Source organism: Pholcus phalangioides, unplaced genomic scaffold, assembly GCF_987345545.1.
Source record: "Pholcus phalangioides strain wild (caught in Gottingen) unplaced genomic scaffold, Ppha-v1.0 ptg000015l_1, whole genome shotgun sequence".
Taxonomy (NCBI): domain Eukaryota; kingdom Metazoa; phylum Arthropoda; class Arachnida; order Araneae; family Pholcidae; genus Pholcus; species Pholcus phalangioides.
The window spans coordinates 90,385,734-90,446,681 of record NW_028301608.1 but is presented as its reverse complement, the minus strand read 5'-3'; the positions used below and the strand labels follow the sequence as shown (position 1 = coordinate 90,446,681).

At 36.4% G+C, this 60,948-nt stretch overlaps 2 protein-coding genes and 1 non-coding gene across 4 annotated transcripts; all 3 read right to left on the bottom strand.

Moving 5' to 3' along the window:
* Positions 1-1,007: 1,007 nt before the first annotated feature.
* Positions 1,008-28,859, bottom strand: LOC149077006 (uncharacterized). Of its 2 annotated transcripts, none has more exons than XM_089242617.1 (2): positions 28,716-28,859; positions 1,008-3,966 (listed from the first exon to the last, which is right to left on the bottom strand). In XM_089242617.1, exons 1-2 carry the CDS (start codon positions 28,727-28,729, stop codon positions 3,093-3,095), a joined length of 888 nt encoding a protein of 295 aa, XP_089098743.1. In that variant the 5' UTR covers positions 28,730-28,859; the 3' UTR covers positions 1,008-3,092. The 2 variants fall into 2 exon arrangements, with proteins under 2 accessions (XP_089098743.1, XP_089098744.1); XM_089242618.1 differs by lacking the exon at positions 28,716-28,859 and adding an exon at positions 10,789-10,867.
* On the bottom strand, positions 4,631-4,703 carry TRNAK-UUU (transfer RNA lysine (anticodon UUU)). Its single transcript has one exon. It is a non-coding gene; the product is annotated as a tRNA-Lys (tRNA).
* A 3,591-nt stretch (positions 28,860-32,450) lies between the features above and the next one.
* On the bottom strand, positions 32,451-37,489 carry LOC149077005 (CIMIP2 protein CG18335-like). The gene is made up of 3 exons (XM_089242320.1): positions 37,416-37,489; positions 35,162-35,412; positions 32,451-32,566 (listed from the first exon to the last, which is right to left on the bottom strand). Exons 1-3 carry the CDS (start codon positions 37,487-37,489, stop codon positions 32,451-32,453), a joined length of 441 nt encoding a protein of 146 aa, XP_089098446.1.
* Positions 37,490-60,948: the final 23,459 nt, after the last annotated feature.

Genomic DNA, 60,948 nt, shown 5'->3' with positions numbered 1-60,948 from the left:
CAAATAAAATAAAGGTCTTCATTGATCTGTGAACCCCCCCCCCCCCCATTGGACATGACCCACCTGTTACGGCGCCACCTTTAAAAAAGTGTCATTGTTTATACTTGTATAATGTTGCATGAACGTATTTGTGACCACCATCATCACAGAAAAAACCTCGTTTTAAAAGAAGGAAACGCTATTTACTTTTTAACTGCACTTGCATTTTTTTCTTCTTCTATATTTTCTCAACGTTTTCTGCAAGTTTGTTGCAAATCCACGAATTCTTTTCTCCACGATCGATGTATCGATTTGCTTTTCACCGCTTGCTAAACCCTTAAGTAAACACCAGAGGGCCAAAGTGGTTTTGCAAAATACGTATGTGTAATGGTTTAAATGAAGCGAACCAATGTTAAAAGGAAATACATGAAAATAATGATCCTGTTCTTTTTTTTGGAGAAAGGGGGAATTTTCTTTTTCCTGAAGTCCATCCACCCTCCAATATAATGATGATTCGGGAAAAATATGCATAACTTTAATAAGAATTTCGTCTCTATAAATATTTTTCAAGATAACATCCGTGTTTGGAAGGATTCCGTGTCGATGCCTCCGAATAATTTCAGTTCCAAGGGCTTTACCAAGCATCCATTTCAATTTAAATTATTATTTATACAAAGACACATTCCATATTATAAGCAAATTCCCAAAAAACATTGCGAAAGTATGAAATTATATACATATACGTAAGCTTTGAAATTTCTCTGACACACACGTCGATCCTTCAACATTTTCCACGGTATTTACACATTGTAATACATAATGACGACAACATTTAAATGTCCCTCGTGGACTGGAAATGGACATTTTCTATCGACTAGAACAGTTATAATTCCCTTAATACAATTTTCATTGTATCCGATGATTCCGAATAATTAGAATATCTTACATTTTAATAATTTATACATTATTAATACTGTAACAGACACATATCATAACTATACATTAAATGAGTTTGATATAATTCTGAAATGAGATGTTTATGTGATATTCGTTATCATATCCATCATGTTCTCTATGGCTGCTTCTTTTGATATCACACTTTTTTTCCGTACAATTTGGTTCCCGTTTCAACTGGTTTAAGGCAAGTTTGGTTCTTGTTTAGACTAAAAATAAGTTTGATTCTTTTTCAACTGGTTTCAGAAAAGTTTGGTTCTTCTTTCAATTGGTATAAGATAAGTTTGGTTCTGTTTCAAGTAAATTAAAGCTAGTTTGGTTCTTAAAAACCATGAGAATAGCATTTTTTTTCGGCAAATTATAATTTAAATGATAAGATGAAAAGATAACCCCAGATTCTTATGCGGCCGTTTTGGAAACACTATGGGTTCTCAAAGGACCAAAAAAAAAAAATAATGTAGATCAGGGAATTTTTTTATACAGATAAAGGCAACATCATCATCAACTAAGCCACAGAGTTTCCCAACCTTTTTGTCCCACCGCCCCCTTCTTCAGAAATTCATTCTCCCATCATCCCCCAACGTAATCTGATCCATAGGATCCTGTTACACCCGTAGCTTCTACCGCCCCCTGGAACTTCCCATCGCCCACGTTAGGAATCACTGAACTAAACGCTTGTGGCGCGTTTTCCCATCTTTGGTTATCGTGAAAACCGGATTTTTCTTCCTTTCCATCCAAGACCATTTCATTTATTTTTATCCTTTGAGAACGGAACCCATGGTGTTTCCGGAGCGGCTGTATAAGGATCTGGATTTCATCTTATCATTTAGATATTGATTTGTCGGAAAAGACGTTGCTCTCAAAGGTTTCTGTTCATCTGTGGCAAAGTATTTGATGTTTTGTGTATGTTTGGTTCTTGTTTCAAATGGTTTTAAGACAAGTTTAGTTTTGTTTTCAACTGGCTTCAGACGAGTTGGCTTCTGGTTTCAACTAAGTTAAGACAAGCTAAGTTCTGGTTTTAACCGGTTTCAGACAAGTTTGGTTCTCGTTTCAACTGATTCAAGACAAATTTGGTTCTCATTTCAACTGATTCAAGACAAATTTGGTTCTCGTTTCAACTGATTCAAGACAAATTTGGTTCTTGTTCCTACTTGTTTAAAGACAAGTTCGGTTCTGGTTTCAACTGGTTTTATAACTGATTTCAACTGGTTATAAAACAAGTTGAAACCAGAAAGTTTAGCTCTTGTTTGGTCTGGTTCAAGACAAGTTTGGTTCTTGTTTCTAATGGTTTCAAGGTAAGTTCGGTTCTGGTTTTAACTGGTTTAAGACAAATTTATTTCTTGTTTCAACTGGCTGAAGACAAGTTTGGATCTAGTTTCAACTGGCTGAAGACAAGTTTGGATCTAGTTTCATCTGATTTAAGACAAGTTTGGATCTAGTTTCATCGGATTTAAGGCAAGTTTGGATATAGTTTCATCTGATTTAAGACAAGTTTGGATCTAGTTTCATCTGATTTAAGACAAGTTTGGATTTAGTTTCATCTGATTTAAGACAAGTTCGGTTCTTGATTCCGTTTCAACACTACTCATCTTCATTTATTTACAGATACCTTATCATTAATTGATAATCGAGCACTTTAGAATTGCATATGCATTTGAGAATAGATTTTTTTCAGTTAACCCATCAATGACTTCTAATACAACACGCAGTGCATGTAATGGAATGGAACATGAAGGATATGTCTACTCATGACCATCCTTAAATTGACCTTGTCCACTTTCGCTATTTAACAACGATCAGAGTAAAATGATCGTGAACTTTATTAATATATTCCCTTTAGTTAAGTACATTGCAATTCTCTAGTTTGGAGCGACGCCTCGATAACTTAAATTCGATGTTCTACCACGAAGCCTTGAAAAGAATAATAAATAGCCATAATAAATGTATGCGAAGACATGATGGAGAAGTCTGTTAACTCAAGATGAGATAAGTTTCTGGAATTATTCGGGAATCCATATAACTGTAGGTGAATATTCTCACCGGACTTTGTTCGATAATTCAACGTATTGGGAAGTGACATGTTACACGTATGAAGTAATACTGACAAAATCTTAATTGTGACGTCGATAATGATGATGAATTCCACAGTTCTGACTCAGTTATAAGCTCGTGTCGTTTTCTTGACTCTCGGATATGACTTTTCTCAATAGAGTCTTGTTGACAGTCTCATCCGACGAGTTGGTGCCATTCGTTTGGCAATCGCTCACATCTGCAGTCGTTTCAAACACATGTATCGAGCTAGAAATTTTCCTCGACAAATTCTTGTTGAAAGGGGAGCTTTCACAGCTCCTCGTTGACGAACAAGCGTCGTCCAGCCACGAGATTGACCCTAATTTATCTCTCTTCCCACCAGAGTCTTCATCACCCTCGTTGATAGAGACAGCTTCATTGAAGGATGAAGTGACTTCATCGAGATTTTCAACCTTCATCACAACTTTCCAGTTCGACGGCGACATCGAATCAACCGATTTCTTACCCTCGACCGCGAGTTTAGACTTGCTGCTTCGACCGGACACGAAACTCCCTGTCGTCGTGGACAGAGCGGCAACGCTAGTTGGGCCGTTGGCACTGGACAGCTGGATGCCCGAGAACGAGGCGTTGCTGCTCCTTCGACGGCTTTCGTAAGTAGATGCCGACCGGCAGGCCACAATCCCTAGCATTATCCCAACGACGACGAACACGCAACCGGTCACTAGAAGTATAGTGCCGACTGCTTTCATGGGGTCTAGGGATTCTTCGTGTTTGACGTCGCGGAAGAATGTCGCGACCAGGAGGTACGACTGCCTGGCGAGTTTATTCCTGCAGGCTTTGACCACGAGGAAGGTACCAGCGATTATGTTGAAGACGCCGAACAGAGAGAAACAAAAAACGAACGGTATGGCCATCAGTATACCGGCAGTCTTCCGGCTTCCAAACAGCATCTGATGCGAATGGAGGCCGGGAGTGTAAGGGCTGCGAGCGTGGTTCTTCATCCTGCGGGGAGAAAAAAACAAAGAGATAAAATCAGAAAAAATATTTATCCAAATACTAAATACAATATCCCAGCATCCGCATTAGCGGGCATGCCAGGAAGCAGTGACGTAGACCATCACGCTTAGAGTTCCCGTATTTTCAGGCATGAGTGGAAATTCGATTCACCGATTTCGAAAAATTCTTAACCTATTCGTATCTAGATGCGTGAATCACGCATGGAAATTCGATTTTACCCCTCCAAATTTCGTTGAAGAATGGAAATACTCCTCAAATTTTTTTTAATAGAGTTATTCTTGACTGAGGGGCCATTCAAGTATTACGGCAGCATCGATGGGGAAAAGGGGGGGGGGGGTTCCGATTTGCTGACTTTTGATGGGGAGGGGGGTTTGGATAATGCTTTCGTCATCAACCACCCTTTATGAAAATATGAAGTTTTTTTACTACTTCACCAAACATCAACTCTGGCCATATCGCAATTTACTACCATTAGTGAGATGGGTTGGAGGTGAAGGCGCTGTTTATCGGTGGTCGCCTCGAGTTCATTAGGGAAAATATCTTACCTATATCCTCCCTTGGGTTCGAACCCGGGACCCTGACAGCAACCTTCACGGTGGTAGACGAGCATCTTACCACCATGCCACTCGGGTTCAAAAACGTTGGTCACCGCCCGGACAGGGGCTCGAACCCTGGACCGTTAGGTTAAAAGCCTAACGCTCTACCGACTGAGCTATCCGGGCACGAAGTTATTTCTACTGGCAGCTTACTCGGTGTGCCAAAAACGAGAAAAACCTTTCGATAGTTTGTGGGCACTTGAAGTAACATCCAATCCCCCCATTGATAAGTGCCCTACAGAGCCACTTCAGTGATGTCTAAATGTTTCGCTGATCCAAGTGGTCTGAAAGTGTGTCCGTGGTGCTTAAGTGCTCTGGAACTGTGTCACACATCACTCAAGTGATTCGTAACTATATGCCGCGGATCACACTTAAATAATCTGAGAATGTTCCGAGGATAACTTGAGTGATGTATAACCTCACTGGGGGCCACTTAAGTGGTGCTTTAAAACTATGTCACATGTCACTCAAGGGATCTCTAAATGTGTCACGGATCGCTTAAGTGTTCTGGAACTGTGTCCCGGGTCATTTAAGTGTTCTGGAACTGTGTCCCAGGTCATTTAAGTGATATGAAAATGTACCACGAGACACTTAAGCGATCTGTTAGTTCGATCTGCTTAGTTCATTTTTACAAAATTAGGTTTGAGGAGGGCAGGCCACATCAGATAACCCCCAGTGCCATATTTGGTGCGCAGGCCGAAGGGCCTTTATGCGATTTATCATTATATGGCTTAGAGGGTGGGTCGCAATGAATTTATTATTATTAAATAAATATTATTATTATTAAATAACGTGATCAGCACGTATTCCCAAGAGATCGTTACGATCTGTCCAGGGAATTTGTTAATGTTAGTAGACATCCATGCCCGACCCGGGATTCGAACCCAAACCTGCGCAGTCAGAAGCTAGTTAATTAAAGATAAAATTAAAATTAAAGATAAATTTTGATTTCATAGCCTTCAAATAACATTGAAATTAACAGAAATTGATTATAGTAACATATAAAAGTATTTCTTCCGAAATTTTAATTAAAAAAAATATTTTTTGCATTAAAAAAATAAATTTTTGATCGTGGGGAGGGGGGCTCAAGCCTCTCTATGCCCCCCTTCTTGTGCTTGTGTACATCTCTGATACCACCAATATGCGTTAGGATTCAGAGGGGCAGAGCTGATGACGAAATGTTGCTGAGAAGGGGGTGTCAGAGTTTTGCTGACTTTTGCTGACAAGGGAGGGGGGGGGGTCAAAAATGACTAAAAAATTGCTTACGTAATACTTAAACGGCCCCTGATAAATAAAAAATACCCTTAAAATTTTGGAGAGGAGTGAAATTACACTTCGAAATTATATTTTCCGATAACACTGCCTTCCGTGTATATCTGAATATGCATGGCAAATCTACATGGTGAATAAATCATTACATAAATGTCTTCTCTCTTTTTTTTTTTTGCTATTTACACATCTTTTAGTTTCATTTTAGTACAAAATACGGCTATATAAAACAAGTGCAACACATTTCTATCTAGAAAGAGTTGATTCCTTGTCGGTGTTATTTTTGAGTTGCTGAAATTTTAAGTGTTCAAATATTTATAAAACCGCGTTTCTGGAAAATTCACCGACCAACAGTCCACCGAATGGAAAATTCATCGACTACAGTTCGACGTGAGTGAACGAGGGAATGAATGATCGGGGGAACAAGTGCTCGAGTGAGTGAGTGAATGAATGAACGAGTTAGCGAGTGAACGAGTACGTGAGTGAATGATCACTTTTTCCGCGAAACAATTTTATACCATTTGAGCTTCAAGACTTGATCTTAAAAATATGTGATCTATGAGGCATGAGCGTTCATTTCCGTTGAAACATTATAATAGAGAGTGGCTGAAAATTTCATTCTTTGTTAGCGCCATCTCCGTGCTGCGAAAAGTGCACATTTTTGGATCTATTGTGATGCGATTGCAACGACTGCGTTGGAGTAAAGGACAGTTTCCAGACTCCAAACTGCGACTGCAGCATACAGCGCTCCCTGCAATATTCTAAGCTACTTTTGAAAATTCTGTATCACAGACTTATACGGCTTTCAGAATAAACGTAAAGTACCGCTTGTTTCATTCTTCTATCGATCATCGTTGGCGAGTTATTTCAATATCAGGAAGTTCTTTTTGGGATACCCTGTACATTGATATAGATGAGATGCATTCAGATGACCTATGTACTCTTAGAACCTCATTTCTCCAGCATGCCGAGATCAGATCTGATCGAACAGACTCCAACATTCTTATGAATGTTGCTGGCGACTCCGATTTTCACGGCATGCCGGCTAACGCGGGGGGGGGGGGGGAATACGACATTTTCAATTACATTGATTGATCACTATCGATCAATATTTTTCCTGGTTACTTATACATAACACTTCAATCCATCTTCAATTTTAGTAAAATTCACAGTTAAAAATTTTTTTCCGAGAGCGTTTCTATTAAATCCAAATCGATTCATTTTTTTATATTCAAAAAATTTCATTTTGGAAATTATTTTTAACTCTAAAGTAAATGTATATAAAGGAGAAAAATTCTCCCTGGGGGGAAAAAATGAAGGTTTCTCCCCAAGACAACTTTCAACGATATTTCTTTTTCACTTGCAGAAATATTTTTCATTCAGGAAATAACATTTTTTTCCTTCCTTTTGCTTTATAAAAAGCAGATTTGAAATTTCTTTGATAGGATTTTTGATATTTTCTTTTACAAAAATTCAAGGAAAGAAAATTTATTGTTATAAGATACTTTCTCCAATCATTTCTCCCTTTTTTTAAAAGAATAAAATGTATTCTAAATTTTTGCGTGTATTATATATACCCTCCAGCACGTATAGCAACGTTAAGTACATTCGTATCTCCCTTTATTTTCTACGATTCACGAGATTCTTTCTGTTTTTTAACGAGAGACATATTTGAAATTCCAATATCTGTATATACGTGACCTCTTATACATTATATATGAGATAAAGTTTTTTTTTTTTTCATAGTTCGGAATTCAGTATCATGTGAATTTCAGAGGGTCATTCTCTGTAAGTTTATAGCCGTCGTCTATTAAGGGGCGTCTGGACCAGGGATATACAGTAAAGGCTATTTCATCCCTTTGAAGTCCGTTTGTAGCTTCTGGTCAGTGGTCGTGGTCTCGGAGCTACTGCTTGACGTCACTGTTCAAACACCTCCGTTAGCGCACACGAGAAACGTTCACTTTTTTTACATTTTAGTTGCTTATTTTTACTGTTTGGAGTGAGCAATCTCTCGTTCACTGTGCTGTTGCAGTGTCACAGGTATGTGCGTGTGGTATTTTTATTACCTTTTTATAATCCTATAAGCTAGAAATAGATTAAATAAAGGAAATAATTGGCAAGTAATAATGTCTTTTAATATTAGCATTCAAAATGATAATAATAACTTCGAACATTTTATACTAGGATTTTTTTAAATATTTGCTCCCCATGTTTTTATGTTGCAGTTGTATTGGTAATAACGAAGTCCAAGGCCACCCCTGGAAGTCCGAAAGCTACACCTAATTCAAATGAAAACAAAAGAGATTATCAATTATTAGAAAGTTTGAAAGATAATTGAAAGTATCTGTCTCGAGTTGGCTTTCAATCAACTCAATGAAAAATTAACTAACGTACGTGATTCAACTGAAATGGATCCGACAAAAATAATCTCATAATCTCAGTCGAAGTTACCTCATAAGAAAATGCGAAATTTCTTAATTTAAATTTTGAAACAATAGCAAACCAATAAATAAGCAGACACTAATGGGCAATAATCGAAAAGATAATTCTCTGGAAATAACTCAGTGGAATGAGTAGTACAAGATTGCAAACTTGGGCCTCTGGAAAAAATGATATTGGAGGATAAAGTGTCGTTACGTTAGTACTGAAAGTTACGTAAACGACATTTACTGAAGTAGCAGAGGTTCTTTCACATCTTTCCGCACTAGGACTATAGGTACAGTATATCGGCCTTGTGATGGAAGATTTAACTTCTTAGAATCGAAACTCCTTCTTATAAAATATGCAACGACAGAGAAGATAAGGGTCTCGTGATCAGTGTTTCGCCCACCGATCAACGGCAACGGAAGGTTACTCAAAATTTCAGGCAATCCGCAATTCCCTTCAAAAGATGAAAGACAGATGGTAGCGCCACTAGAACACGCAGACTAGAACTATATTACAGCCCCGTTTGCATGGGAAATAGAAAAAGCGGGTATAAAACCGGCTTCAAGAATTTTCACCAATGACTGCTCTCTATTTCTTTCCTTATGAGGGGAAAAAAGTCGTCAAGCGGGTACTAGAACTTCTAATGCTACCGCAATATTTGCACATGTAAACGTGGCTTTCCACAGACTTGTAACACTGAATTTCTCGCCAATGTTTATCAAAAAGGGAATTGGTGATTTGCCGGACAATTGGCCATGCAGTACAAGTTATTTAATTCAAATTTATGATAATTCGAACTCTTACGAAGTTCGCTTGAGTTTTCTAGCTAATTTAATGCTAAACTTGTTTAATTCTTTCTTGTTTAATTCGAACATTTTGCGAATCCACTGGATAATTCAAAGTTGGACGAAAAAAAATAGTGATTTCTGTATGAGCAAATTTAGTTTAGAAAAAATTCTACAAGAAGAAAGACTTTGTTTATCTCGACCAAGTTATTAAACAATGGATCTTTAAAAGACAAATGAAAATTATGTTTTCCTTCTATTTCTCTGATAATTTAACGTCCATTTTAATATTTTTCAGCTGGAGTGCATCGAGAATTTGTTCCACTTAATACCGATTATGCTTTTCAATCTATAGGTCAAAGTACTTACATTCAAAATCGGAATCTTTTTGTCTTTATTAAGAGCATGGAAAGTATCGGAATGTTCAGATTGTGATACATTAAAGTATGTTTCCTTGATAGCATAATAATGATAAGCAAAATTTGGGAAGCAGTTTCGTAGTGGATGATCATGAACAGTTTCCGTAAATCAGACTGTGAACATGGTCAAGAAGTTCTGCAGTGATGCTGATTCCAAACAAGCGAAATAATGTAGCAGCTAAGATCAATTGTTATAATTATAAATTATTAAAATTTGGAAAACAGTTTCGTAACTGACGTAAGTTGCAATTTGTAGTCATTTTACAGATTCAAGATATTTCCTTTTTTTCATTTTACCATCCCATTTATTTGAAGAGCAAATTGAAATCCTTATTCTGAAGAATTCAAACTTTTTAATCGTATCAGTCAATAGGTATGAGAGTCCCATTCAGTCAATACATGGAGAACTTAAACGTAAAAAGTAATTTTCAATTCAATTATTCACGTTTACTGGTAGACGTTTAGTCGTATACGTGTATACCCATTAGGTGATTAATTTGGTAAATAGGTTCAAGTCAATTCCAGAACTCAATTAGAGGAGGGTAAACCTTTCGGTTGTTTCTCCTCTCATCCAATCGATGCCTGCTAACAAAGAAAATGGTTGATCGTGTCACTTGTCGAAAACCTAATTAGCTCGATTTCGCGTTAATTATCTGTCGCAGACGTCAATTCTGTGAACATTCAGCCATCCATAAAACTGTCAAAATGCTCGAGCATTGTTCGTGTCCTAGTGTGCGTTTGGTGAACGATATTTTACAGCCAAATATTAAAACTTCGGTTGAATACATAAAAGTTATTAAGGCACTGGAAAAAATGTTTAAGGGCAACCGAAAAACCGCTGTATAATGAGAACTTGTGATTGGAAGTACATGAAAATTTCAGAGCGGCAACTAAAAGTGGAACTAAACGTTTCCCACTAAAAATAATCTTGATGAGTGTTGCATTTTTTTTCAGAAAAAAATTGTTAAAATTATAATCTGGAAAAAAGTGTGAGGACAAAATTAAAAATTATGCGCAAACATTTTGTTGTAATCAGAAGAGACACCTTTTTTCTTTATAAGCGCTGTCTTCCAGGATGCCATTCATAGATATAAAGTCATTAATAACTAGCTGCGTAATCGTCTTCCAAGCTTCTTTGATCAAAAGCAATGACGTCGTGTTTGTGTACGTACTGCGTATCATTTCTATAAGCTTCGCGATTCAAAATGGCATGCAAGTGTTCTACGGGACTAATTTCCCTCCCGGGGAAAGTGATTTTTCTGGATGTCCTACCCCCCCCCCCCCACCCCGATATCCAAGTTACATACTCACTGTCCAAAATTTGACTAGATCTTCTTTTCTCTCATGAGACTCTTTATACACTTGAGGCTGCCGGGCTATGCCAGGGTGGGCCCCATACGCTAATACGGCAGTAAAAAAAGACGACAAATATGTGAGATTAATATTAATATTTATAGCATAAAAGCACGGCAACAACTTTGGCATAAGATGAATAATAAAATCAGCGTATTTCTCGATAAGTTTACAATTAACGTTAAAGACGGTCGGACGGATTTCTTGCTCGCTCTTTCTGCTCTCATATCCCAACGGCCATACCATGTTGAAAACACCTGTTCTCGTCAACACACTTATAGGTACAGCCCGGATTATATGCATTTGCATATAATGGCTTTTTTTAGCATTAATGCATATACGTGCATATTTGCCATACCATGCTGAAAACGCCGGTTCTCGTACGATCACCGAAGTTAAGCAGCATCGAGTGCGGTTAGTACTTGGGAGGGTGACCACGTGCTGTTGGCACCACTTTGTAACCTTCAATATTTGTATGAGCTCATGGTGATATTTGATCTGAATTTCGATTACCTTCATATACGTTTACATGCATTCCCAAAAGTATAAAAAAAAAGAAATTTATGTAATGGAAAAAAATAATACATGTGAGTAATTCGAATGTGAATGGGGCCAGCACTGTCAACAGAGGCTCTATTTGACCATTCCCGTCGCACAGTGGAGCAGCACCTCCTAGAGATAGAGGGGGGACCCACCGCACGGGTTGCCATAAACGTCATTCAGACTACCTAGCAAGTTTGCCGCATTTTTAAACACAGCCATCCTATTTCGTTTCTTTTTATTTTGGCGTAAAATCTTTCTGATTCTCTCACAAATACCGCATAGCGATTGGATGTGGGGCATAGAAATCGCCAATTCTGAGCCCATTAATTTCTTTTCCGCACAACGATGATACTGGCACGAGCGGGGAATTTTTTCCCCTGCATATTCTGAGGGAAAATGGACTACTTACTGACGTAACAAGCAGAGTGCGGAGGCCTTCTATCTCTAGGAGGTGCGGAGTGGAGGCTCTGTGTGTGTATTATTGCAAATTCCGGGAAGGGAAACAAAACTGCCCAGTACTGTGGACGGAGACTTTGTTTCTTCGTTTTCCGTCACGGTGGAGGCGCTGTATATATATTTTGTATACATTGTGTATTTAAACCTTTCTCAAATTTCTCCCACTTCAACATGCCAACTTCTTCTTACTTGCTCCACAAGTCTTTTCCACACTTCTTTGAAATCCCAGGCTGTGGTCTCCAGCCTGGAATAATGAAATTGCATGTACGACCTCTCTGGTCGTACATGCAATTTTTCTGCCTGGTCAATGGGTTCAACGATACATTTTAGTCAAATGGCTTGTACGTTGCATCGAGTTTATCATTATCTTCATGGGGAGAACGACGCGAGTGATTCGATACTTTGTGAGAACGGGGCAAGGGGAGCCACCGCTGTAAATATTTGCTAATTTTTTCCGACACAACTCTGCCTCTTTTGTGGTAACGGAAGTAAATTGCTTTGCATCAGTCCGGGGTTGTGAGCGGTTCTAAATCTACCTATCTATCCCCTATCTCAGAATAAACCAAAAGCTTAAAAACTTTTCGACTTTTCTTGTATCATGTTCTTACTGTACACAAAAGCTTTTTTCATTATCTTCTTTAGCAACGGAAATACGAACGGATACACCTAGAAAGACGGAAGGAGGTTTACACTGACCCTCCCTTATATTTTAGAATATGTTCATATATTGCCACAATATTATTTTGTATGGCCAAAATTCTTCTGATTAGTATCTTTGTGTATCTATATAATACGGTGTAATTCCCATTGGTGAGGCTTTTCTTACCTTCATTTTTATCTGCAGATGTCTCAGCTTTTATTATCAAGTATTTTTATTATTTTGTCCGATAACATGTTTGTTCTGCAAAGTACAAATATCCGCGTTATAATTGTTGTAGAAATGGTAAAAAAGACGCAGATTTTCACCGGAGAGGGAATTTCTTAGAAGTTGAAAAAGATTGTGTGAGACAAACCCAGGAGTGGCACTGGTGATGAGAATTCAGAGGAGAATGAAAACTACCCGAGGCAAAACATTTGTGAGGTATTGATGATGAATGTGTGAATCAGAATTAAATATTATCCCTCAAGCAATGCTTCAGTTGATGCAAAAATGAAATGCTAGTGGAGACAATAAACGCAAACCACATCGAAGCCACCAACGAAAACCTTTTCCTACACCAAACGTCAACTGATTTCCACAAAAATCCGAGATTTCAATAAAATCTCTATATCGGTAGCGAAGAAACTGCTGCAGATGAAAAAATGTGTGAAATATCCTGATGCTTTCCTCATCAATAGGACGTCAAGGATTCCAAAATATTTTACGAGAAGCTCATTGCTTATGGATACTGATTCCACATCACTGGGATTATACGGATATTTTTTTTTTTCAAATCTAAATCGAAAAGCTTGGTTGAAATCCTTCGGAAAGAACATCACCAGGTGCTTTCAGCCGCGAAAAAAAAAAAAAAATCAAGTTCTCACTCGTTGATCCGAATTCAAAATCTAGAAGCGATAGCATTGAAATCTTATCGGGAATATAGAAAATACAGTCTCAGTTTCCAACCACTCTGACGCACATCAAGAGAGGTCGTTTGCACAGAATACTTTAAAAACTAAATAATAATAAAAATATATTGATAGATATATCAATGGCTTCACCCACCAATTCCTTGTGGTTATAAATCTCTATTCTGTCATAAAAATATTTACTATACTCTAAAATATTAATATGTTCAAAAATCGCCAGAAAAAGCTATGGGGTGGGGGGCATACAGACCCCTCCCTGTCCTTCTAGGTATAGTCTCACGATCCGTCTTTCTAGTGTTGAAATCGAATGACGAGATAAAGCTTTACGATCGTTTCGAAACTCTATGGGTTTCGTTATCAAAGGACAAAAATAAAAAGGTCCGAGATGGGGAAAATGTGGCCCCATAAAAGAAGAGCCGGCTATCACGACATATTCCTGCAAAATGTTCAAAGACATACCACAGATTCCGCTTAGTTGTTGATATGGTGCTTTCTTCGTTAGTGAATTTTTCTGACTGGTGTATGAATTGGTGACATAGTTTAAAATATTTCGGTACCAGAAATGGAATCGGTTTCCCATCATTTACTAAATCATTTTGTCATTCCCCGTATGCTTTAATAAAGCTTCCTTCATAGAAATCTAAATATGCTGATTAAACTTTTTGTGCAACTGATTTAACTTTTTGTGCGATTCTAGCTGCCGGGAAATTGAATGTATGAATTTCATTCCGGCAATGAGAGGCGATCGTAGGATTTGCCGAAGTCCTGATTCTTCATATGAATAATTCACGTGCAAGTGATAAGTTCAAAGATTCCACCCTATACACAAATTATATTATCACAAACAAATATAAACGAGCAAAGATCCCAAGGGAGCCAATGCAACGGATTTGCCAGTCTGCTTTTTGACTTATATTGCCGATTCAAAATTACCAATTGATATTTTATTAGATTTAGCTTTGGTGAAATATCACGATTCGAGGAATCACTCTTACAAACTGTCACAAATATACTAACACGAATGAAGTCCTTTGATCTTCCAAAATGCTATAACGTGCCTTTAAATCGAAACAGAAGCAAATTTTTCGTATATATCAAGATTGCATATGTTGAAAATTGCCAAAATTCTCTCGAAAACCCGCTCGAAGTCGTGCTTTTGGAAGCAGTTTGTTCAAGCTCTATAACATGAACGTCGCGCAAATCACGTTCGATATACACATTTTAAAATCTTGTTAAATCACAAAGTTATTTTTGTATGTTAAAATGACGTAGGCTGCTTTCCAAAAGTTGCACATGCAACATTAAATTTGACATAACTGGATTTTGAGAGATTCTGTATACTGTGTGTCCCATAAATTCGTAAATAATTAAAAAAAATAAAAAAATCGGTATATTTGAACGCGGTTTGCGAAAAAAAGTTTTTCTTCCGGAAGGGGTTTTTTTGGTACAAACAAAATTTAGTTCAAACTTTTGCAGATAGAGGACACTGCACGAAAGATCACAGAATTCTGGACCTGAATCCTTCTTCAATAATTCTGTGTCCGAAACGTTTGTAATATCCCAGTCCGCGATTCGTGTGGCTGAGGTGAAAACTTCACAAATAGTGCCTCATCCACGTATACCAAAATCACAATGAAAACCTAGGAGGGCACCAGTAACAGAAAAATTCAGAAATGATCCGTTAAATGTACATCGTGCATTTTACAGGGCTACACAGGAAAAGGCTGTTTCATTTCTTTGATGGTGAGCTTGCCGCCTTGGTTCCGTGGGCGTGGTCTCGGAGGTGCTGCGTGACGTCACAACTTTGCTACTTTTTTCACAGCAGTCGACTTCAGCATATGATTGATAGAGATTCCTTATTTATGGTGGTGTTGTGTCTCAGGTATGCGCATGTAGTATTTTTCTAATCTTTTCATAACGTATTAACCAATTAAAGACGACTTAAACACTGAGTGGAACCATTTCCACCATTTATGGGCATAGAAAAATATGAAAATGTCGAATTTCACATTTTCTTACCAACCGGCGCGTCAATGGGTTAAACCATAGTTTCTAACCCTTTTTTTGTCCCATCACCCCCCTTCTTCAAAAAAAGTTTTCTCCCATCGCCCCCAACGCAATTTAACCCATAGGATCGTATGTTATACCCGTAGCTTCTACCGCTCCCCGGAACATTTCATCGCCCACGTTGGAAATCACTGGGTTAAACTAAGAAATGGTTTAAATGCATTCAACAGTCAGTGAGTAACAATGTCTTTTGTATATTTGAAGCTAAAAATATTAACAATAAATTCAAACACGGTAAATACGATTTTTTTTTTTACATTTCCTTCCCACAGGGCGTCGTAAGTGTTTGGAACTTGTGGGTGATCGTGTTGATCTTTAAATAGGAAATTTAGATTTCTGAATCAATTCAGAGGGTGCACGAACTCATACTATAAATTACCACGTGTGCTCGAGCACCCTAAATCACGCCCGGCTCCGAAGCCACTCGAAATAATTCAGTGAAATGGACAAAACAGCGATTGTGAAAACTAACGTAATTAACAAGGTTGCAAAGCGGGTGCACTGGGTTCTACCAACACCATCTATAGCAGAAGGCCTCCGGGTGAGGCTCGTGATGTCACTGAAGAAGGTCATCTCACCAATAGCCATTGGGTGTAGCAGGCCGACGCATGCGCCATCTCTACCTCTATAATTTTTTTGTAGTATATCCAATCTGAAGTTGGTTTTTTGAGATTTCCCAGCTTTGACGCACGAATACGAGCGGGTCTCCCATTTGAAAAAGTCTCCACAGACAGCAGGCAGACCTACGACACGATACTGACATAATATGAAAATTCAAGCATTTCCATTTTCACTTCAGAAAATAGAAAACAGATGGCAGCACGAAACAACATAAATATACTAGGGCCGCACATACACTAAGAACACACATTCCGGCATGTGCCGATTCGTTAGAAATTCCACAGAGGAATGTGTACGAGATGCACATGTACGGTTAAGTAGTAGTAGTAGTAGTACAGGGTGGGCAAAAAGTGCGTAGAAACTTTAAAAATTCATATAAACCGGAAAAATAACCGAAATAAAAAATGGTTTGTTAGCATCAGAAATTTTTTTAAGACAGGAAGAAAAACAGTCGATAGGTTACGTTAGCGTAGGCTGCACAAGTCAAAGAAAGGATATGCAAATTAACGAATAGAATGCCTCCAAATCGTTTATTACAGCATTATTTGTTCCACATGACCACCACCACAGGGAATATCACATTGCAGGCGAGTCATAAATCCAGCAACGTCAGAGTGCAGCAGGTCCACATACATGGTTTATAACGGTGAACTGATTGTGGATTAGGAGCGCGCAAGTTCTTACAACCGTCTCATTTGCATATTTCCACCAAGTCGCTGGTACCAGCACCACATATCGACTGTTTTTGAGTGTTTTTTTTCCCAGTCTTCAAAAATTCCCATGATCTAGCGATGCTAACAGTGCAAACCGTTTTTTATTTCGGTTATTTTTTCGGTTTTCATTCATTTTTAAAGTTTCTACGGACTTTTTGCGCATTCTGTATATCCAATGGCTAGAAATGAGATGACCCTCTTCAGTGACGTCACGAGTTTCGCGCGGAGGCCATCTGCTATAGATGGTGTTTGTTCCGCAGGGGAATGACGTCACGCGGGATATCAGCTGGTACCGACTCCAGCACCCCATGCGACAGCCCCTGTTATATGGCCCTTTTTACACGAGTGACCATAACCGCAGCGAGTTGCTAAATGTTAGGACCAGAAATTTGCCTAAATGGACTTATCCCATTGCCAAGATCTCTTAAAGCCCAGATCAAAATTGTAGGATCGTGAAAATAGATCAAAATACGTTGACTACCAATTCGCATCTTGACTGCCGAAGAAATCATTTCTACGGAATTTCATGCATGCGTGTAAGAACACTTGCATCATCCTCGATGTAAAAAAGATCATTTAAATTTTTTTTCTATATCCCGCATCTCTCTCTCTCTCTCGAGCATGTGGTGGGAAAAAATACATGCCCGGTCGAAATTTTCACATGCTTCGGGCAATACATTTGTCCAGCCTCCCTTCCCCCGGTATACGAAGACGAGAATTTCCAATGCAATCTAATCGGGATCGAAATCAATTCGGACACACGGTAAAGTGATTATCAAAATTTTCATTTCATTATCTCAAACTCAATTATTGTTAGAAGTTCGCGGAATTCCGAACTGGTTCGGAATCCATGATTGCTGTAACTCTGTCTACATCATATCAGGATTCTCTGATCGACTTTTCGTTGAATATTCCCTGTAGTTTTCTTGCTTTTCCACAGGCAACCTGATCAAGCCGATTGAATTCTGCGTGAAGAATTCTATCGGAATAAATAATAACATGTCTTTATAAGATTTTATTCCGGAATCGCGATATCAAGCTTGTTATTTTATTCGACTTTCTTTCTTACGATCCCTCTCAATAATAATTCCTGGATACTATTCATACATCAATGGCATCTGAATATTGATGACGCACGTTGCAAGTCGGATATTTGTTGCAGAGGGAGAAAAAAAAAAGCCTGATTTTTTTTGAAACCACTTCGTGCATGTCCAATTTATGATTCTTCTCGTGTGCGATCATTTCCTCAGAGAGATACCATAAAAATAGAAATTTTACAGGGAAATAGTGAATATGAAATGCATATATTGCCTATAAATGTGAGAAAAATGGAAGTATTTATCGAGGTGTTCGAGTCTTCCCTCACGAAAATCGATTGTGGGCTGTCTTTCGGTATGAAAATTTATGTGAAATTTGAGTGTTTCTTCGGGGCTTCTTTTTCTTTCCTCTTGCTCGTATTTTATTTAAACAGCTTCAGAAATCGATAGCATGGTAATAAAGTGGTCTCAAAAACATACTCCAAAAATATGATGTACGGGTAGGTATGTCTTGAGAGCCAATTTTTTCAGTATGACAACCAAATTTTAGTAGCAAAAACAAGTTAACTCAATCTAAGTTTATGCAACTCCAAAATAAATATTGAGTATGGTGTTCGTGTTTTGACATTGAAACCTATTGACGTCACGACGACGTACTCCACGAAATTCAACGGGAAAAAAAACTGAGAATTTGCCGAATATAAACAGTTTTATGAATAACCAAAATATTCATACACAGACTTGAAGTAGAAACGTCAAGATTCGATCAGATAAAAACACAAACGGAGCATTGCTGGACCGAGATTATTTCTCTGATATACAGGGTGATGCCTTAAGTCTCTTGGTCGCAAATTACTACTACTGTACCACTTGAGCGTACATGAAACTTGTACGCAATCCTCTGCAGAACTTCTAACGAATCGATAAATGTCTGAACGTGTAAAGATTAGAAAGTAAAGATGGCAAATGAGTGAATTTTCATGTTATTTAATTATTAAGGTCTATTTTCTCTCTGCAGAAAGACTCTTTCAAATGAGAGACCGGTCGCATTCGCACCTTGGAGTTGAAAAGCCGCAGAAAAACAAACCTCAGCTAGTTACCACTGTGTTTGCAACTGGATCCTCACGATTAGAGTCCAGCACGATGGCCACACGAACGCACAGCAGCCAATTATTTGTACTGCAGCATATAACTGACCCCATCACGCACAGGCAATTGGCAACAAATTTGGACAATGTGCGGTTGAACTAGCAGAGATAAATCTGAAAAGAAAGTGGTGTTATGTGGTTGGCATATAGGAAATGGAACGAACGTGAGAAGAACAAGTTTTCAATTCTTCCTCCCTCTCCGAGTTAGCCTTTCCCCACAGATAAGTACTTATATTTCATTTATTTATTCTTTTACTTATCAAACCGTACCGAGAAGGAAAAGAAAATAACAGTTATTGCTGAGGTAAAGGGAAAGGAAAAAAAACAATTTTTGTTTACTTGGGGTTGATCAATGAAGAGTCTCGAGAGAAGGGGGAGAGCGCGAATGCATTTCTTTCATATACAGAGGGACGAGATATCTTGTCAATGTTTGTTAAGGCCCGTTTACACGAGGCAAGTGCTTTAGTTGGTAACTTAATTTTAACTTACCGATACTTCTTGAAAGTGTCCACACGATAAGTGGTAAGTAGACGCTCATTGGATAATTTTTACGGAGGTGAGCGCAGTTAGCGCATGCGCGCTTCAGTCTACTCAAACCCACGGAGAGATAGAGAGAGAGACGCACAACGCGCGGGAGAATAATAGTAATAATTTTTTATTTATCTGACATTCAGAGAGGTGCTTTTTCTAAAGCTCGTAGCTTTCGTAACGATGGATGAAGATGATCAGGTAGAACTTACGAATACTGTGATCAGAGCCACATTATATGATTTTTTTTAAAGAATATAAATTTATTCACTTTCACTTTTACCCAAGAGGGGTATAGTTATGTGGTACACATTGAGGACGATGTATATTCTGACTCCAATTGAAGAAACGGTTGATAATATTTAAGTTCATTTAATTTTAAAAAACTATTTACGTAGGTTAACAATATTAATTCCGAATAATAAAAAAGGAGAAACTTTTTTCTCACTTGCGCGAGAGCAACACACTGAGCAAGAAGTAGGTCACGCAAGGGAAACAGTTCGCTTGTCCCCTTTTTTCTCCTCTGCCACCCACGCAAGGGGGGCGAGAGATGACGCCACAGGGGAAAAAAGAATACACAACATATTATAAACTTATGTAAGTCATCGAGACGAAATATAAGATTTCTCTATTTCTCCTCTAAGTTGTAAATATCGATTATATGATATTTTAATCGAAGTTAAAGAGGAGATAAATTATGAATTATATGTAAGCCGAAAATACGGGAGAAGATTCTTGGCATTCGTAGGAAATTCTAAGGTTTAAAAATTAAATAATAAAAATTCATTAAACGTAAAAATTATTCCCAAATTTTCAAAATCATTATTATTTTTTAATTTAATCTATAGAGATGATATCTTTATGTTAAATATTTGATCATGTATTTTTACAACAGATGGCAGCAAATTCGTTCTGGACGAGAGAAATATTCGAAACCCACCCTCCAGTTTTTAATATATAAATCCTCCCCACCTGATATATATTTTTGAATCTTCAAGTTTTTTCAACTCCTGACATCGCGTCGACAGAATATTCCATAGCTTTTTCCAACATCGAATAATTTTCAGCTTGTTCGTTAAGGTAATTTTCATTTCAATAGTTCAACAAACATTCATGGCGAAGATATTTTTCAACAAACTTGAAGCTTGTGTCCTCTGGCCACCTCACCATCCAATATTTCCGCAGAATTCTAGCAAAACTTCAGGAGACGACGGAGTATGAATAGGTTCACGCTTGAGATCAAAATGAACCCTCCGTGAGAGAGCAAAAAGACCCTTCCAGAGCGGCAGGTCACGCCCACTGGCGCATACGCATAGGTCTACTTAACCGGTAAAAATATACCCGTTCGTATTGACTTACCAACTAAATCACTTGTGCACTTGCCAACTAAAGCCGTGTAAACGGTCCTTATCGTCTGCATACATTGTATCGTACTTGGCAACTAAAAATTAAGTTACCAACTAAAGCACTTGTCTCGTGTAAACGGGCCTTTAAGGGGTCAACTTTTACCGAATTTCATTGGACGTATATTGCCACAAGGTGGCCGAAGTTGGTATATGGTCGAAAGGAACGTCTCACAGGATCCAAAATTTTTTTTTATTTCAACAACTCTTCAATTAAAAGATAGATGGCCGCAACCACAACACGATACTCACATAGTACGAAAATTCGGGCATTTAGCATTTTCATTTTAAAACATGAAATACAGTTGGCAGCAACATTCATCCACTCAAATCGACGTGTGGGAGTATATCTCTCCTCCCCCCCCCCCCCGAATCTCCTAGAACCCGAAACCCTTGGGCGAAAATGTTTGTATACAAATGATAAAAATAAACACATAGTTCAAACAGCTGCATCACGACATTTGATCAGTCGGGAGAAGGGAGCACAGCCTTCAAAGTTCAGCTGCCTCTCAAGAAGTTTCTAAATTGGTGTGATTTAGGCAGCACCATCTACTTCACCAAAAACCACAATCATACCATATCGCAATTTACTGTCATTAATGAGTTGAAAATAAAGGCGCCATCTAGCTGTGGTCGCCTGAAGCTTGTTAAGGAAAAAAAAAATCCACATTCTTCCCTGGGCTTGAACCTGGGGCCGTGGCGGCAACCTCCATTGTGGTGAACGCTCATCTCCCCACCACGCCCCGAGTGGCACCACCTAATCTCGAAAGAAATTATAATTCTGATAACATAAAGGCGTTACGGCAGGGGTCTTCAATGCATTGAAGTCCCCATTTAGCCCTCGGAGCTTATTGTGGTGACCAGCCGGAAGTACTTGAAAACATTGGAAAATGATTTCATTCTAGCATTAATAAAAGAATGGATTCCGGAATTAATGAAAGAAATAATTTCGTAATAAATGGATGTAAACTCACAATTACCGAAAGAAAAGAAATTATTTCGCAATTAATGAAATAATAACTGCATAATTATTGAAAGAAATGATTCAAATATATATTGAGAAATAATTTCATTACTAGCGAAATAAATAATTTCAGAATCATTTAAAGTGATTTCAGATTAAAATTAATCAGTGATTAATCAGAAACTCTTCCAGAATCGGAGTAAAACAATGATTTAAGAACTGATAAGAAGCCCTTGCTGATCTGGATTCTATCTTACAATGATAAATGCCTCGGTATGAAATCGTGGCTCACGTGCTTCGTGGGAAATTTCAAATTCTGGCCTACGATGTATGGAAGGTTGATAACCCCTGCGCTAGGCCATACACTCACAATGCAAGTTCCGGCATGCATCAATTCAGTAGAAATTCCTCAGAGAAATGTTTACGAGGTGTATGTACGGTTAAATAGTAATAGCACCCAACGAAACATATCCTGGAATATTCCCGTACTTGAAGTTCCAACTGAATCCTCCTTTCTTCGAGGAAGAAAAAACAAAATCATTCTACATACATTCTACAACAGGCGCGGATCCAGAACGATGTGACGGGAGGGGTGAATTGTATAAGTTTGTTTGATCATCCCGTATTTTACGGGACACGTTTTCCCATATTATTCGGCGCAGAGAAAGGGCGGTCGTTCCTATTGTTCCTCCCCCGGATCCACGCTTGAGTGAAGGCAGAAATCTTCAGCTACGAATGGAGCAAAGGCAGGCATCTTCAGCTACGAATGAAGCGAAGGCAGGCATCTTCAGCTGAGAATGAAGCCGAGGCCTTCAGCTGCGAATGGAACAGACGCAGGCATCTTCGGTACGAATGGAGTGGAAGCAGATATCTTCAGCTTCCAATGGAGCGAAGGTAGCCGTCTTCCGCTGCGAATGCTTCAGCTGTGAAAGCGCCAAGGCAGACAGACTTTCAGCTGCTAGTAAAACCGAGACAGATATCTTCATCTGCGGATTGAGCAGAGGCAGGCGGCTCCAGGGCGAAGTGTCGGAGAACCCGGCTTTACCTAAGAATAGAACTTTTGCGCCGTGTGCAGCGTGAAAATGCTGATTGGTTAAAAACTTGAAATTCAGGTTTTTTTTTTTTGACCAATCTGAAGAAACCTGCTCCTAGGAAAACCTGACTTTAGATGCATTCCACACTGGACTGATAGCTATGCAACCTGCAACTCGACACGGATTGGTTGAAAACCTGAATTTCAGGTTTTTTAACCAATATGTGGCGAGTTGCAGGTTGCATTGCTTGTAGTAGTGCTACAGTATGCACCCTGCCTTTTTGTTTAAGTGCATCGAATCATCCCGTATTTTACGGGATCGGCAAATCCCCTCCCTCCCGCATATCACTTGGAAGGGGCGAACTCTCCCATCGTCCCCTCCTCCTTCCTCTTAATCCACACTCGTACATACATAAATAAAAAATACTTTGAAAAAAATCAATAGTTCATTTTCCAAAAATGAATATCATTATCAAATTAATTAGTTTATGAAAGAAGAATCGACTTCTTTTTCCGTTAGGGTAGTTCTTTCGCTGAAATAATCAAACCCTATAATATCCCCTTAAATATTTAATTCAATATAGTAAGAATTTCTATTTATAATTTAATAAGGAATAATAATGATAAGCATTAATAATAATACCGAAAGAAAAGAAATGCAATCGCACGCATCCACCGGAAAACGTTTCTCACCACAACATCCATTTTAATATTAAAAGAGACATCCATATATATATATATATATACACACCACGGAATAAGAAAATTACATCAACTCCCGTCGCTACGAGACGAATCCCGGAAGATTACGTGAGGAAATAAGGAAAACGGGCGAAAAAGGAAATAATATTTTCATTGAATCAGGAGCGAAAAAGATGGTGACGACATATTTTTCTCATTTTTACGCAATGTGTCTGAAGAAATAATGTTTCGAAAAACAGTCAAACTCGCATATGACATCGAAGATTCCCCGAAAATTTGTCGTTATAACCGAGGTCGCGTTAAAACTGAGGTTTACGTTTCCAAGACCTATTCAGTATGAGAAAATCTAACCAGATGCAAAAAAATACTGCACACAAAGTTGTTATTTTATTGTGATTGGGATTGCCATATTTATGGGAGGAAAAATGCGGGAAACTTGGATCATTATAAATACGGGATATTGCCAATTTTGGGTTCAAAATGTTTTTTAAAGTTGTCGGCAAAATTGCCAGTTATTGCGTATGAAAAACACTTGGCAGAGGAGATACTACAAGAAATTGTGCAATGTCGTAAAATGCATATCACGGAAAAAATGTTGAAAATAACAAATATGAAATATAAATATTTACAGTTAATTGATCATAATAAAGTCACCATAATACATATATCCATGCACACCTATTAAGCACACATAAGCAATGCAAAATTCACGGGAAATGTAAAATCCTCGTTATATGGGATAAAATTTGTATTATCCGTTTAAAGGCGAGTCCGACAGTATAATTTTTAAATTATGCAAAAATTATCTCCATCCCCGATTCCAGTAAAGATTGTGAATAAGTCATCGTTTTCAATGAAATAAGCTTCATTGGAAAACGGGATATTTCTTTAACAAAATTAAGGGAAAATTCAGTAATGTCCCGTATACGGGTCTTTACAATAAGCAAGTCGAATTGTAAAATACATGTAATAAATCTCTGTTTTTTGTTATCGTTAGTTATTATCAATAGAACAACAGAAAAACATTCTCTCAATCTGCTGGGCACCAATTCGTTCAATTTCTTTAAAAACGCTAAAAAATTAAAGCATTAGCGTCGTAAAAAAGTGTCGTTATTTCCGAGGCCATTTTATCGACGTTATAAGCAAAACTCATTACCATTATTCTCTATGGGAATCAATCGGGACAGCCAATTTTGACGTTGTAGCCGGGGTCTCGTGACAACAAAAGTCGTAATAACGAAGTTTGACTAATCTTTTATTTCATTCATATGTCCCTCCAAATTTTAATTTACCAGCGAAAGAATGATTATTTTATAATTATTTATTCACTGTCAATTAGTTGTAGGGAGAAATAATTATTTTTACCTTTTCCATGTGATCTAATTTTAATTTATGCCATCGCAATTGTTTTTCGTGGTAAAGTAATCTTAATTAATTAACTAAGATCCATCTTGATGTCACTGGTAATGGAAATTTTTATTGATTACCAAGCGTACTGTATCCGAAGTTTTTTTCTTTCATTCGCGTATTAATTAATTAATGCATTTTTAACCTAGATAGTTACGTTATATAGAAATATCTAAAATTGTAAAAATATTAATGATTATGTATATTAGCTAATACTTATTAACTAATGAAATAGGTTTGTTACATCATGAGTTATATTAGTTTTATAATAGTAGTTTTTTTACACTTCAATTAATTATCTATGTTTTGTGTTATTTTCGGCTGAATTCTTTGTATTTATGAAAATCACAATTCAATACACAACTTTAATCCTTAAATAATATTTCCATAATTCTCAATCGAATAAATAACTAACTCAAATCGATACATATCAATCAAAATTAAACCTTCAAATGGATATAAATGGTTTTATAACCAAAGATAATTACTAGGAAAATGTTTATGTGCATTCCCAATAGTATAAAAAAGGTAATTTTTGTAAAGTAAATAATATATGCATGTAATTCAAATGTGAATGCCCAGCACTGTCAACGGAGGCTCTGTTTGATTGTTCCCGTCGCAGTGCGGGCTCTGTGTGTATTCTGTGTGAGTATATATTGCATGTTCTGTAAGGGGAAGAGCGAGCAGAACTGCTCAGCGCTGTGGACGGAGGCTTTGTTTCTTCGTTTCCCGTCACAGTCGAGGCGCTGTATATATGTAATTTGCATGCATTGTGTATTTAGACCATTCTCAAATTTCTCCCACTTCAACATGCCAGCTTCTTTTCTTCTTTCTTGCCCACAAGTCTTTTCCACACTTCTTTCGAAATCCCAGGCTGCCGTCTCCGGCCCTTATGTGCCACTGGGCGCACGTGCAATTTTTCTCCCTAGACATTGGATTCAGTCACCCATTTTTGTCAAATGGCTTATATCTTGCATTGAGTTGATGGCTGTCTTCATGGGGAGAACGACGCGAGTAATTCGAAACTTTCGAGCACGGGGCAAGAGGAGCCACTGCTATAAATCTTTGCTAACTTTTCCGACACAACTCTTCCTCTTTTGAGGTAACGGAAGTAAGGTGCTTTGCATCAGTCCGGGGCTGTGAGCGGTTCTATCTATCTATCTACTAGGAAAATTATTTATGTTAAATGCTTTCAATGTTTTAAATTATAAATTAATTATTATAAAATTTTTTCAGATTTTTATTAATATTTTGTTTTGAACATAAATTGCTGTATATTTTATGTAAGTTGCTTTTTGAGATTTAATCAAAATTATCAAAGATTATCAAATATTTATATTAAATATATTTCCTCAGCTTAAAACATTATTCAATAATATGTTGTTCTAAATACTTTGTCTAAATTTAAAAAAAACATATCTACTTGAATAATGAATTAATACAATTTATAGATATTTTTGGAAATTGTAGTAAAAGATTACAGACAGAGTGATTTCTTATTTTAATTAAGTGGAGTAAAAATTAAAGAAATGCTAATGAAAAGTTCTATAAGAATATGCATTGTCCGTTAGTTTTTGCTGTTATTTTCCAACTTTTTTATATTTTTGAATTAAAATAATCTCAGTGAATATTGCAGTTTAAAAACGTGGGATTTTTTTTTTCCGTCTCAGAAAAGAAGGGGCAACAACTTTCTAATTGGAAGTTAGATGACGGAAGACCGCATAAAATTTAGATTTTTCTTATTTTGTGATACACTGTGTTCTCACTCTGAAAGCTGGTACAGCGTAATTTTCGAACGCCTTATGAGCACTTTTTGAATTGGCATCATACCTCTACGACGGACGGTTGATAAGATAAAGGCCGCATTAGCGTTTACAGGACACCCTGTATAAGGCATGACTGTTAGATCAACATCATTATCACTATGCACAGAATAAATCAAATCTATTTGTTATAAATTTTTCTGTTGTCCGAATTGGACTCGGGCGTCACTGTCAAGTGATTGAAAATTATTTATTCGAGTTTATAACTGTTATCAGTTACAGTTATCAGTTACTCATTACAATGAATTCTGAGTGTATTATTTAAGTAGATGAATATAATTGTAAGAATTATATAAGAATTCTAAACTATAATCAATTAACTATTTTTAAGGGGGGGGGGTTGATGCGCGCAAATTTTCCCAAAACACACTTTTTTTCGAATTTTTAAATTTTCAAATATTATGAAATTTTCTGACCAAGTTCAAGTTTTTGTTCTACTTTTATTTATGTGGCATTTAGGACCGAAGTAACATCCACATCAGTTTGTTGCGTTTTTACATACAATTAATCGGAGGATGAAAACTATGAACAAAGAATGCTGTTTTTGACATTTAACTTCAGTTTGAAACACGATTTATAGAAATATATTGATTGTGCCATTACAAAATTTTAATATAATATTTTGCGCCACATATTGTTATGGTTATGGACTAAAATCTGAGGTATTTGTCTAATTACAGTGTTTTACATAGATGAGATGTTAAATGAAATTTAAAAAAAATTACGTACATCATCAGATTTGTGTGTAACTTATCAGCATACCACATAATTAGGGCTGGGAATCGATTAAAATTTTTATCGGGTTAATAAAAAAAATTTAATCGATTAATCGACTGATTAATCGAATATTTTCGAATTCTAATCATTCATAGCAAAAGTAATATTAATAAATATATAATAATAATAATAATTGTGCTATAAAAATATATTCTATATTCATTCATGGATGTAAACAAATATAGAAATAAATTAAGAAATGAAGGTCATTCGCTTTAATCTATTTATTATGCTGAATATACATGTCATATCCTGGAATTTCTCTCAACTTTTATCTTTTTTTTTAATCAGTTATTTTAGCTTAGTCATTGATTTCGTAACTATTTTCATACTGTTTTTTTTTTCTGCCTTTGAAACTGCTCTCAAATGGTGGAGAAGGGGGGAGCTGATTTTTCCCGCACATGAAAAGTGCTGTTCACCGTGGAGGCAATGAATTCAGGTGTTGTCTTCCAAAACTTCCATGACACTTGATTTGAAACTTAAATCATTACTAGTTTTCGTTGAATCGACTTGCATTTCCCCATGCCGAAACGTTTTAACAAAATATTGATTCAAATATGTTCATTTATCTGAAATTATGAATAGCAGCATAATTTGCAAGACATCTAACTGATTCAGTTCAATAAATCAAGTTAAATCATGAACCTTTAATAAAAACTTTAATCGGATTGATCGAGTCGATTAACTCAAATAAAGTTTTTAACTGCGATTAACAATTAACCGATTAATAGATGTATCAGGCCAGCTCTACATATAATCCCTTAAATTTTGATTCATAACCTGCATCGTCACTGGCTGAATATACATAATGTGAAAACAAAAAATTTCATTCGTAGAAGTTTTTGCAACTGTGTTATGAAAATATTACATTAATTTTACTTAAAATTTGACTTATCCATGGAAAATGGCATGGGCATTCAAAAAATTATTATTGTTTTAACCATTTTGAGACGCTTTCTATCGAGAAATGCTATAAAAGTCCTCTCCAGTAGTATTTTATAGAAAAGTGCTAAGAAAGGTAGTTGGATACCTTAAATAGAAATGATTAAGTTGAATGATAAAAATTTAAAATAAATAAATATATATATATGCACCTGCTTCTCTTCATGCTCTCGAGAGATCCTCTCTCATTGGAATCTCAACATGATGGAATAAGAAGATTAACGACATAGGGGCACGGACACACAGGAGACTGGAAATGGGCAAGACGCCTCCTTGATAGCGCAAGCTTTTTTGAGGTTTTGGTGTCCACTGGAAGAATACAAATGGCAAGATGAGGATCGTGGCCGCCAGGGGACGCTGTTTACCTCTACTCCGACAGTAAACTTTCTGATAGACAAAAAAGATTGAACATCCTTTTTTTTTTTTTTTTGGTAAATCGGGGAAAAAAATAGAAAATGGAATGGTGAAAATAAGAAGATTTCTATCTGTCCAGATTAATTTCACTCGCCATCAACATAAAAATAGAGGATCAATGAACGCGGATTTGGACGCCAGATGTTGATGAGATCATGGAGATATACTCTACTGCAGGGGGAGGGGGGGGGAGGTCTTCAATGCATGGCCCGCGGGCCACATTTGGGTCTCAGAGTTTTTCGTCGTGGACCCGCCGATCATTTTAAGAAAAATGGTTGGAAACATTGAAAAATTATTAATTCGAGAGTTGATGAAAGAAATTATTCCGGAATTGGTGAAAGAAATAATTTCGGAATTTATAGAAATAATACCAGAATAAATGAAAGAAATAATTCTAGAATTGATGAAAGAAATAATTCCGGAACAAATTGATGAAAACTCAAAATGAATGAAAGAAATGTTTCCATTTTTATCAATGACATGAATTGATAAAAATTCAGAATAACCGAAAAAAATAATTTTTTGAAATTTTGAAACAAATAATTTCACAATTAGTGAAAAAAATAACATATAAATCAACGAGAGAGAAATAATTTTGATAATAAATAATCTGTATTATTATTTTGTTATTTTTAATAATCAATTAAATAATAATTGCTTAATTATTGAAAGATATATCGAGAAGGAAAATAATTTTTAGAATTACTGAAATAAATAATTGAAGAATCATTGAAAGTGATTGAAAGAAATAACTTCAAACTAAATAAAAGCTTTCAATTATTTTTGTCACTGTTTAAGTTGGGTCCCCATTTTCTCCTTCTATTAAGATGTCACCAAATTAAATGAGTTGGTGGCCTGCGGGCTTCGGGGGAAATTTAAATTTGGCCCACAGTATCTGAAAGGTCGATGACACCCCACCTGCTCTACTTATTTGAAACAAAAGACTCTAAAGAATCAAACATTAATGTTCAAAAAAACGACGATATAAATCTCATTATTACCAAGACAACAGCTTCAACTACGTCCTAGATGTCTCTACACATATTAGAATTTACCTCTGTTAAAAAGAGTAGGCACAAAAAGAAATAGGCACTTGGAAATACAAGATGTCCAGAAAATAATTGCACAACTTTTACGATAGAAAAAATAGTTTAGCGATAGAAATGCGCTATTTGCTGTGTTTTTGATGGTAGTAATTTCAAATTAGTTACTGAATTTGGGACCGATGACACTGTTATCTCAGAAGGAATAAAATTAAAATATATTTCCAATATATCCACCAGTTGCACACCAGTGCATCCAGCACCCACATGTTATTGTTCCAAAACTAAGTTCGCGAACGCAACTGGTAATGTCTTGGCATGAATGGCAATACAGGGCTCATAGTTACCAGTACGCACTGAATTTCACTGGCGAACCGTTGATTTTAAGAGGTATACTTCCAAAAAAAAAAAAGAAAAACACAATACACCACCACACAACGTATAGATCTCAGATGCGTCATTCATGTTGCAAGGGCTATATAATTATTAAAAATAAATAAAATAAAAATACCTTTTTATACTGACATCTTTCACTCAGAAGCCCAATAAGAAAATAAGAAAGTTGTTGCCCTGTGTCTTCTACTTTTATGGCCACGCATTGTCTCTCCTGATGCCAAAAAAAAAAAAAAAAAAAATCCACACGTTTCCAAGTGTAATATTGAAAACTAGATGGCGTATTTCAATCAATTGAAATGGAACACTGAGATATTTCAATTCGAAAAACGGGGGAAAATAGAATAAAGGGAGGGGTGGAAAACTTGTTACACCACCAGTCAAAAATAGGTTAAATAGTTTTTCCATGCCTCGCCCGAGGACAGCAAAGAAAAATCTTTTTCAAGTGCTGTATTCGCTCAGCAATTAGAATTCAAAAATCTGAGAAAAGTTAGCGGAAAACAGCATAAACAAGGGAAAGAAGGGTTGTCCGATAGTTTATGTGCTGTTCTTTTCCAATATCGCTCCGTTTTTTGTAATTCAATACGGCTCTCAGTGAATATTGCATTTAAAAACGTGGAATTTTCTTGGTTGGCCTCCGGAGAGACAAATCAACAGCTTTCTAATTGGGGTTTTCAGCACAGGGTTTCCGTGTAAAAAGTTGATTTTTTTTTAATAACTATACAAAACTCCCCGCAACATGAATGATGTATCTGAGTTCTACACGTTATTCGGATACTTATTCTAATTGGAAGTATGCTTTTAAAATCAACAGTTCGACAGTAAAATGCAATGCATGCTGGTAGCTACACACCCTGTATAACTAACTGTATGCTGGAGGTAAAGAGGCCCATGTCACAAAAACGAAATTTTGCAGGAGAGCCGTTTAAAGATTTTTTTGGTACATCCTTCTATGGAGCTCGATTGTTTTATAAAGTACATATTTTCGTCATGTTTAATGAAATAGGACTTAGTTTCCTATACCTGTGTCTAGTACACTCGAATCCCGTTAACGATCTCAAAGAAACCAGAGAAATCACTTCGCAATAACGGAATTTGGTTATAAATGAGTTCCAGATTTTAACATTGTTCCTATGTAAACGTATTTGGGAGATTAAAAAAGTTTTCGTTAAAACGAAATTTTTTTGCTGTAACGGCATTCATTTAAACGGAAATCGACTGTATAATGAAAGTACTGAAAATTAATAGTGCAATCCCGATATTGACGGAAATGGACATAGACCCTTTAACTCCAGCATGCAGACACAGTCGGCTCTATTTAATTAGGGACAACGGATAAACTGATAGATCCGCTTAGATGGATGACATACTCTGGAACTAAGTCTTTTCCCATAGGGACAATGTTAAATTTCCCAACTTAATATAATAATGTTAAAAATTTTCTCCCACTTCATCGAATATTAGGATTCACCTGTAATTTGAGAAGTATTTCTCTATGAAATCATTGATTAGTCACGAAGATGTTCAAAGAAAAAATGTAACGTATGCCAAGTTATATTCAAAGAAGTATTCAGAAAAAAGACATTGGATCTCTCAACACCTTAAAATTGAATCCGTAAATATTCTAGACTAGTGTTTCCCATAGTGGGCGATGAAATGGTCTGGGGGGAGCGATAGGAGCAACGGTTATAACATAGGATTCTATGGGCTTGTTTGAGTTGGGGGGCGATGAGAGAAAAATATTTCTGAAGAAGGGGGCGATGAAACAAAAAGTTTGGAAAGCTATGTTCTAGAATCTAGATCATATATGACATTCTAGATCATAAATATGATATGATTTCTAAAATCATATAATTCATGAAATATATTTCTACGAAATTATTGATTAGTGACGAAGATTTTCGAGAAAATTTTCAGGTTTTATTGTAGATGAGCCACAGTATAGAGACGACACAGCGAAAGAGACAGTTTTTGGATAGAAATTCCCGGAATAGCTTTCTCTTGCATTTTTTTCCACCTCTCTCTCTGCCTCTGGATTCACTGGTATTCGTATCCGCGCATGCATTCCTGGTCCCTTTCGAATTTCGCGATTCCTTCGATCGCAGTTTCGCGGAAACCCTTTCCGACCACGTCCTGTGTCTTCGGGATGTGCCCTATTTAGAATAAACACGAAAAGTTGGCTAGAAAATAATATTCAATAACTTCACCGTGGTGACGGAAACTGACGTCAAATAACAAATATCGTAGCAGAGCTAGTGCCATGACCGAAGGATAACTGTTATTAACATTTAGGAAATTAACATTGACATTAAGAACTTTTCTGGATATTATGCCGAAGGAAACTCTGAGAGAAAAGCAATCTGGTCTCCACCGGGAATCGAGCGCGGGTCCTCTTGCAAACCGTGTCGTGTCCCCAGCTCTGTAGAGCGAAGCCTCGTTACAACGATAAATCTCTCTACAACGATATTTTCTCAAATCGTATTTGGAATTACCTTCAGTCTAATCCTCTCGATACAACGACATATGTACTTTATTACGATAAACCCCTGTATAAAGATATCTTTTGAAGAGATTATGAAAACTACTACTGCTGAGATATTCGAATTCAAAAGTCTGAGAAAAATTATGCAAGAACAGCAGAAACTAGCGGACAACGCTCCTTTCCCTCGTTTATGCTGTCCTTTCCGAACTTTTTTCCGATTTCTGAATTCAAAAATATCTTAGTGAATATTGCACTCAGAAACATGGGATCTTTTTTCTGTTGGCCTCAGGAGATACAGGGCAGCAACTTTATAATTGGAAGTTAGAGGACAAGGAGACCGTGTTAAAAATTCAGGATTTTTTATTTTGTTACACACTGTATTTCCACACTCAAAACCAGTACAGGGCAATTTTTGTAGGTTTTTTGAGCAATTCTTAAATTGGAATCATACCCCTACGACGGACGGTTGATAATGTAAAAGCCGCATTAGCACATACAGGACACCCTGAACGTCTAAATTCCTCACCAGTTTTTGTTCTTTCCAGGGTGTTAAATAACATCGGTATTTTGCACTTCCTACTCTTTCAAAATGGAGTTGACTTTTATGAAGTTGTGAAACTTCTTTCGAGGTAGTATATAAAAGTAACGCGAGAGAAACTATTTCAGGGGTGAAACAACCCCAACTCGATTTTATTCATCAACTAATTAATTATATATATTTTTTTTTTGCTGAGAATAAGCACTCATAAATGCATTTTATGATGATACTAACAGCACCAAATCAGAAGAGATACCACCAACACAAGAACCGCACAAATTTGGTGGCGCCTAATGCTCTCGACATAATGATAACCTCTCTCTACAACGATATTTTTTATTGGTAAGCAGAGTATAATTATATCGAGGTTCCACTGTATATGGTAGCGTACTTGCCCGGTTCACAAGAGAGCCTGGGAGTCAATTTCTGCCACCACGGTGGAGACCGTATGGCATTATTCTTTCCGAATTCACCTGGACATAATATCCAGAAAAGCTCTATTTTCTTGATTTATCGGGCTAAGAGCACGCACTCTCTGTTATTACACACTCTCTCTCTCCCTATATATATATATCCTTCTATCTCTCTCTCTCTCTCTCTCACTACTCACTCTCATTACTCTCACTACCATAAATAATTTAGGTAATGTCTCAGTCAAGGATATGATTATAACTGCTTATAGGTGCCAATGCTTACGATTTATCCGGAAGCCTCTCGATTTTTCAACATTGTTAAAATCTTCCGGTCGGAAACCAGATTCTTCCGATTTTTCGTATCTCTAAAGAAAAAACCCTGAAAATTCTCGAATTGTGATTCGCTTGAATGAAAAATCCATAGAGAAGTCCCTCTTTGACTCCGTTTACATGGGAAATGAAAAATCCGGTTTTCTTCACTCTCCCAATCGGAGAAAATAGGATTATGGGAAGAGGGGTATGCACTGCAAAAGTTCCTATAAGCTCCATTTACATGGGAAATTGAAAATGCGGGTTTAAAACCCTCTTCAAGAATTTTTACCAAAACCCATTCACATGGACCGGCACTCTAACCCCACCTTTACAGATGTCGTCAGAGGTCACGTGGGTCGACACGTGATTCAATTTGCAGCGCAATGATTATAGGAAAGGAGGTTACACCCCCAAGTATCCCCGACAAAAAAGGGGCGGCTGCTCCCCATTTCTTTCCCTACGAGGGAAAAAAGTCGTCGATCCGAGTACCAGAACTCCCAATGCACATTGCACTTGCAGCAAAAATTGCTACCGCAGGGAGTCCCCCATCGAGGAGTTAGCGCACCAACCTCTGGATGAGTATGAAAAACAAGCCTGCCGTTCGGAATCGGCAATAAATTGTAGGTCCCGGTCTAATTAGCCCTCGTGTGCAGAAAATGACCGTGGTGCGACAAAAATGATCAATGATCAATGACATTGCACTTGTTTGAACGGTGCTTTTCAGTCCTTGCAATTCCAGGCTGACCCTTTTTTTCGCAGGAAAAATATGAGAAATTAGAATTTCAAGTTCAGATAATCGGCAGTTGTCACCAAATACAATGCCAAAAGTACGAAAAGTTGTCAGTTATTGCTAAAAATAACCAAAAATCCTGTAATGGTGGAAAATAAAGGTGCTGTTGCAAGTCACAGTCAAATACAAATACCAAGAAATTTATGACGATTATGGTGATTAACGAAGAGGTAAATTAACGACAAAAAAAAAAAGAGAAATATCTCGTCCTACCCCCGTAACCAGCAAACATGACGTCGTTCAAGACGGGATATTTTTCATGATCCATGTGACGGTACACCATATTCAGATCTTCATCCCGGGTAAAAGCGCGGCTCGTGCTTGGTGTCGCCGCCAAGTATTCCTCAGGCGTCGTGGCGGACAGCCTTTCGGCGCAGTACGGTTTCGCGCTCAACACGGCATGGGTCGCACGCCCGTATGTTTCTCCACACTGGGAAGGAAGATCGGGACAGTGGCCAGTATAGCTATTTAAAAAAAAAAGAGAGAAAAATTGCGCAAATTTTCACTTGTTTTTCTTTTGTTAGCGGTGTAAATGAAATCAGTTTGTTTGAACAGTCAACGGATGCCGGACCTGATGTGAGACATTCAGTAAAATGAAATCAGTAACGATCAATGATGTTTCTTTACTAGATTGAGTGATTTAATCTCTTCACGTGCAAGCTTTTGGTAACGAATTTGGATGATCGGGGATATTTGACGTACCGGCAATCAATTATAAGGCCAAACTTCAACATTATAAGGCCAAATCACACAAAGCAGGGGCTTTCTTCCTTCTAAACCGAGCACAGCTCCGGTCTATCGCCATGGGTTGAGTATTGCCGCAAAAGTGTATGCCTACCTAATAGCGTGAATGTGAATATGGTGTTGTGCGTGTGATGTTGGAGCACCCATCTAATGCGACATCCTCGGCTGACGAAGATGATTCGTTTCGGAATCCCGTTCGTTAGCCGAAATACGATTTCCCATAGGTTTTTATGAAAAGTTGTTTAATTCTTTTCAAATATGGCCCAAAATTTAAAGAAGTTTTTCAAAACACCAAGGAGCGCTATAAAAAAGATAAAACTGGCCGAAGGCTGAAATGAACAGCTTCGAAATTGGGTAAATGAGTAGTAAGGGAGATGACATACTCAAGAGATCTTTTTATTTTACACTATATACACAATAGTAGCTTTATAGTACGTAATAGTAGCTTCAATACTAGATTTAGTCTACTAAAGCTAATGTTGGCGCAACCCAGTCGACTTCGTAGCTATCCCCTACATTCATTTGTCTTTTGGCCAGTTTATTTCTGTGTTTGATACATGCAGATGGACACTCCAGGGGCTCATCTTTTCCATCTACATGTATTAGACACATAAATGAGCTGACCAAAAGACAAATGGATGTTTGTTGCTAAAAGCCTCGCACTAAAAGAACACGTGCTCTGGAAACATGGGCTTTTTTCTTTTTTATTGCATTTTTTTATTGGCTGAAGTTTTCATTTTACACGAAATGATTCAAAAACTTTCTGAAAGAGAGGTGGAGACGCACACCTTGGAAAAGATTCTGATGTGGACATGAATTAATTCGGGCTCGAGTGATAGAAACTCTGGTGATTATTGGAGCTAAAATTTAGCACACAACGCGACTATTTTATGTTAGCGCATGCATCCATATCAACTGAGATATTCGTTGCCGGATCCGTGTTCGCTAGCCGAGGCCGAAACATTCGTAAGTCGAGGCGTTCGTTAGCTGAAGTATCGCAGTATTTTCCAAACTATGAGTAAAATACAATGATTTGATATTTGTACCGTTGTTGGTCTATTGTTCTCTGCGGTGAGACCTTCCAACTGGGAGATCGGCTCGCATTCCCGTTTCGAAGTTGGGCACCACAGAAAACCAACTTCAGTCAACCCTCTATGTGTGGTCAGAGAGGTTCGAACCCACGATGCAAATCCGTCACAGGCAAGGACTGCTAGAATTCTCACTCATGCGAGAAATCTTTTTGACGCCCCTCTGGCGTGTTAGCCAACCATTAAAATTGACACGGAAAACTTGCAAATTTTCACCATACTTATACATAAAAAAATTACAGATTTCTTTTCAAATTAATCAATCCATTACATTCATAGTGTGAATTTTACTGACAGAAAGTTCATCCCAAATGTTTCTGCCATTATTTTTTCTTCACCCCTGATTTGGTGCCCCTTATATAGTAGAAGACAGTACGGCACAATCCCTACCTGTGTGTAGATCAAAAAGGTACAATGATGCATCTGCAGACCAAAAAATCAGCGAAGTACCCTAGGTCAATGGCAGCTTTCGATAATTCACGAACAATAGAAGGGTTACACGAAAATTTACCATGATGCTAAAAATGCAATGCCTCGAAATCATATCCCCATAATTTAACATAAATTAATAGATTCCCAACTTTGGTCATACTGATACTCAATTATTACAAAAGTAATGTAATTATATCACTTACCCAGGAATGAATCGGGGTTCCGGCAATTTTGGAGGCCTGGGTTCGCGCCTGGGTTCTTCCTCTTTGATCAGCATCCTTTATAATAAATTTAGGGCTTCGAAGTCAATGAAATAACAAAAAAAAGATAAAGATCCGGGGGGGGGGGGATAAACCGAAATTTAAAATTTAGGGAACTGTCTTTCTGAAAAAAAATTTCGACTTCTACCTTGTAACTGATCTAGATATGAAATGGCAAAGAATGAAGAATTGAAAAACAAAAACCCTCTATATTTTCTATAATGGTCTCTATTGACGTGTCAACAATAGTTGATAAGGGCATTGTTATGTATTAGTAATAATACCTGATGAGGGGCGTTCTTATTTGATCGAAAAATATATACTATTAGACAAGAGAATCGTGTCTTATTCTGCGGGATTGACAAACATCTACGATTGTGTTCTTACTCTTTCTAATTAGCTTACCCGGGGATTTCCCCCCCCCCCGGATGCAGAGGACCCCCCAGAGTATTTTCCTGGCTGAATGGTTTAAATCTCCTCAAAGTAATTTTTAAAGACATTTACACATTTTCTCATCCGGTCAGAATGCGTTTTGAATCACACAGACACTTTACCGCACACCAACTCTGGTCACATATCGCCATACGGCAATTTCCAACCAGTGGAGTTTGAAATGACGCCATCTGCCGGTGGTCGCCCCAAGCGAAGTCGGTAAAGAACTAGTTTCTGACGTCCCGGTTTCGAACTCGCGGATCTCGACGGCAACCTTCATAGTGCAAGACGAGCATCTTGCCACTCGGGCACACCGACTACTGGTCTTTCGAAAATTCCTATGGCAAATAATTTTATGCCTCTACCACATGATTATTCAACCTTTGAGACACCACGGAATAAATTGAATTTCCCAAGAAGATCGTGAGCCACCAACTCATACTGAGTTATTTAATATTTTTAAGAAGAATCCAGTTTTACAAAGGATTTCATTTTATTTACAGCGGCATCTCAATAGAAGGGAGCAATGGGGCCCCCGATTTGCATATTGGGGCAAAAATAATTGAAGAATTTCATTTCTTCTGAAATCATTTATTTTATTAATCATCAGCTTTGATTAGTTCTGAAATCACCTTTCCACCAGTTCTGCAAAAAAGCTACTGATTAATTTCATTGATTGAGATTGATTTTAATCTGAAATCACTTTAAATGATTCTGTTGTTATTTATTTCGGTAATTCCGAATTAATTTTCTTTTTCAATATAAATTAAGATAATTTCTTTTTTGATCAGGTGTTACCGTTGCTTGGTTTTTCAATAAAACAATATGAATTTAGTAAATTAAATAAAACTACGAAGAGTTGTCTCTTTCAATCCGGATCCACACCATCGGAATTACGCACGATTCTGCAGAGCAAAACCTGTTTTTGAGGTGTGGATATCTCAGCCAACACCTTCTAGAGCACACCTTCTGCTTTAGAAGGTATTGTCTCAGCGCGGGCAATTTTAATGGTTGATTTGGCGTAGCAACACCCCAAAACCAGTTTTCTTCGCGACAGAATTTCGCGCAGTTCCGCTGGCGTGGAATCATTGATAATCATTACACGAAAGTGACATCAGAGTTCCATCCTGTAAAAACAAGAAAGAGAAAGGTAGCTTTATTTCCCGGTTTCTTATGGAAAAGAAATTATTGAATATGAAAATTTTGTTCCCCGAGAAACCTGGTTTGTTGCTTAGAATTGTCAAGAGTCACATTTACGCACGCTAGCGCGTGCAAAAAATTTCAATCGTGTCAAAAAAATCTAAAAGCACATCCCAAAATTATTTCAATCACCTAGTGAGTGAATTTCTCCGTATCAATATCGCTATAAATATGAGATTTTTATAAGATCTATAAATTGTACATTCACATTATATTACAAAATATTTTATACAGGGCGTTCTGTAAGTCCTAATTCCGCTTTTATCTCATCAACCGGTCGTCGTGGAGGCATAGTTTCAATTTAAGAAATGCTCAAAATTTGTTCAGAAGTCATCCGGCACCAGTTTTGAGAATGAAAATGAAATGTGTGTGCGAAAATAAAAATCTAAATTTTTATACGAAGCCCCTGTTCTCTAACTTTGAATTAGGAAGTTTTTGCCCTGTCTCTTCTGAGTCGAACAAAATAAATTCTACATTTCTAAGTGTAATATTCACCGAGTTATTTTTGAATTTAAAATCGGGTGAAAAATTGGGAGAAAAAACGGCATGTACTAACGGACAACGCTTTTTTCCATCATTTATGCTGATTTTTCCTAATTTTTCTCCATATTTTTTTATTTGAAATATCTCAGCCAATGTTGAGCTTAGAAATGTGGAATTTCTTTTGTTAGTCACAGCAGAGAAAAACTTTATACCGCATTTTCCTGCGTATAATCCACGGTAGCGCATAATCCGCATGCAAAATTTGAACAAAGAAAACAACAACAATCTATATAATCTGTGGTGGCGTATTATCCGCAAGATTTAAAAATAATAATAAAAACTGACCCTCTGTTTCAATAACCAATCCATTGATACGCTAGTAAATGAAATTTATTCACGAAGCAATATCATTATTTACAGATAAAAGCCAAACTTACAGTTCAATATAAAACCTTCAAATTCAGACTCATCAGGTTGATAATATCACTTTTTGCAGATTGTCCACAGCGGTAGATAGTTCGCATTTTTCAATAGATAATCCGCGGATTATATGGAGGAAAAATACGGTAATTGGGTTTTTGACCACAGAGTGTCCATATAAAAAGTTAGCATTCTTACTTTAATAACAATACAACCCCTTGCAATATAAATGACGTATCTGAGGTCCACACGTTATTTGCATACTTTTGGAAGTACGACTTTACGATCATCTGCTCACCAGTAACTTGCGGTGCCAGCTGTTAGCCATGCACCCTATATATAGAGAATCAGAGACATATATCGGCGGATTTTAACGATTTTCAATGATGATTTCTGTAGGAAAACAATTCCCGTAATGGATTTCGAAGAAAACGCGCCATTTTTAGACGCATCCGGAATTGTCTCCATTGATGAACTTACTGGCGTGTCAAGGATCGAATGAGACTCATTACGGATCGGATGGCCATGAATGAACGTAAAAGACGACGTCGTGTGACTAGGGATTCGTATCACGTTTTCTAGATCTTTGATTGGACAGTGCGTGATTGTATGTTTGTGTTCGTGGTTGCTTCCGGCTGAGTTCATTTCCCTGTATTTGTTTTTTCTCTGGCCCTTCAATGACCGGAATTTGTTCAAATCAAAAATATATATACTGTACTATAAAAACATCTGTAGGCAACCCACTCTTCCTCGGAATACTCTTCCTTCGGAGAGGTGGTCCCTTGATAGAGGTGACTGATGTTTAGAGTAAAATTTTCTCATCTTTGTACTCTTTATATAGGAAGACACTTCGAAATAAATTTAACTTCGTTCTTCAACTGCTGGTCCCCCAACCGCTGCCGGTCCGCAAAATGCTTCGACCAATTCAATATAGCCACTATATAATTTTAAATTTATTTTTAAGTAATATACTGTCGCTTTTTTTTTCTTTTTGGTTCTCATTTCTGTCATAGACGTCAGCGGTGCTGCGAATTATATCTATTTATTTTTTGTCGCTCCGCAAATTATTGATCTCATTTATTTTTTGCGGCCCGAAAGTATTTCTCTACTTTATTTTTTTTTCCGGCCCATAATTTATTCCTCCAGTTTATTTACGTTTTGCGGTATGAAAATTACTTTTTCCATTTGAACCTCTCTACAACGATACACGATGTAATGAGAAATCCCTCTACAACCATATTTTTCGTCTTGTTTCCAAATGCCTATAGTCTAATTTTAAACTTTTTCCTCCAAGTGCAACGATATAATCCATCTCTAACTATTTTTTTTTTTTTGGTCCACAGATAATCGTTATATCGAGATTTCACTGTATTTATTATTCGTATATATATATATATATATATATATTTGCTGATTCACAAATTATTTCTCCTATTTATTCATTTTTTGTCAGTTCGTTAGTTATCTCTGCTACTTATGTTATTTATCCTATTTACTCTTTTTTTTGTTTACTCCGCAATTATTTTCCCCCCTTTTGTTTATTTCTATCTTTCCGTAAACGATTTCTCTAATTTAATTTATTATTTCTCCTGCTTATATATTTTTTTGTGCGAACTAATTGAAAAACCGAAAAGTGTTTCACGAAGTGCTTACCTAGTCTTCGGGACCTCTCTTATCATGAACGACTGCAACTCTTGTGGCAACGTTCTCTAGAATAGCGTAGACTGATCTACGGTTTGAGACTACCGAATAAAATTGTATATGTGGTCTAACCTGTATACTATACCATCGACCACTTCATCGAATATAAAGTTCATGAACTCTCGCACCAGAAGGGGCGCGGTATCCCGGTCGATAAGATACTCGCCTAAAGTACCAAAGGATGTTTAGAAGTGTTACGAGTTCGATACCTGGTTCGTCCTTGTCAGAAAAACTTTCCTGACACAGGGGCACAACAAAAAACGGCGACTTGACCGCAGCAAAGAATTGCTACCGCAGGGAGTCCCCCATCGAGGGGTTAGCGCACCAACCTCTCGATGAGTATAAAAAAACAAGCCTGCCGTTCGGAATCGGCGATAAATTGTAGGTCCCGGTCTAATTAGCCCTCGTGTGCAGAAAATGACCGTAGTGCGACAAAAATGATCAAATTACTCGCGCACCAGAACTTACCAGTTGTGCATACGTATTCCATTTGCGAGAAGGAACCGATTACAGTATTCATTTTTATTTCGCACTCGCAGAGGTTCGAATAGACTTCCATCCGATCTCGTTTGGACCCCAACGCACGCGTTATTTCACAAACGACTATCGAGCTCTGACATTTCGAGTTTCTTGATAAGATAGCCTACTCATTTGAATTTATTGTCTCCCGATGTATGTACAGCTTGTGATTATTTGGTCCTTTTCTTTTAATTTTTATCGTGCTCTTTTTTTTTCTTTCTTCCCCGCAATATAAGTGGAACCGACATTTTGTGGATGTAAATACATGAATAAATAAAAAAATCCTGTATATATATATATATATATGTAGAAAAATATCACTGAACCGGAACTACTGCTGCCACCTACCAATAAAACATACAACTGTTGTGATTCTTCAATCAAATTGATGACCTGTTTCTGATTAATGCGCCGCATGTAAAAAATAACATAGTATGATATTAATAAATATTTTTTCAGAAATAACATCGGTTGAATTGCCAAGTATTCTTAAAAATGTCAACAATCGTTTGTGTGTGGTACACAAATATTATTAAGATGCGCATAATTATTTTGTATTTGTAATCGAAAGAGATGAAAACCACCACGGAATTGACTCTTGAGTATTCTTGCGTGATTACAATTTCAAGAGGTTAAGGAGGACGTTTTAAAATTCTCTAGAGCCTTTTATTAATATTAATTTACTGCACACAAACAACAACTGCTAATATTTGAAACGAACTTGACAATTCAATAAATATTATTGCTCAAAAAATATTTGCCAATATCATACTGCATTGAATTTTTTGATGCAGCTCGCTAGTCAAAAACTGATTATTCAATCGAAGAAACACAACAGTTGTATTTTTTAATTGATAGGTAACAAACACAGCCGTAGTTCCAGTTCAATGATGTTTTACATGTAATGGGGTCATTCAAGTATTACGTCAGCATCGATGGGGAGGCAAGGGGTTTCCGTTTTGCTGACTTTTGATGACAAGGGAGAAGGGGGGTTTGAATGATGCTTACGTCATCAACCACCCTTTATGAAGATATGAATAAATATATAAGATTTCTTAATGGCATCTTATTCGGTGCGCCAAAAATGGGAAAAACCTTCCGATAGTTATTGGACACCTGAACTAACATTTCCCCTATTGAAAGGGCCCTCACAGATCCGCTTTAATGATCTCTAAATGTTTCGCGGATCCTTCAAGTGCTCTGGAAATGTATCCGCGCTGCTTAAGTGATCTGGAACTGTGCCACGTTCAATGGCACAGATCACTCAAGTGATCCATATTTACTCCATGGATCACTTAATTAATCTGGGAATGTTCCGCGGGTAACTTGAGTGATGTAGAACAGCACTGCGGGCCGCTTAAGTGTTCTAAAATTGAGCCACACGTCACTCTGGGGATCTCTAGTGCCACGGATCGTATAAATGTTCTGGAACCGTGTCGCAGGTTACTTAAGTGATCTTTGAATGTGAAAAAGATCTTTGATACCTACTTCAGTGATCTGAAAATGTGACACGGGCCACTTAAATGCTCTGGAATTGTGCCACGGGTCATTTAAGTGATTTGTAAATGTGCCGCTTAGTTCATTTTTACAAAATTAGGTTTGAGGGGGCAAGACATATCAGATAACTTTCAGGGACACATTTGGTCTGCGGAGTCAAGGGTATATATGGCTTATAAAGGGTGGGTCACAATGAATTTCTTAAAGAGACATTTTGAGTTCTTCTACTTCAAACAGCATTGAAATTAACAGAAATTGATTATAATAATATATAAAGGTATTTCGAAATTTTAATTTTTTCAAAAAATTGTTTGCATAAATTCTTTTCATCCACTAGAAGTGATGACTCTTGGATTGCAAAATTTACGTGTACTTTACGTGGCACCCAGGGCCATCTAAACACATGAATCTCATCCGGGCACAGCACGTTGACCCATGGCATCCACATGCTGCAGTAGGGATCCTCTCCACCAGTAACGCTATCACGATCGAAAAATAAATGAGCCCTGCCATTTAAAACTTCATCGATTTTTGGAAATTGGGCAAGAGTAGAAGACAGGAGCAATAAGATATTTGTGGACAAACGGAAGAGCATCAAGAATTCAGCCCTCAGACGTCAAAAAGAGAATAGATCAATCGTTAGCATTACTGATGAAGATTCAAGATCCTAATCATATATATTGTCACAATTGCTGTTTTATTTTTATTTTTAGACGTAATAGATCCCGGAGTGACGACGGGCGCGCACGGGACGCTCAAGACGAAGATTATCAAGTCTTCGATTTCTATTGACGACTCAGATTTTATATACATCTGTCCGCGGACGGCGATTACGATTTATTATTCGTTCGTTGACGAGACAAAAAAAAAATTGCCTGGATTTTCCAGGCGTGCCCGACTTTCGGGAAAGCTCTGATGTCTGTATCGGATGGGGAACGGGGCACGTCTGGTAATAAAGTAAAGTAGGAATCCTCTTTAGCTCTCAGACTAGACTGTTAACAGGCCCATCTATTATGAATTTGTAGTGTGAAAAAAAAAATAATGAGAGAGAGAGAAAGAGAATTCATATAAGTATATTGGGCCTCCGGGCTGGAGCCCTGTGAGTACTATGCGGGGACCTAATTGCATGGGGACTTCCAGGATAAGATCGCGCACAAATAAAATAAATATGTTTTATTAGAGGTGGTGAATAAGCCCTCCTTCATTTTGCTCTGGGCTATGATGCTTTTGAGACGGCACAGTGGGGACATTCTTTTTTTTTTAGATAAATACTCAAATATTTGTGTGAGTTACGTAGAGTAGTCTCATCTTCATCAAGGGTTCCGCGAAACGGCCTCATAACTATCAAGGATTCCGCGAAACGGCCTCATAACTACCAAGGGTTCCGCGAAACGCCCTCATAACTATCAAGGGTTCCGCGAAACGGCCTCATAACTATCAAGGATTCCGCGGAACGGCCTCATAACTATCAAGGATTCAGAAAATATAGTAAAATGAAATTGTGAGACAAACTATTTCACAAGAAATTTTTTTTGCATCGTTTAATTTTGGGACAAAAATTACATTAAAGTTAACCAGAAGAATGACAGCAAAAATGTCAAAAAAAAACCTTCGTGGAATTTTAAAATGGAAAGTAATTTACTTACGTAAATATTTTTCTCATTTTTGACTGCATTTACACAACGCTTGTACAAAATTATTTTAAAGTAGTTTTCATGCGAATTTTTGTATGAAATAAATATTTGTGGGGAAGTTTCATGAGTATCACAGTAATTTTTGAAATTTGTTTGCAAAGAAATTTGATTTTTTATGGCTTTTTAAAAACGAAATTTTCAGAAAATTTATCCAAATTTTCAATCTGAATTTTTTTTCCATGATCATGGACAGAAATTTGGAATTTTAAAATAGAAAAAAAACGTTTTTCCCAAAAAAATCATAATTACCACAATTATTTTTATTAAATAAATTTGTATTAATTGAAAGGTTAGTTAATTTTAGAGTTACATTAATTACAGAGTAAAACATGACAAATATTAATGCTCAATTTTTGAAACTTTTTAAATGTGTTAGTTTAGTGGCCAGTAATCATAAAAAAATTGATTAAAAAATATGGGTATAATTACATTGATGAAGTGAAATTCTTGTGCTGCCATCTGTAGACACAATTCAAAAGCTTCACTATCGACTCTGATAATAAAATGCCTTTTTTACTTGATATTGATTCGAAGTTTCACAAAATCCCAATAGATGACAGCATAAACATCGATCTAAAATTGGTTCAAACCTAAGCTGACCATATTTCCTCGAGAGAAATACGGGACATTGGGATTCCAAATACGGGAAAATACGGGACATTGCCAATTATCGCTAAAAATGACGCCAAAACCGAACAAAGTCGCCAAATATTGTTGAAATAATGGAGAAATCGCAATGGCGGGAAATGCAGCATTACTGCCAATTGCTGTGGATTAAAATGAATTCCACGAAAAAAAATTTCACTAAGACAAATGTGGGAGATTCATATACTCATTTATAATTGTAGTTATCATAATATAATTTATAAGTTGAAAATAATTTCAATCTTTGACTTCAATAAAGAATAAAAATTCAAGTAGGCTTCGTGCAAAATACGGGAAAAACCGGGACACTTTTGCTAAAAAGTCGGAACAGCTAAAAAAACAGAAAATACCGGGACTGTCCCGGGAAATACGGGACGTATGGTCACCCTATTTAAACCAGTGTTTCTGAATTATTTTTTTTTTTAGCTCATAGCCCCCTTTGGACCATATTTTTTTCTTGTGTCTCCCCTTATCTTATGCAGGGCTCCCACCCCACTCCCATCATCACCCCCATGATAAGCCCCATCCCCACTTCAGGATTAGTGCGAGGCCCAGAATTACAGAGATCGATGTTATTTAGAAAATTTTTGTTCGTTATAAATTGAAATTTAGCTAAACTGAATTTAGTTAAATTTCAATTTATAACAAACAAAAATTTTGCTAAATAACATCGATCTCTGTAATTCTGGGCCTCGCACTGATCCTGAAGTGGTTTGGATGGGGCTGATCATTCTTCCCAAGAGCCGAACTGTTTGGAAAAAAATAGGTCTGGGTAAAATACGGGACGATTCAACGAACCTGCACGATCGCCATTCCCGACTCATCATCCAGGGGTCCCATGGGTGATGAGTCAATGTGAATTCACACCTACCAAAGACTACTACTACTAAACCACACATGTACCTCGTCCATATTCCCTTTCAGGACTTCTAACGAATTGGCACATGTTGGAATGTGTGTGTCCGTGTTGTGAACCTAACGTAAAGCTTGTTTCTGTGTAATGCTTGTTGTAGTGCTGCCATCTGCCACATATTTTTGGAACTATGAGTGAAGTATGATGTTGAAGATTTTACCGTTGTAGGCCTGTTGCTCTCTGTGGCGAGACTTTTTAATGAGGAGATTGGCTTGCATTCGCATCTCAAATTTGGGAACCGCAGAAAACCAACTTCAGCCGACCACCACTGCGGCGACCCTACCAAGGGCTAGAGTTCAGTAAGCGTCCTTGTTGCGAGAGTTCTTGACATGGCCGTCTCACCACCATGGTTCCTCGGGAAAGTAGTGTTTTGGGGGGTGCCCATAGTTAGTTGGAAGCATATTTACATACTTATATCACTCGAAAATCATAGCACCAGATCTCATCATGTATAGGCTTCCCATAAACATGAGCACCGGGCGCTGGTTTCATTATTTTCCCATTCAAAATTGCGGGGTGAAAGGGACACCAAAATGGATACAGGACCCACACGATAGAGTAAGTTTCCCTATCTAGTTTCGAAGCACTAGCTATGAGGTTCCCGGCCATGGATGGGTTGAGATTTTTGTCGCACCGTAGTCATTTTCTGCACACAAGGCCTAATTAAACTAGGATTTATAATTTCAAACGGCGGTGTTTGAAAAAACAATATGCTCACCGAAGGGGTTCGTGAAGTTCTTCTTGTGATAGCAATCTTTTCCTGTGGTCATGTCATCGTTTCTGTTGTGTGTACCCCTGTGTCAGAAAAGTTTCTAACAAAGACGAATTGGGTATCGAACTCGTGACTCGTCTAGACATCCTTTGATACTTTAGGCGAGTATCTTATCGACCTGGGCTACCACGCCCGCACATTGAGCTTCATGGTTAAATTTTTTGGCGGTGTTCTAAGTTTGTGTTGTAGTTATTCTGAAAAAATATAAAAAGTTTTGTGCGATGAATTTTTTTAAAAATCTAAAATAGTTGCAAGTTGCTCAGATCCAAGCTGAATTGGAGCAAGTTCATGGCGGCTCTGCACCATCATCACAATTTTTTTGAGTCAACGAATTTGACCGGACCGCTCATCCAACAAACAAGAAGAGCGTCCTGGGCACCCGGTTTAGGCGACTATCCTGGAAACTGAAAAATCACCAATTGGTGGAAATTATTAACTACTGGAAATTGTAATGGATTAAAATGAATTCTGTGAAATGAAACGTTTAACGTGATAAATATGTGGGTATAAACTGAATATTCTTATTTTATAGTCGTGTAAATAGCATTACTCCCACTAGATAAGGCTCCAGCCCGTGGGGGGGGGGGGGGGGGGGGGCTGCCAAAGATCCTAACCTAGGAACCCTGTTGTAGTGAATGTGTGTAGGGGGGGGGGGGGCTAAAGTAACTATCATAACACAATAATTGTATTAATGATAGTTACTTATTATTTGAGTATAATTATATATTTATGAGGCGAAAAAAATTATTTCAATTTTTCATTTCAATAAAGAATAAAAATTCACTGAGATTTCATTGAAAATACGTGGGACGTTTTTACAAAATAAAGCTGGGATGACCAGAATCACGTGAAAATACGGGAATGTTCCTAGAAATACAGAACGTATAGTCATTATATTTATTGTAGTGACAACAGATTTTTCGTTGTCACTTCTATTTGAAACAAGGAGATGGCACTACATGTTCCGATATCAAACAGTTAGCACTTTAAAGTTTTTTTTCAAAATTTCCTCACTAGATGGCAGCAGGTTCATTGAAAATCTTAGAAATTCGAAATCGAATTGGTTTCGGTTTCGAGTTGCGCTCGGTAATAAAAATATATTTTTTAATTCATGGCATTCCGAATGAATTTATTTACTGTGCCGTGAATGAAAATAACCAATTACTCCGTTCGTGTAGTAAAGTGCTCTTTTAGAAATTAAACTAAAATCAGAATTGCTATTCTTTAGGGCTATATTATGTCAGATAATACAGGGAGGATGGGAAGTCCTAGACACATCTTTGAAAAAATTTATAGCAAATCAATCAATTGGCATAAAGGTGCATAATCACGAAAAGGTACGGTTTGAACTTTAATACTTTTATCATAACCTAGAGTTTTTTCAAAAAAATTAAAATTTCTCTCTCAGTGGCGCTGTAAAACGAAAAACTCGACATAGACCCCAAACCAGGGCCTCTTTTTCGAGGATATATATATATATATATTAAAGCCAGGGAGGGCAACGGCCCCCTCCGACCACCCCAAATGCCTGACACAAACAATGAAAAACTAACGTTTATGACAATTCACGTGACATAAAACTACAAAATTTGAATGTGAGCGCCCTTTATAATCCTGGCTATATCTAAACTTTTAGTGCAAACCCCGCCTCTTTATGTCGATTGGTTGATTTGTTATTAAGTTTTAAAATGTGTTCAGGACTTCTCGTTCACCCTGTATAACAGACTTTCTCAGGATAAGAAGAGTGCAATAAACATATTTCATTTCTCTCGCTTTTACCAGTGGATAGAATTATGATATCTACATTTTTTTCTTCTATTACATTTACATGGATATGACTTCAGAAGTATCTATTCTCCCGAGATTAGATACACGTACAAAAAGCAAATTATATAAATAAATGAAAAATTTATGCAATGCATCTTATCACAAAAATAACTCACTCCACGCGTTCTGAAACGTGGCTAAAAGACGTTGTTTGAAGCAGTTAAAATACTCCTCCCTGTACATAAATTTCTTATTCATCGAACTTAGGATGTAAGATATGGATTTTCATGTTTGTGACTGACAATGTAGATATGTCTAGAATTCTTGTGTTTTTAGTTCATCCGAAGTAGCAGGTGATGTTCTGATTACAGAATCGTCTAAAAGAAAAAGTACCGTGATCAGAATGCTTTAAAATTCTAAGTTTAATGAGGAGAAAATTAGTTAAAAAATTCACCATTAAGCGGAAAATAGCTCCTTTATTAAGGTTGAAAGCAATATGAATGATGTGTGAATATTCACTCATCTAATAAATTTTTAATATGATGTACTTTGTATTCTACAAGATGGAGTCTCAAAATATCAGATAGAGCACTTGAGCGTTTTTGTACTGTTAACCCATTATTTAAAATTGTTTTCTTTTCTTTTGTTTTGTTTTTTGAAGCACTTATTTGCGTTTCTGATTTTACAGTGGAATTTTTAGTTTTGATTGTTGTACGTAAATTTTGAACTGACAGCTATAAACGTTTGCAAACTCAATAAAAATTTTCTATAATTTTTAATAAATAACGATTAATTAATTAATAATAAATCATTTTAATTTAATATAATTTTTTTCTCAAATAGTTTTCCTTTTATATTCATTCATGTTATCATGCCTATGCAATTTTTTTTGTAAAAGTTTAAGTAATAAAGTTAAGTAATAGAGTTTTGGCACGGGTGGAAGAACAATATTGTGGAATTTGAGCAATTGAAACTCAGTCGAACGTCAGTAGTCTCTTCATTCTCCAAAAGTTACTGAAAGGTGCGTTAGTAGATGATTTACAGTAGCGTTTACAACAGTAGTCAAGTAGATATTTTTCAAATTTCCGTCAAAAAAAAAGAATTAACATAGCCAGTACGGATACAAGTCAGTGGTTTAACTAACGGCACAGAATGGTAAATGATACATAAATATGGGAACGGAACTCCGAGTTTCTTTTACAAATAATTCAATGTGACTTTCTTCAGTTGCATGAACAATGTCCAAGCGAATAAAGAAATTCCTGCAAAAAACCCGTTCTAATTGAGGTCGGATGCTAAAATTGTCTCTTGCATGTGAAGTGGTGACCCATAGATCGAGAATCCCTGGCTGTAATACGACCTTTCATACGACCCTTCTTGGAAGGCCCCACTGATCAAGTGTGGATCGTAGCACAATATCCCCTGACTATAAGGGGATTTGTTTGACCCATGTCGAAAGCCCATACGACCTAAGTTTTGGTCGTGATCCACAGCTCAAGAATCCCTGACTGTAAATGAATTTGTACAACCCTTCGTGGAAGACCTGGCGAATCAGGTTTGGGTCGTTACCCACAGCACAAGAAATTCTGTATGTTAGTAGATTTCAACGATCCATCGCGGAAGACCTTGCGACCCAAGTTTGGGTCCATAACCATAGCAGAAGAGATCCTAAGTGTTAGTGGATTTGAACAATCCATCTCGGAAGAATCAAATTTAGGTCGCGACCCATAGGTTAAGAACCTATGCACCAAGAAATCAAACTGCCCTCTTAAAAATCATATTGCCTCCTCCTTTCTGTAGGGGCGTGGACCCCACGTTGGGAAACAGGACTCTATATATTCACGTATTGCACATCATACTGTGTTTTTTATTTCAAAAACGAATTTACCACATTTACCGTAACAGATGTAATTATAGAAATCAGCTAAAAAAATCCGATATTGAAATAAAATTTGAATCAATCAAATCAAAAATTTGAAGTAAAAAAAAAATAGTTTAGTAGTTATTGTATATAGGCACAGGCAATAATAATGATAATAAAAGGCACGCTTCTCTCCGTTTCGGACGCTTCTATAAAGTGTAAGTAAGCGCGTTTTCCGCATGAGCGTGTACGCGATGCGTCGCGTTGCGTGACGGATCCGTTCAAGAATGAGGCGATTACAGTTAAACTTTTTATTTATTTATTTTTTTTTCGCAATAAAAGAAGAAAAACTATGTATCCATTGACTTAAGATAGAGAAAACGATTTGGAAATATTTCTTCTCTGTATACTGTAAGTATGTTGAATATCCTGACGTAAGCTTCTTTATTACAAACGCCAACACTAAACGCCAGTAAATATCACATAAACGTGTCAATGTCACCATTCAAGCGAAAATGAGTATTTATGAGGTATCTGTATGAATGTATATAAATACATATTATTATAATACTACCTGAATTTCGGAAGATTTCCTCGTGTCCAAAATGACGAAAACGTTGGGGAAAAGTTCCTCCTCAGACTGGGCATTTAGTCCAAGGGCATTTGATGGCAAATTTTCCTGCATATGCAATATGTTCGTGTGTATTTATACACATACAGTATTTCTTAAATGCTTTAGTATTCATTCGTTATGTATGATTTTGTGCAGTGGAAATTACAAAACTGAATTATTTTGTTTATGGAAATGGTTATTTTTAGAATTCTTTTCTTAGGTATATGTTTCGTAATAGTTTATAATCCGTGATGGAAATTTTAAATTAACTGAAAAAGTTTTAAAACGATACACAGAATTTTTTTTTGCATACAATTTTTTTTTCACCAACGCAAAATTTATATATTTTTTCAGCACAAAATTTAATTCTTTCAAATACAAAAAATTTATTTTTATCAAATAAAAACTTATTTTTTTTAAAATACAAAATTTAATTTTTTTAACAAAAATTTTTTCACAAATGCAATTGTTTTTTCACAACTACAAAATATATACTTTTTTCTACAAATTATTTTTTTCACAATTTTTTTAATACAAAATTTCATTTTTTCACAAATAATTTTTTTTAATACAAAATTTCATTTTTTCACAAATAATTTTTTTTAATACAAAATTTCATTTTTTCACAAATAATTTTTTTTAATACAAAATTTCATTTTTTCACAAATAATTTTTTTTAATACAAAATTTCATTTTTTCACAAATAATTTTTTTTAATACAAAATTTCATTTTTTCACAAATAATTTTTTTTAATACAAAATTTCATTTTTTCACAAATAATTTTTTTTAATACAAAATTTCATTTTTTCACAAATAATTTTTTTTAATACAAAATTTCATTTTTTCACAAATAATTTTTTTTAATACAAAATTTCATTTTTTCACAAATAGAAAATTTATTTTTTATGGAGGTGGTGAAACCTGATTTTCCTTGAAAAATTACGGTATAAGTTTTATTCCACTTTAATATATATAATTTTAATTCACTTCAACCAACAATTTCTATCCCATTTTATCATACGACCCCTTTTCATTTTTAGATTCAATGGTTGTATTGTATTGAATTAAATCGATTGTATTCTCATTCTTTAATGTCATTTCAACATAAAATTTTTTATCCATTTTAATATGCATTCTTAAATCATAATTTCGCATAACTTACATTATTAACAATTAATTTTTTTTGCCTTCCATTTAATTGGCAATTTTTATCCCTTTTCAATACATAATATTTATTCCGTTTTAGGGAGCAATATTTATCGTTTTAATATAAAATACTTGTTTCGTTTTTTTATTCATTTTAATATACAATTTTTATTCCGTTTTAATATCTAGTTTTCATTAAATTTTTACATTTCATAATAATTATTAAAAATTTTACATTTCATAATAATTATTAAAAATTTTACATTTCATAATAATTATTAAAAATTTTACATTTCATAATAATTATTAAAAATTTTACATTTCATAATAATTATTAAAAATTTTACATTTCATAATAATTATTAAAAATTTTTACATTTCATTAGTTATTAGTTATTAAATTATGGTTTAAAATTACAATTATAAATTTTTTTTAATATTTCTATAAAACATTTAACCCATTTTTTTTTTACAATTTCTATTTCATTTAGCTGTAAGAATTCTTTTAATCCATTTTTTAACATAACATTTACCACATAATTTAAAATGAGTAATTTTCTTTTATTTTCTTTATATTCAAAAATTCAGAAAGAAAAAGCAAACTCTGTGATTCTCCTAATGTGGCATAACACAATAATTAAAAGTCACACACCTATTTCAATATGCATACTTTAGTTCTCATAAAAATCTCGTAGTACCTCCTAGCGTGTAGGTAGCCCTCTCTTTACGCGATTTCGCTACGACGTGATTCTCAAAAGCTGTGATTTTAGGAATCCCAACCTGTAAAAATTCAGCTTGGAGTTAAATCCTGGAAATGGGCTTGTAAATTGGAGATACTATGTAGTTAAGTCCTTTGACGGCAAAATACATTGGAGCTGATGATGTAGCCGAGACAAATATGTGAGACATTCTCAGATACAGCTCAACAGATCTCATCGATAAGAAAACGTTTGGTTACACATTAATAATGTCATGAAAAATTTAATCGTAAAAAGCGGTTCCAGTGAAACTAGAATTTTCCTATCTGCGAGAAATATGCGGAATTCTCTGGCTTTGCTACTAAAGATTTTATGAGACGAAAAATGCTGCTTGTCAGCCGAATCTTGACTGTTTCATTAAAGTTATCAGCTTACCTCATGCCAGGCTCTTCAGGAAAGAAAGCATCCACACTCACTAGAATCAATCATAAGTAGCGAAGACATAAAAAGTATTAATTTAGTTTATTCGTATTGCCTAAATTCACGGGATTTATTCAGATAAATTTGAATAATTAATTCATCAAAAAATTTTTTTGCTGTTGGGGTCAATTTGTTTAATTTTTCTTCTGAAGAGAACCTCCTTATCTTTCCCATGATGCATTCAACTCATTTTACGCGATTCTACTTCACGACTATTTTGCGGAACCAATTAATCGCGTAAAGTGAACGACGCCTGTAATCTCAGGACACCATAGAGTTTGAGAAAATCACTGGAGAATAACCACATTATTCTAAAAAATGATGCAAGATAGTGTTGAATAGATTTAAGAAAGTCCTTGTGCAGTCATTTCAAAGTTATTTCAGTATATGTGAGTGAACATGTGGGAATAGGCATCATGTTCTTCTGTGTTCCAATTACTGTAGTAATTTGTGATTTTTTTTTATTTAATGAGATGGCTATAGACATGCACCCTCAAGGGTAGAGCTGACAGAGTTCCAGCCCTGAAACCCCGGACGATTCCCATTTTTTTCTCTCTCTATAAATTCACTATAAAAGGGCCCGTGAAAGTCTGCCTGAGGGCCCGCAAGAAGCTTCCAGCCTAGGGCCCTGTTCCAGGATATGAAGACCATGGCTAGACTATAGTCACTATGTTCAGGACCTTGAAAATTCGACTTATTTTATACCACTGATGCACAACCTTTTCACTTCGCGGGCCAGTGATACGAAATTGCTACCGCTCGCTGCCCAGAAATTTGTATACATGGAGGGGGTGGGGTGAATATATGACCTGTATTTTACGGAAAATTCCTGTAAGTTTTTCTTTTTTGAAAAAATAAAAATGTCCCTTATTTTACCCGTATCTTCGACGAAGTCATTACATAATTTAATTTTCTGAAATCATGGATTAAGCTTATTTTCATTGCTTATATATTATATCTTAATAATTATGACCGTAAATAATTGATTTAAGGAATTTGGCGGAAATTAGATTATGATTGTCATAAGTCATTATAGCAATATATAAATATTCATTTCACTATCCCATGATCTATCTCTTTTACTATCTTCACTATCCCATATTCATTTCACATCTTCGTGTGAACTTCAGATAAGTCATTCATATTGTGGATATATAGATATCAAAATAAAAAAATAAACTTTTTAAATGGACAGCCTGTGCTCAAAATCCCAATAAGAAACTTGTTGCTCTATCTCTTCTATATATAAGGCCAACAAAAAGAATTCCACTCTTTTAAGTGCAATATTCGTTGAGGTATTTTTGAATTCAGAAAACGGAAGAAAGTTACGAAAAAACAGCATAAATGCTGGTAAAACGTGTTTCAGCTGTTAGTTATGCATCTTGAATATGTTTACATTGGCAGAACGAAGGTGTCGGAGAGGGGGATATGGTCGAAGTGTTCAAAATTTCAACGGGATGGATAGAATGGACCATGGATTATTAATACGCCGTCAATCGACTGCTTTGACAAGAGGACAACTATGTCGATTGGTAAGGGGCGATTCCAGATTGTGGTAACTCCCGGGGGTTGTAAATTCTAACACAATTGACACGTTTAAAAAGAAATACGATAACATGTTGGGGTAAATTGAGAAGCTATCCATACTTAGAATAAGACAACCATAAGTATTCTTTATGGGCATTGTATGATATTTTATCATGTATATATAGCACTTGGTTTTCATAATTTCATTTTTAATTGTTTGCTGTGTTTTAGAAATATATGAAATCCGTATTTGTTACGAGCATCTTTTTCTCAGCGACCTTGTTGGGCATTTGGCCTGTTGTGACCTTGTATTTGTATACACCGTGTTTCGTGTATTGAAACGTTTCTACACGAAACCCTTTCGCGGATCGGAGTTGTTAAACCCCTTTTATGCGATATGAAGGAAAACAAAGTTTGAAAAGCTGACGAATACAATGTACTAATTAACTGTCAAATATATGTAAAATAATTGCAAATGATTGTCGATAGTATTTCCAATCATATCCGACACGTGTTTCATTCCTCGAAAACACAGGAGATTTTGTATTAAGATATGTCATCACTCGAATGATCGAACATAATAATAACACCTGGCATCAACCGTATATAGACGTGCTAGTATATGCCGAGCAGTCCTTGACAGTTTCCAGATCAGTTTTAAAAATAAAATAAAATGTAAGGACGCGTGAGGCCAATAAACTTGATTCAGAGCTTCTCTCTTAAATGAACAAAACAATATGTGTTGGAAAGATCCTTGCTCTAAAAAAAAAAATTAAAAGGGGATTAAGCGCCACCACGCCTGTTGCTGCTGATATGTTACTGATATGTACGTACGAATATATATGACGTGTTGACTTGTCGCGGTGCTTTCACTTTCCTCGCGACACTTTAAATAAGAAATTAAAGAAATATTTACAAGCACACAAATAACAGGGCCATAAAAGTACAAATCACTTTCTGTTGCCTTCGAGGTTACGCAGGGAACTGGGTTTTCACCTTCAACTCATTTCTTTTCTCATTTTGTAGGTGAACGAACCTTAACTCGTTCTTAGTGTTCACGTGATGTCATTACCACAAAACGAATCTTACAGAGAAGAAAACTTCAAGTGTTGTAGCAATATGGGTCGACTTGCGAGGCGACGAATCGAGATTTTGGCGCTGTTTTCATTCGCAGTTAAACACTGACGCGATTAATTATTTTTTGATCATTTGAATTTATAAGAATAGACCATATATTTAAGATAATTTTTCATAATAAGACCATTGAATAAATGCAACAATTGTCTATGACAATTATTATTTTGAAATGAATGTTATAATTAATAAAACAGGTATTCATAGGTAGCAATTCCTAGACTGGAAAAATCTGTAGTTTGTCACGTGACGAAACATTTCGGTGCTAAAAAAAGAGGCATGCAAAAAAAAGGAAAATGGAGATTTTTTGAGGGAATGTGCATAGAGTGACAATATAGCCTGTTTTCCTGGGACATTACAGTATTTCTCCTGGCTGGCCAACTTGTTTTTTAATGTCCTGTTTTTTCCCGTATTTTTAACGAACTAACTTGTATTTTTATTTTTCACTAAAACCAAGGTTTAAAACTATTTCATAACTTAATTATATTATGACATTATAATATATTATGAGACTATAAATATGAATATCATATATTTGTCATGCTAAATTTTTTTGTAGAATTCATTTTAATCCATGTGGCTTGTGTGCAGTAGCGTTCAGTTTCCCACCATTCGAGCGAAACATTAATTGGCAAGTTCGCTCACTTTCAGCGCCAAATTTCCAACAATCGACGATTTCCAGTTTTTTTTTGTTTCTTTTTTTTGAAATTTCCAAAATCTGACAGGAAACATGGTGGGCTTACGATTGCAAAGACCGAGCGATTTTATTTAGGGATTTTCCATTTTTGTAAAACAAACAATTTGATAATTTTCAGGAATTTATCTACAGATTTACGAAAAATTGAAGAATTTGGCTTCCAACCGGATGATTTTAATAGGGCTAAAAATCGGAAGGCTTCTAGGTACATCGGAAGCATTGGCACTTATGGGTATTACATGAACAGGGTGAAAACTATGGTTAGTGGAGCTGGAGTTCCAATAAGTAGCGATAACTCACCAATTTACTTCATCAATACCCAGCCGATTATATGTATAGCGGTACAGAGCGACCCTTAAATTCCTAAATAAGTAAAATAATAACTTACAGAAATTTGAAAGCTAATGCTAACACAGATTAAAAAAATTCGAATTTCAAATTTTAATAACACAGATTCAGAAATAACTTTTTAACATTTCACTAAAAATTGATTTTTGGAGAGACTACAAGATCATTTTAATTTTCTAAAACTTATGTTGGAAAATGTTAATGTAATTTTGTCAAACCTATTCCTCTTTTCATAACTAAAGCCTATTTATGTAAGTGTGTCCCATAAATTCGCATATAGCGTAAAAATTCATAAAACCTGAAGGAATCGGTAAATTTGAATGTGGTTTGCATAAAAGTTATGCTCAACAAATGGAACGTTTTTGGTACAGAAAGAAAATTAGTTAAGTCTAGTTAATTAGATCGACAAATTTTTGTCGATAGAGGATGCTGCACGAAAGCAAGTCCCTGGAAATATGCAAATCATAGTCCTGTAACAGGATCCAAAGGGTGTAAGGTTAACAACTCATTTCTGAATTTCCCTGTTACTGGCGAAGTTTTCATTGTGATTCTGACCATTGGCGGTTAAGCACTATTGGGGAAGTTGTTTTATCTCAGTCACAAATTGCCGGCTGAAGCTTTACAAACGATTCGGACACAGAAGAGATTGAAGAATGTTCCAGGTCAAATCACTTTTGCTGAACTAGTTTCCCTGGCCCCTCTATCGACAAAAATGTAAAGTATTTTTTTTTCTGTCCCAAAAAAGAAATCCCCTTTCGTCAGAATAACTTCTTCAGAAACTGCGTTCAAACGTACCACTTCCTTCAATTTTCATAAATTTTTGAACAATTTACGAATTATGGGGAAGCCTTAAAGAAAAGGAGGCATTTATGGTATGGATGGCATTTATTTATGAAGAAAGGGGTGGTTTAACAAAATTACATTTTTGCATAAATATGTTTTTGCAAATTATAATTACGAAATTATGTTAACATTTATTTTCCAACATGAGCTTCAGAAAATTAAAATCATCTTGCAATGTCAGCAAAAATTAATTTTTAGTGGAAATTTTAGTAGAAAATATTTCTGAACCTATATTATTGGCTTTGAAGTTACTAGAACTATCTGAACTCTCAATGGTCTAGTGCAGTGTTTCTTAACCTTTTTTTGCCCGTGGCCCCCTTTGAACCATATTTTTTTCTCGTGGCTCCCCTGTCTTACACAGAGTCTTCACCTCTCATCTAGAAGCAAGATCCTTTATACGTATTGAAATGATTTTTTCAGTGAATTTTATACTGAACGAAAATTTTGTAAAGAAAATTGGCCTCTAGACCATTGGCCTAGAATTTATTGATCTCCATGCTAGCCGGAGTTCTATCAAGATCGTCTCAACATCATGGGACCCCCTAGGCAAAGTGATGCTATGGTAGCCCCATACTTAGCTGGAAATAAACAGCCTACATATTTCCTACTTATTTTCAAAATTATTTGTACTACAAAAATATCATAAGGTGGGGTCACTTATGGACATGAGGCCCCCCCAGGCATGACCCCTCACAAGAGCGTGACTGACAGAGCTGCAGCCCGGGGCCTGATATGGTTTTCATCATTTTTTGTTTTTCACACTATATTTAATATAGAGAAGGAGGTCTGTGTAAAAACTCATCCTAGAGAACTTGTTGCAAAATGTAGGTGGTGAGGCCCGGATGAGTCTATGCCCTAAGACGGCCCTGGTTTTATGGGTGGGTTTTGTTGGATTCTTTAAGTGTATATTCACTAATATAAAAGCTTTATTTCTTCACACCTTAATTTTTGTTCTCAGCTCTCTGCAGCCCTCCAAACCACCTGTCATGGCCCTTTTCTGCATTTTCGTCCGTGGCCCCCTTGAAGTATCCCAGTACCACTAGGGGGCCATACGGCCCCCGGTTGAGAACCACTGGTCTAGTGTATATTTGAATGTACATGGCAAATAACCCATTATAGCAATTTGTTTTCTCATAATCACCGGTAAAAATGATAAATTTAGGGAAATTTATCAAACTTTCCAAAAAACTTGGTAAGTATGTATAATAACCGGTTAAAACGGCGTGAATCGACTGCTTTGACAACGAGACACCGAAGTCGATTGGTAGGGAACAATTATAGGTGGTGGTGTCACAGGGAATTTTTTTCAAATAGGGTTGTTTATAAATGGAATAGCTTACCCCCCGGGGGTAGTAAATTCTAACACAATTGATACGTTTAAAAAAAATACAACAAACATGTTATGGTAAATCGAGAAGCTATCCATACTTGGAATAAGACAACCATAAATAATTTTTCTGGGCATCGTATCATGTAAATATATTGCTACCTCACAAATTCTCGAAAAATTCAACTACTCGTTTTTTTTTAGGTCTCTCTTCTCTTGAGGCCCCCGCGCGTTTCCCGGGTAAGACGGCACTGCTTATCCATTACTAGCAACTAGCAAAGCTAAACATCGAAAACATTCAGAGCTAATTATGAAATAAGACTATAAAAGGTGGAGTGAGTATAAAAATCAGCAGAGATCTAACTTTGGACATAGAATTCGATCCGATAAATCCATCCTCTACGAGAGAATGTGACTATCAAAATATACATTTTTTATCATCTGAAAAAAATGATTGGCTTTTCCTTATCTTTTACTCGTATCTTATTGGCTTCTTTCATGTATAAATTCGGCTGTTTCCAAGAGCCTCACTAGACTTGGGTGTTATCAATCAAGCCTTTTGTTACATTTCCCGATAACAGTCTTGGAGGTAGTAGCCCCATACGTTTTTGGAAGCAAAATCAACGGTCACACATTCAAGAAACACGTTATCACATTCAGACATGAGGGTGCGACTTTCGATAGCATTCTATGTGCTGACAAATCAATGTCATTGTGTTTGAGACAAAAAAATGTTTTTTTTATCTATTTTTGAAAGT

Coding starts and splice junctions, on each gene's coding strand:
- LOC149077005 (XM_089242320.1), bottom strand. CDS start 37,489: ATGCTGATCAAAGAGGAAGAACCCAGGCGCGAACCCAGGCCTCCAAAA. Junction 35,413..37,415: donor GAACCCCGATTCATTCCTGG/GTAAGTGATATA, acceptor TTTTTTAAATAG/CTATACTGGCCACTGTCCCG. Junction 32,567..35,161: donor CATGTTTGCTGGTTACGGGG/GTAGGACGAGAT, acceptor TATTCTAAATAG/GGCACATCCCGAAGACACAG.